The following is a 72089-nucleotide window of genomic DNA, read 5'->3' as shown; positions in this document are numbered from 1 at the left end:
GTAAAAACTGACAAGTCTGCTGGGAGCTGGGCCCAAGGTGCCCTCCTGCCTCCTCTCATTCTGCTTTACACTGCAGACTTCTGCTTTTCCTCGTTCTGACATGGTGCCACCTTTTCGGGGATTTTGTTTCTTGCTCATAACCTTTCAAACAGTCTTTGGTTCTAGGGAAGAGCGATCAACCACTCTGGAGGGATTACAAACCTAACTGAGATTTTATTCTTTACAACTGGTATGAATTTTTAAGATTATGAAATATTTCAAATGTAGAGAAAAGGAGTAGAATCCGATAAGCATCTGTACGTCTTCCACCCAGATTCAACAAGTGGACATCATTTACCCTATTTGTTTCAGATTGCTTATGTTTGAAAGAAACAAAACATCATAGCTAAAGAAAGCACCAACAAAACTAAAAGGCAACCTAAAGGATGGGAGGAGATATTTGCAAATAATATGACCAATAAGGGGTTGGGCATAGTAATCTAATTAAAAAATGGGCAGAAGACACGAATAGACATTTTTCCAAAGAAGAAATACAGAGGGCCAACAGACACATGAAAGGATGTTAACCACAAAAGCCATCACCTTACACTTGTCAGAATGGCTAGAATAAATAATATAAGAAGTAATGAGTGTTGGTGAGGCTGTGGAGAAAAAGGAACCCTTGTGCACTGTTAGTAGGAATGCAAACTGGTGCAGCCACTTTGGAAAACAGTTGGGAGGTTCCTCAAAAAATTAAAAACAGAACTACCATCTGATTCAGTAGTTCTGCTACTGGGTATTTATTCAAAGTAAATGAAAATGAAATAATTTGGTAAGATATATGCACCCTTGTGTTTATTTCAGCATTATTTACAATAGCCAAGGTATGAAAGCAGTCCAAGTGCCCATTCATTAATGAATAGATAAGATGTGGGGCACACACATACAAACACAGACACACACACACACACACACACATATTTATATATGTATATATACATACACACATATATACATACACATATACACATATACACACATATTTATATATATATACACACAAACACACATATATATTTATATATGTATGTATATGTATATGTATACATATATATACAGAATGTAATATTACTTAACCATAAAAAGGAGATTATATCATTGGCAACAAAATGGATGTACCTGGAGAGTATTAGGCTAAGTGAAATAAATCAAACAGAAAGACAAACACCATTATAACTTCACTTACATGTGGAATCTAACAAAACAAATGAATAAACAAAAAACAAAGAGCAGAAACAAACCCATAAATACAGAGAACAAATTGATGGTTGCTGTTGGGGGGAGAGGGATGGGGTGAGATGGGTAAAACGGGTGAAGAGGAGTAGCATGTACTTCCAATTTTTGAATGAACAAGTCGTGGGGATAATAGGTGTAGTATAAGGAATATATTCAATGGTATTCTAATAGTGTTGTATGGTGACGGATGGTAGCTCACGTGTGGTGAGCATAGCACAACATATAGACTTGTCCAGTCACCATGTAGTACACCTGAAACTAGCATAACATTGTGTGTCAACTCTACTTCAATAAAAAAGAGAGAAAAAAATATAATATATGTACAGCTGAGTGCAGTTTGTGTGTGTTCCTACCCCTCCCTTTCAAGTGGGTACAACCATTAAGAATTGGGAAAATAGATTTTTGGTGCTTCTAGTTTATATAGAAAATAGTATACTTTCCATCATTTCCTGTAATGTTTTTCACTCATCATTAAATATTCAAAGCTATCCATACTAATACATGTTAGCTTAGCAGCCAAGGAGAGTCTCTTTGTGTGACCATGTGATGTTTTGCTTCTGTTTCCAGTTTTCTATTTCCATAATCAGAGCTCCAAGTGAGGTCTCTGTGTGCACAGTTGAGACTGTCTGGGGCATTTTGGGGAAACAGAGTTTCTAGTCAAAGGGAAGAGAACACATAGCCTTCTTAGCTGAGAGCACAACCAAATTGGTTGTACCAGTTACTGTCCCCACCAGCAAGCATCCCCTTAGCTCCCCATTTCTGCCAATTCTTGGGATTTTTAGATTTAAAGGTTTTTTTTCCATCAGTATGGTTGGTGTGGAATTATAACTCCTTGTGGTTCTAGTTGCATTTCCCTAATTAATAATGAAGTTAAATACATTTTCCTGTGTTTAAATGCAAATTTATGCCTTTTTCTATTTTTCTATTAGGGTGTTTGTATTTTTTCATGTACTTTTTTTTTTTTTTTTACTAGTTCTGTATACATTGTGGCTTTAAATTCTTTTTGTCTAAAAATTTTGTCTTACAAATCTTCTCCTGGTGTATGACTTCTTTCTGACCTCTGTGCGGCGTCTGGTGATGGATGTTTTTTACCCACTGAGCCACCCAGGCACCCCTTCGTGATGGATGGTTTTAAATAACAACATAATGTTCCAGCCCGAAATCTTATGTCTTGTTTAATGAACTGTACTTTTCTATAAAGCCATGACAATATTTCTTATGTCAGCTCCTAAAATCATAATGGTGTCACGTTTACATTTACATCTTCATCCATCTGGTTTTGTGTATGCCATGAGGTAGTGACCCATTTTTCACTCTTCTATGGTACTCACCAGTTGCTCTGGGCTCCTTTCTCCACTGGTCTGAGATGCTGTCTTTGCCCTGTGTTAAGCTGTATGTACATGAAGTTTGTTTCTGGGTTCCAGTCTCTTCTGTTTCCTATTGTTTATCCTGTGCTAACTATTCTAGGTTTGTGATAAGTTTGACATCTAGAAGAGTGAGTCCTTTCCTGAGCCTTCCTTCCCTAGGAGCATCTGGGCTCTGCCAAGTTCTTTGCACTTCTGTATACATTTTAGGATCAATGTGCCATTTTACACAAATAATTTTATAGGGATTTTGATTGGATTGCATTGCATCAGATGATGGGTGTGGAAGACTGACATCACGACAAGACTGGGTCTTCCGATGTATAGTTTTTCACTTACTTAAAGTGGAAATTGGTTTCATACATTTTCCCACCCATGAAGTCTCATGTATCTTTTGCTAGACTTATTCCTACGTACCTTTAAAAAATTTAACTAATCTCTAACATTGTAACTGTTGTTTTTCAGATTATTTTTTCTAACTTTTTTCTGGGATGTAGAAATGCAAAACTTGAATTCTAATAATTTGCTTGTCACTTCTCTTTTTTCTTGGGTTTTCTATGTAGACAAATCAGTTGTAAATAACACATTTGTTTTCTCCTTTCTAATTCTTATGTATTCAAAAAACTTTTTTTTTTTAAAGACAAAACACCTCCACTTGATGTTCAGTAGAAGTTGTGTACATAGTTGTTCTTGTTGTGTTTTGAATTTAAAGGAGAATTTTTTAAAAAACAATTTTGCATGGCATGTGAGGTTTGTTTGACATTGTATAGTGATCTCTGCTCTCATTCCATTACTATTTCTGTGGAATATCTTTTTCTGTCCCTTCACTTTCAACTTATTTGTGTATGGATCTAAAGTGAGTCTTTTGTAGATAGCATATAGTTAGGTTAAAAAAATCTATTCTGTCAGTCTCTGTCTTTTAATTGGGGATTTTAACCCATTTTTATTTAAAACAATTATTGATTAAGAAGGACTTACTACTGTCACTTTATTATTTTTTTTCTATATGTAGCTTTTTTGTCTCTCATTTCCCACATTACTTATAGCTTTTTTGTCTCTCACTTCCCACATCACTCTTTTCTTTTGTGATTTACTGATATTTTGTAGGGACTTATAGAAATATCTTTTTCAGTTTTCTTTGTGTATATTCTTTAGCAACAATCTTGGGGGTTTCCATGGGGATTACATTTAATATCCTAAAGTTATAACGATTTAACTTGAATTCATACAAGCTTAACTTCAATAACACTGAGTTCCTTTAGCATTTCCATCCTCACTCTTTCAGTTGTTGATTTCCCCAATTTGTATCTTTACATATTGTGTATCCAAAATGTAAAGTAGTATATTTCTAATGCATTAGTTTCTTATATTATGTAGTAAACAAAAAAATGCAGTTACAAAGTTAAAATAATATTAGTTTTTAGACTAATAGTTTTTGTTTAGAAAACAAAAACTGGAGTTATACACCATTGTAAATAATACAGGCTTTTATAATTGCCCAGGTATACCTTTACAGAGATCTTTTGTTTCTTCATGTGACTTTGAGTTATTGTTCAGTGTGCCTTCATTTTAATCTGCAGGATTTCGTTAATGTTTCTTGCAGAGCAGGTTTAAGACAGTCTTGCCAGATGCAGGATCCTTGGTTGACCACATTTTTCTTTCAGCACTTTGAATATATTAGTTCACTACCTTCTGGTCTCCAAAGTTTTTGATGAGAAATCTGCTGGCAATCTACTGAGGACCCATTGTTTGTGATGCGTCACAGTTCTCTTCCTGCCTTCAAAATGTTCTTGTTGTCTTTTGAAAGTTTGATTATAATGTCTAGGTACGTGTCTCTTTGTTCATCTATCAAAGTCTGTTGAACATCTTGGGTATTTACATTTATGTCTTTCATAAGATTTGTTAAGTTTTTGGCTATTATTTCTTCAAAGATTCTCTCTGCCCCTTTTTCTCTCTCTTCTCCTTCTGGCACTCCCAAAATTGCATATGCTGGTCTGCTTGCTGTTGCCCACAGGTCCTTTAGGCTCTGTTCATCTTTCTTCTATCTTTTCCTCAGATTTAATGACTCCCATTCACTGATTCTTTCTTTGCCTGCTCAATCTGCTTTCAAATTCTAGTAAATTTTTCATTTCAAGTATTGTATTTTTCATTTCCAGAATTTCTTTTTTGGTATCTTTTTAGGTTTTCTATTTCTTTATTGATATTTCCACTTTGTTAACACATTATTTTCTCGACTTTGCCCACATATTTCTTTAGTGCTTTGAGTATCTTTAAGATGGTTGTCACTGTCAAGTAGATCTGCCAACAGGTCTTCTTCAGGGACAGTCTTATTAGTTTATTTATTTATTTATTTTTTCCTTTGACTGATCCACACTTTTCTGTTTCTTTCTATGCCTTGTGATTTTTTTTGTTGTTGTTGTTGAAAACTGGACATTTGAATCTAATAATGTAGCAACCCCAGAAATCGGATTCTCTCCCTGCCCGAGTTTGCTGTGTTTTGTTTTTATTTCATTTTGAATTTTTGCCCAATCTGTCACCTGACCGTGCTTCAATGCAGACTGAGGTATAAACTTAAGGTATTTTCAGGTCTTTTCTGAGCTTTCACCTCCCTTTGAGCATGTGCGGTAACTTTCCAATTTCCCCTTTATAAGCGGTTGCTTTGGAATGTCCTAATTTTTAATGTGTGACTCCCAAAAACGGAAAAAGAGAAAGATGAAGGCAGGGAAAATGTGTTGGCCCTTTAAAATTCCTAGAAGATACTTCTGCCAGAAGGGGGAGAACTTGCAATAACGTGGGGGGAGGTGCATCAAGACTGCCTACCTCTTTGTCTGCACTTCTGGAACAGAAGCATCAGTGATCAGAGCACAATCCCTAATATCTGGAGGACCAGGTTCTTTTTGCCTTTTCTTGCTGATGCAAGGTATGTGCAAGCTGGGCAGGGAGCACGTGCGCAGTTGTTTGCCATGTGTCTGGGGTGGAGGATGGGTAGCTGCCACTGTGCTAAAAGCTGAAATTGACTAAAATTAACTCTAGTTTACTGCTCAAGCCTTCCCCTGGAAGTTTCAAGCCTTCAATAGACTCCGGAGTTCCAAAATAGCTACATCAGAGGACTCTGCCAGTGCAATTGCTGTCTCCGTGGGGATATAGATTCCTGGTCCTTCCTACTCTGTCATCCACCCAGAATGTTTGTTAAGAGGTTTCAACTTATAGGAGTTATTGCATTTTATCAAATGCCTTTTCTGCATCACAGAGATGGGGGACTGCACAGGCAGAACCCAGAGCATGCAGATGCAAAAAAACAAAAAACAACAAAAAAAAAAAACCAAACCTGGTTCACGTTCTTCTGAACCAGGGTGGCTTCCTGTGGTGTCTAGGGTTTTACCCCACTCATCTTGGGATGGCTTCTGCACATCCTGGAGGGGGGTTTGGCTGCTTGCTGAGCTGGTTTTGAATCTTCCAGAGACACTCAGCGCCTTCACGCTTCTCCTCAGCCAACTCATAGAAGAAGTGGCCCATGCCCTACAGAGCCACATGGTCATGGTTGAAATAGAAGCCCAGAGAGAGGTAGTTATAGGAAACCTGCAGGTGCATGTTGAGCAGGCCGTTGATGGGAGCCTCTACCTTGGTGGAATAATTATGATGAATTTGGGAACTCGTGGTTGATAATAAGGAGCTAAGATCAAAATGGGGTGTTGGCTGGTCCTGGAGGGAGATGGTGGCTCCAACGGTTGCAACTGGAAAAAAGTTTAGAGGGTATTAGAAGGTGGTAAAAGGGGCATCCTTGGGTCTGTTCTGTCCAAACACTGTTGAAGCAACAGACAGATCTATGGGACTGTGATGTGTACTGCCAAGATCTCAGTTTTTAAGTGTTATATTCAAATTCCTAAAATTTGCATAAGATTTTGAATTTATGTTTGTGGTAAACACATCCATGTAACAGCCAGATCAATCCCACCACAGCTACTCATGTGGGTGTTTCATCAAATGCTTGTCTACACCTATCGAAATGGTTCTATTTTTCTCTTTTATTCTGTTAATGTGGTGAAATACTGTAAGTGATTTTCAAAGGATTGGTTAACCTTGCGTTTCTGGGATAAACCCAATTTGGACATTCTATTATCCTTCAGATACATTGCTGGATTTGATTTGCTAATATTTCCTTTAAGATATTTACATATTTGTGAGAAGATTCAGCTCTAATTTTCCATTTTCAACATGTCCTTTTCAGGTTTGGGAAGCTCGGTGCTCTGCCTGGTAGCTTCATAAACAAGTTGCTGCACCTATGTATCAGTTTGTGCTTTCAACTGCAAGGAACTGATCATCAGCTTAGTAGTGGCTTAATAATGTGACAATAATTATTTCACATAAGAAGGAATAGGGAGAAAAAAAAAGAAGGAATAGGGAGGAAGATGGTTCCAGGGCTGATTTGGGGGGTCACCGTTGTCATCTAGGACTCAGGATCTTTCCTTCTTTCCTCTCTGCCACCCACATCCTGTTGGCTTTTTGTCTTCAGGTTTGTTGCCTCATGGCTGCAAGATGGCTACCAAAGGTCCAGGCTTTGTTTTCCCATACTGTCTCCCCACATTATCATGTTCAAAGTCAAAGAGCAAGTGGAAAACCTGGGAAGTGAGATAGATAGATATATAGATAGATAGATAATCTTGGACATTCTTTTCTTTTCATCACAGAGGGAAAATGTCTTCCTTTAAAATCCACAGATTTCTCCTAATGTCTTAATGGTGAGAAGGACTGGGTCATATACCTATACATGAACCAAGTACTACAAAAGAATTGGGCTCCAAAGTCTGCTTGGACCGGTTATGATCCCCACATCCTCCACTGCCAGCTGGCCCTACTCCACATTAGGGTTGGGCCGCTGTTTAAACACCAGTGAGATTTGTTGGACATGAAAAGGAGAAATGTCTGTTGACTGACTTTATTTGCCACACCGTGTCCAGGAAATTTAGTAGGTTGGTAACTGTCCATAGGGATCACTGGCCCATGTTTCAAGACCTGATTTGTGTCTGTGAACTGGGCTCCTGAAAATGACCTGAGTTCCCAGCCGTAAAGGCAATGATACTCTTTAATGATGTTAGCAGTATAGAAGTTAAACCTGTTCTGTATAAAAACAAATGACAGAGGACTCTTCCCCTAAGCCGAAACAAGCTGACAAACAAGATTTTTTTTTTTTAAAGAATGTCTTACATGTCTTTATCGTGTGTTTTGAATTGAGCTTGCAGCTGGTATTAAATCTTAAAAGGGTTAGTTCTACTTTTCACATATTTGTTAACAAGGCTTAGGTGGGAAGCTGGAGACTACAAGTAGTTGGATGTCCACGAAGACCTATTAATGCAGAGAGTACAATTTAATCCCAATTGGATAGTCAGAACTGATGGTCACCTCCCTTGAAGAAAGGCTCCATCCAATCTTCAAAACTTCCCTTTTTCATATCTGTGTTGTCTTTCAATGGACCAGGTGATTTGATGCACACAATCCAAGAAACAGAAAGGCAAAGTTCCAGTAGAAAAATAACCATTGGGTTAGAAGTAATTTCAGGAACTCTGGCATGGCAGGAAGAGGCCAAATTGCTCTGTCCTTTAAGTCCCATGACCTACACTTAATCCCCAGCCCCTTCACATGCAATTTATATGACTTTGGGCACCTCTGAGCCTCAGCCTCCTCAGCTGTGAGATGGAAGCATGACACAAGTGCCCATCTCAAGTGAGGCAGACCACTGAGACTGCCAGATGTTGCCATGTAACCAGTGCTCCAAAGATCACCTGCAAGAGCAGCTAGCTGGGAGCTGGTGGATTAAGTCTAGGGTAGTCCTGCTCCACAGGTCTCAGATCCTCCAGCAGGCTAGCCTGGACATGGTCCCATGGCCCTGGCAGCACCACAGGAGGGCAGGTGGAAACACATAGCCCTCTTGGCACCTGACTGGGAGCGAGCTTATCATCACTTCTGCCTTATTCTATTAGCCACACTAGAGGCAAGGGACAGGGGAATACCCTCCACCATTTTAGTGGGGGAACTTCAAGTTGCAGGTGAGGTCATGGTTGTTCTTTCTTGCTACTGGGGGGAAGGTAGTATGATGGATTGGATTGTTCCAATAACAGAAATGCTAGTCAGCAGGATAGAGGAAGAGTCACCTGTTTATACACAAGTTGGGAAGAATGCTACCAAGTACTGTTGAGCTGTAACAGAGTTCTAGGGGTTCTGTGTTCCCGTCACTCTTCTGTTGCTCATCATCACTTTTATTTGGAGATGTTTGATACCTTCTCGTGGTCACAAATGGAGTTAGGGAGTGGGTGCACAGGGGAGGTAGTGCAGCTCAGTGAAAGTGCTGTCTTGAGGTCACAGGGGCTTAATTTTGACATCCCAGCTTTGCAGCCTCTATCTACAGTGTGGCTTTGGGAGTTTCAGTTTCCCCAAGGTTCAGTTTTCCCGGTTTGACCTGAGAAGAAGCTGGGTGTGGCATATAGAAATAGTCCAATTAATAGTTACAGCCACTGTTGCTTCTATGGGGTCCCTCCAGATAACTCCAGGGCCCATGGTGGACATGAGCAATAGTGATTCTTCTGTAACACAACCCAAGTCCATCTGCCTGATGTGCAACAATGCCAGTCACCAAGACATCAGGTTTGCAGCAAGGAGAGAGTGTATTAGAGAGGCAGCTAAATGAGGAGGCAGGAGGCAAGCTTTGAGTCTGCCTGCCTGAGGGGGAGAGAATCCATTTTTTAATGATCATTGAGCAAAGATGTATGTAACATACATCCCATATTCACTTTGGGTGGAGACAACATCAGAACGAGGCAAAATTCAGCCCCTATGTCTGGAGGTTATCTTAGAACAAGGAGACAGGGCTACGGGCATGTTCTGAAAGCCTGTATAAATTGGATAGGGTTTTGGGCTTGTTACCTAGGTAAGGAATGCAGGTTCTTGCTTGTTCCTGGGTTGGAACCATACCAGTTGACCTTGAGTCTAGGCTTCTGCAGACACAACCAGTGCGCTTGTTAGTGGGGTCGGAAAAGAACAAGAGCTGATTAGGGAGACACAGTTTTCTGAAAAACAAGCTTTAAACTTTCTGCTAGTCAACCTCATCAATCCTATGGGGCACAGTTTCCCTTCTACATGGGGCTTAGGCTAGGTCAGACTCTGGTGCTGCATAGGGCCATCAGAGTAATCTCCTGTTTCCACTTCCCTCCACTGACAATTCTAATCAAGAACCCACCATGGAACTTATCACTTATAATATCAGGTCCAGATTTTTCATTCAGTTTGACCTCTGTGCATAAACAATGTTGATAATGTCCAGCAGAGAATGTGCATGTAAAGAAATGAGGTCCTTTTGCTTTTCATAAAGCCAATCCATCACATGTAATGCCTTAAGTAGATTGGTAACAATATAATGAAGTTGATAGTTTGCATACATACCTTGATTTATAATGTTGACCACTTGTATTACATTGAGTATGAAACAGAGCTGGCAAGGAGTGGGATAGAGAACTTCAGGCTGGCTGCCATCCTTTGTAACTCTTCCTACAAGTGAGGCCTTGCAGTACACTATCGGAGCCGGAGCAGTTCCCTTGGCCCCTGACCTTCCTAGGTCTTTGACTCTGCTGCACCAACATGGTTTCACAAATCTTGGCTCTCATGTAAACAAGGTTGTGGGCAGGAAAGGTGGGGACTGTTGTTTTTATATCTGGTTACAAAAAACTGTCACCTTCAAAGTTTGCTGTGGGTCTCATTATTAACAGGCAGATGTTGATGGCTTCAGATGCTCAATGTCCAGCACTAAAGGGCAAGGGCAACAGCCTCCTCCATGTCTCTAGTCAGGTGGTGGTTACCACTAAGTCTCCCTTCCCCTCTCCTTCCCCACTGTCTCTCCCTTCCTCTCTCATTGTCTCTTATAAAATAGCTTTATTGAGATGCAATTTATATAGCATACAATTCACTCACTGACAATTCAATTATTATTTTTTTTTGGTATGTTACATTGTTAAAATTTTTAGTAAAATCTATATAACATAAATTTTACCATTTTATTTTATTTATTTATTTTTTTAAACTGAAATTTTTTAAAAAGATTTTATTTATTTATTTGTTAGAGAGAGAGAGAGCATGAGCACAGGCAGACAGAGTGGTAGGCAGAGGCAGAGGGAGAAGCAGGCTCCCCGCTGAGCAAGGAGCCCGATGTGGGACTCGATACCAGGACTCTGGGATCATGACCTGAGCCGAAGGCAGCCACTTAACCAACTGAGCCACCCAGGTGTCCCAAATTTTACCATTTTAAATGTACAATTCAGTATTAATCACATTCACAATTCTACACCATTCCTACAATTCTTTCATCATCCCAAACAGAAACTTTGTAACTACTCAGCAGTGACTCTGCTCTCTTCCCCCAGCCCCTGGCAACTTTTCATTTACTTTCTGTCTCTACAAACCTGCCTACTCCAGATCCATGGTATAAGCGGAGTCTGTAAGATATTATTAGTCCCTTTGGATCTGGCTTATTTCAGTTAGCATAGTGTTTTTGAGGTATGTACATGTTGCAGGATGGATCAGAACCTTGCTCCTTTTTGTGGCTCAATAACATTACATTGCATGTAAATACCATTTTGTTCTACTGAAGAATTGTTTCTATTTTTCAGTTATTGTGAATAATGCTGCTATAAATATGGAGGCACAAATATCTGCTTGAATATAGGTTTTCAGTTCTTTTCCACATATACTTACAGATGGAATTGCTGGATTATATGTAATTCTACTTTTGATTTTTTGAGGAACGGCCAGACTGTTTTCCATGGCAGCTGCACAATCTTACATTGCCTCTAGCAGTGCACAAGGGTCTCAGTTTTCCCATGTTCTCACTGACATTTGTTTTCTGTTTCTTTAATTATTTAATAATAGCCATCCCAATGGGTATGAAGTCATAATCTTGTTGTGGTTTTGATTTCCATTTCCCTAATGATTAGCAATGTTGAAAATCTTTTCATCTTTTCTGTTTATTGACTCAATGCGATTTTTTTGGAGCAATGTCTATTCAAGTACTTTGTTCATTATCATTATTATTATTATTATTTTTTTTTTTCTGGGGCACCTGGATGGCTCCGTTGGTTGAGCATCTGACTCTTGATTTCTGCTTAGGTCTGGATCTCAGAGTCCTGAGGTCCAACCCGGTATTGGGCTCTCTGCTTAATGCAGAGTCTGCTTGAGATTCTCTCTTTCTTCCTCTCCCTCTGCCTCTCCCTCACTCATGCTCTCTCATGTGCTCACTCTCTCTAAAATGAGTAAATAAAATCTTAAATTTTTTTTCTTGTTGAATTGTAGGAGTTCTTTATATATTTTGGATGTTAATCTCTTATCAGGTGTGTGACTTGCAAATATTTCTCCCGTTCTGTGAGTTGCCCCTTTATTTTGTTGATCATGCCCTTTGATGTACAAAAACTTTTATTTTTGACTAAGTCCAACCTAGCTATATTGTTGTTCTTAGTGTTGTTTTGTCTTTGGAGTCATATCTAAGAAATTGTTGTGAAATCCAATGTGACGATGATTTCCCCTTATGTTTTCTTCTAAGGATTTTATAGCTTTAGGTTTTGCATTTGGGTCCTGAATCCATTTTGAGTTAATTTTTGTAGATTGTGTGAGGTAGGGGTCCCCTTCATTCTCTAGCATTTATATATCACTGTCCACGTTTGATAGGAAGGAAGGAGAAGATGTGAGGAGTCATATTCTCTGGCACTTACTGAATCTTTGTGCGGTTTTTCTATCCATTCTGGGCTTGGCTAGCACCTTGTTTGACTCCAGTTGTGTGTCATGTGTCAAAAACTATTCTAGGGTTTTGTCACCCACATCTTTTCTGTCTCTACTCAAGTTACCTCCCAGACTCCAGGGCTCAAGGCTGTGGGATGGGGTAAATTCCTGGATACCAACATGTTGTCCTTAAAAATGTGGTGAGGGCGAAACAGAGAGAGCTAATCAGTGGCTTCCAGGGGATGGGGCTGGGACTGGGGCTGACCCCAAAATGGCAGCATGTGGGAGTTCTTTGGGTGATGAGACTATTCTGAATTTTTATTGTTGAAATGGCTCCATGACTGTGTGTAGTTGACCAAACTCATGGAATTGTAATCCAAAACCATCTTTCACTGTATGTTAATATAAGCCATGGACATAAAAGACTGAACAATGTGCTGTTGAGAGGCAGCAGAGCAAGGGGTGAGAATAGCCTCTGGAGGCAGACTGTGTGGGTTCAAGTCCAGGCTCCCAACTTCCCAGCTTTGTGATTTGGGCAACCCTGGAGTGCCTAGGTTTCCTTTTCTGTAAGAGGAGAGTGGTGGGCATTATGAGGATTGAACTTTCGTGGCCACGCAGACCTCATGCGAGAGTTTGGTGTGCCACATAAGGGATCGCTATCGTCACAGGCACTTTCGCCAAAGGTGGGGTGTGGGTCCATGGTGGTGGGGGAAGAGCTGATGGGGTAAAAGATTCTGGTCCTTGTAAAGTACTCTGCTGTCATGGTTTTATTTGTTTGTGTCACACTATAATACTACAACCACAGTTTGAGTGGGATGCTCTGTGTCTCCCATAGCATCTCGCGTGTCCTGGACACGTGGCCTGAGGAAGCAGCTGGGCGGGGCTGGACTGTCCCTCCTGAGCCCCGGGGGTGGCAGGCTGCCTCGGATGGCTGCAGCCCTGACCCCCAGCTGTTGGGGGCCTTGGCCCCATGGCCCCAGTTAGGTGGGACTCTTTCTGGATGTCAGTGCTGCTTTCTTTATAGTGTAATTTGTTTTGCTGCTCACTTGTCCCAAGGAAGAGAGAATGAGGCAAAGGAAGTAAGAGCGGTTACCTCAACTTGGAAAAGCTTCACTCTGCTTTCTGTTGTCCCAGGGGCTGCTCTGTCCAAGGAAATGAAATACAGTGTGTTCTGGCCGGATAAGAGCTGTTCCTTATGGGTGTTCCTGGTTAAGGGGCAGGAAGCCAGCCTCCCCTCCCCCATGGGTGTGACTGCAAAGTTCTTTCCAGTCGCCTTTTCTCAGATTGACCCCCTTCCTGTGGTTGGACCCAGGCCTCTCTGGGTCCTTCCAGGCACGCTCGCCCCCGGCCGCCTATATTTTGGGATGCAGCTCCCCACCCTCTGTTGCATCTACCAACACATTTCCATCTGCTTTCTGTCTCCCAGAAATTGATTGAAATCTCGTGCCCGCTTGCTGACAGTCTGCTTCCAATTCTTTTTGTGGTAACAGGTTTATTCCCTTTTAAATTTATCTTTTGGCTTGGAAGGGAGGAGAAACAAGTGTGTGTGGTAAGCCTGGGATGGAAGTAGCCCCCTTTTAGATGGCAGATATACATGGGAGTCAGGAAGCACGCAGTCATTGCATTCTAGCTTGAATGACACTGCTCAGAGTGTCCTTGAAAGGGCATTTTGGAACGTGGAGATCTAGAGAGGGCCAGCTGTGTGTGACTAGGAAGGCAGGAGTCAGCGTGAGGACAATGAGGAGAGCACTGGGAGCATGGAGAGGTGGGGGTGGTTCCCAGTGCAAGAGCAGCAGATGAGACCTTGGATTGCCTTATAAAGGAGACCTGGAACTGACTCTGTTCTCTGTGGGACCTTTGGGGACAGCCTTGCAGTGGAGCTGTTGACACGGTGTTTGGGGGGTGTTCTAGGGGAACTTTTGGCCAGATATCAGATTTTCTTTTTCTTCTTGCCAGGTCCCCAACTGATGCATAAATTGATTCTATGAGATGAAACATAAAAGGTTTAGAGAACTCTAATAAGCAAGTGTCAGCCAGAAAAATTTTCACCCAAACCCTTTGTTCAAGAGAGCAAAAGGTGACACGATTCTCATGCTAGATCCTCACGGTGAGGTCTTTTACAAAAGCCATGGGCAAACATTTGGGAGCTTCGGTGGAGGCTTCTGTGCTGTCCTAGAGCAGGAATGAGGGCAGAGTGAGTGAATTAGGCTGGAGGAGAAGGGTTGTGCGGGCCGTCTATTGGCTTGGAGGAAAAGTGCCCTCTGCTGGGAGGGATGGCCTGGTCATCAGGCAGGATGTCCCTCCTTCTTGCCCGAATGACTGGGACTAGTTACCAACCCTCCAGGGTGCACTACCAGACAAAAGGAGCCAAGGTCACCACGCTGTCCCCTCCCATGGGGCTCCCCAGACCACACTGTGACCTAAGCCTAGGCAATTACCTCCAGTAACATGGAGTTGCCCACCCCCCCTCACTTCCAGGAGGAGCTGCCCCTCCTGGACCTCCGACAGCCCTGATGCCCTGTAGGGAGTGAATTTCATGTAATGTGAATCATAACTCAGTAAAAAATTGTTGCAGAAAAAGTACTTTTAAAAAATCAGCTGTGAGGGGCACCTGGGTGGCTCAGTGGGTTGAGCCTCTGCCTTTGGCTCAGGTCATGATCTCAGGGTCCTGGGATCGAGCCCCGCATCGGGCTCTCTGTTCTGCGAGGAGCCTGCTTCCCTCTCTCTCTGCCTGCCTCTCTGCCTACTTGTGATCTCCGTCTGTCAAATAAATAAAATCTTTAAAAAAAATTAGCTGTGAGATATCTATCATATGAACTAGGTGTTAGAATCCAGTGCCTCTCTACTAGGAAGACTTTGCAGGTACAGCCATGGACCAAGGCACGGCCCACTGCCAGCTGCATGCGGGCCTATCTGTGGGAAGAGGAGCTGGAGGTGTAGCTTCTGCCAACAGCCCAAGCTAACCCTTCCTCTGGAACCAGGTATGGATCTTGGGACCAGTTTGCCTAGCCAAGTCTGCTGGATTGGGGTGAGGGAGAGGATGAGATGGGTAGGGAAAAGCAGGAAAGCTCAAGGCCCTGCAAGGGTGGTGATTATTTGTTGTTGTTTTGTTTGTTTTTAAGATTTATTTATTTATTAGAGAGGGAGAGAGAGAGGGAACACAAGCAGGGGGAGTGGGAGAGGGAGAAGTAGGCTTCCCAGTGAGCAAGGAGCCCTACGCAGGGGTCAATCCCAGGACCCCGGGATCATGACCCGAGCTGAAGGCAGACGCTTCATGATTGAGCCACCCAGGCGTCCCACAGGAGATGATTTTGAAGGCACGGTGGCCCTGCCCTCTGGCAACTGAGGCCTAGCAAAGTCCTGGCCTGGCGGGTGAGATTGGCAGCTCCTCCTCTGTGCGGGGCACTGGGGGCAGGGCTGCTGTGTAGAGCCAGGAGGGTGCATTGGAGCAGAAGCCTGCGGTCAGAAGAGACTCACTCTGGGCAGAGATGAATGAAGCCATTGAGGTGCTCAGTCTGGCCACAGCAGCCAGGCTCTGGGAGAACAATGTTGGTAAGATCTAGGTGGGGCTTTAGCAGCCCAGAGTGGCCTGAAGCTGAGGACAGAACGTCTACCCAAAGGAGAGTAGAAATGCTGGATGGGGATCAGGATGGAGCGTGGGGAGGATTGGCTGCCTCCACGGAGAGGAAGGGAAGGGGAGTGCTGCAGGTTTGAGGACATGCTCTGTGGTAGTCCATAACGTTGGGGTCCCCAGTGAACCAAGCCTGCTGGTATACATGGCCTGTGCAGTTCCCTGCCCTGGGACTTGCTTTAACCAATAAACTGCAGAGGAAGTGGCACTGTGCCAGTTCCAGGCCTAATTGCAAGGAGGCCTGACAGCCTCAGCTTTTGTGCTCAGGATCCCTGAGACCATTGGAGGAAGTGAGGTCCAGCCGTCTCCACATCCAGCTGGGTCCAGTTCCCAGCTGGTCCTTCAGCCGAGGGTAGCCACACAGGTGACTTCTGGGGAGGCCAGCAGGCCTGCCCTATGGAAATTCACAGTGCCTGACTAGAGAAGATGTAATAAACACAGGCCTCCCTGGATGAGACTAGTTCAAAAGCAAAGGAGGAATGTCTGGAAAACTGGGCTTCCTTCGCAATTTCTGGGCTGGAAAAAGCCAGATCCTCCTGTGTCTCAGTGCACTGATCTGAGGGCAAATGTTTGACTTAGGAGAAACATTCACCTTTGGAGGTCACACACTCCTCACACTCCCTGTCTGCACGCCTATTGTGAGCACAGCTTGCTCTAGCCACATGGTACTCCCTATGCCACCGCCTTGATTATTATAGCTTCACATTCCTTCTTGTTTTTCTTATTCCCTTGTTGAAATGATAACATTCACCATAAAGGTGGAGACATTCTGGCTCAGGACCTTTTGCCCCTAGGGTCCCTAGGCCCTCTCCTTTCTCCTACTAAATTGTGTGGAGTGATCTTTTCATTTGCAGCCTTAGGGTTTGCTGGCCAAACCCGACACTAAACAGATCAGCTTGCAGAATCATGAGCAATCACACCACTGCTTGAAGTCACTGAGTTCTGGGCTTGCTAGAACTGCCCACTGCAGGTCTGCCCCCTGACTCCCGACTGCTGGGCAGAGGCTGCTCATTGTCTTTCTTCCTGCTCTGGACGCGACTGGTCCAGGGGCTGGGAAGGGGTGATGCCTCAGGTCAGAGAATCAGTGAGAGACCAGCTGGTAGGGTGCCTGTGGAAGATACTTGAGCTCAGACTGCCTCTCTGGAATGGGACTGCTGTGCCCATGATGTCCAGGTTGGGCGCAGCTCCCAGCTTGTGCTAATATGCCACAGGCCAGGTGATCCCTTGAAGATTAGCTGACTTTTCTCCCAGACTGTGGTTCAATCTAAAGAGTCATTCCAAGTCATCCAAAGTGCAGGGCAAATATTACCTGCCCTCAGGTATGTGTCATCCTGTTCCTCACTGAATCAGCATCAAGCCCAATGTCTGGCTCAGCTACCTTCGACATAACTGAGTAGGCAAGTGGGGGCCTTCTGCAGCGGCTTCAATGGCTGGATCCCTTCTTGGCTCTTGCACAGGCCCTGAGCTGTTCTCTCTAACCAGACTGCTTGTATTGGGAGGCCAGGACCAGATCTTGAATCGTTTCCCACTGCACGTCTGGAAGGGCGCCTTACACACAGGAGGTGAGCTCGTGGCTAAAGAAAGTGCAGATGGGAAGAGCAGGTGCCGGGCAGGAAATGCGGAGCCCTGAGTCTCTGCAGGAAACAGGACTGTGGATGCCTCTCCTGGAGAAGCGACAGCTTGAGTGCAGGCAAGATGGGAGCTGCCTTTATCTCCTTCTGCAGACACAGATAGTCCCATGTTTGTTTTGCATGGATAATTCTGAGTTATTTAAAATTTAGCTGTTATGACAGAGGGACACTCATAATCTCACCTTAAATGTCTCTCTCTAGGTTCTCTTTCAACAGTGGAGCAGGAAGGGAGGATGAGAGGACTGTGTGGACAATCAGTGATGATCTCATGCCAGAAGAAGGGCTTTTAGGGTGTGGAGACTACATTACAGAGTTCATTCTACTCCAGGTTCACAGCTTTTTGTTATCAGTGGTCCTTGACCTCCACCTGCTTCGCCTCCCCCTTCACTGGCCCCAGCCCCACCTCCCCACACACTTCCACTCTGGTGAAAACTTGTGGGGTGGGCAAGATTGTTTCATGTGTTTCTAATGTGCACATTTGGAAGTGTACTCCCCATCTTCCTTTTCTTACCTTTGCTCTTGACACAATGTTCTTCAGACCTACCCAGAGTACTTCCTGTACATCTGACCTTGCTTTGTACAGCTGTTTTTAGATGCATTAAAGATGGTCAGTTAATCCTTTCCCCACAATGATGGCTGACGATTGCCCTGAATTCTATCATGATGCCTCGAGGAACACCCTCGTGTTTCCTTATGGATACCAGTAGTGGAGACTGGGTCATTGCCACCTTTCCTCCCACCCCCAGACTTATCACTAAGTATTTCATATTTTTTGATACCCGTATGGGTATATTTTCTTGCTTTTTTACATGCTTGGTAATTCTTGATTGGATGTCCTGTGTTGCAAATTTTACCTTGGTGGGTGCCAGATATTTTTGTATTTCTATAAATGCTTTTAAGGTTTTCTTTGGACACAATTAAGTTATTTAGAAAGTGTTTGATCCATTTAGGTTTCACTTTCAAACGTTGTTAGAGGGAATGAGTGCCTTTACTCTTGGGCTGGGGCTCCTGGTGAATGAGGCCAGGTTCTTCTGAGCACTCCCTCTGGTGCGCTGTGAATTATGAGGTTCCCAGGGTGGCTAGTGGGAGCGTGCATAGCTCTCCTGTGTCAGTGCCTGTGACACCCTCTCTGCCTTTTGCGCTCATCTTTCTTGGCTTTGGGTGGTTTTCCCACACGCGTTTGCTCAGCCTCTCTCTCCTGAGGACTGGGGACTCTGCAGATCTCTGATGGCCTCTGTACCGCTCTCTCCTCACTGAGCTTTGGTCTGTAGGTTCCCCTGGCACAGAGTTATTTCCTATCTCAGCCACTGGGTCTTTTGCTGCCTGATGCTCAAGTCTTAAAAATAGTTATTTCATGTATCTTGTCCTATTTTTTTCCTTGTTTCAGACGTGTGTGCGAGAACAACTTTTCTTTTGGAACAATTTTAGATTACAGAAGAATTGCAAAGATAGTTCAGAGAATATCTATACCCCCACTCAGTTACCTCTAATGTTAATATCTTAAATTACCATGGTACGTTGGTTCAAACTAAGACCATCATGTCCATCGGTGCATCTCTATTAACAACTAAACTCCAGAAACTGAATACACAACTAAACCACTCTCGATTCCTGCCTCTCAGAAACGGTGTGACATACTACATGTGTGATATTTTAAGCCATTAATGTTGGGGCAAAATCGTTACACAGCACTAGCTAACCTACAGATACACCTGATGCATACCCTCCTCTAAGCCTTTGCACATGCTGTTCCCTCCATCTATGCTTCCCATTCCCTTCTATTCCCATGTGCCAATTCACCCACCATTCAAGGCACTCTAGGGAAGCATGGGGCAGCCACCCGGTGAGGTCATTTCGCAAAGCCCCTGGTCCAACAGGGCTAGCAGCTGCTCCATTTACAGGCATCTGCCCAAAGAAGGGACAGAAGCTACTGGGATCATGAGATGAGTGAGGATCACCACTTCACCAATGAATGGAGCAGTCTGGGGCCTTCCATGTGTCACTGTGCTTTCCAAGAAGGAAGACAGAGCCACTGGAGAAGGAGCCAGAGGTGGCAGAGGTCAGAGCTATCTTTCCTTTCTGATTTTGCACCCAGACCCGTGTTTCCACATTCTCCTCTGTCCTAGTCATATGACTTGTCCCTTTCCCAGAAATGACCTCTCTCTGAAAAGACATCTTTCAACCTGCCTTCTCTCCAACTCCCCTTTTTGGGCAACAAAAATGAGATTATATTCTGCAATTTGCCTTTTTCCACTTCACAACACACCGTCTAAATCTTTCATGTTTGTATAAGTGTCAATCCTGTCTTTTTTTTTTTTTTTTTTTTTAAAGAGAGAGAGCTGGGGGGAAGTGGAACACAGGGAGAGAATCTCAAGCAGCCACAGAGCCCAACATGGGGGTTGATCTCATGACTCTGAGATCATGACCTGAGCCACATTGAGAGTCAGATGCTTACCCTCTGAGCCACCCAGGCAACCCCCTCCCATCCCTTTTTAAAAAACAGCTTTACTGAAATATAACTGACATATAATAAGCTTTACATACTTAAGATACACGATCCCCTTTTTACAAATCATCTCAACCATTTTAAAGTATATAAGTAAGTACTTCAGCATTATTGACTGTATCTTGTTCATCTACTTTTATTTCACTGACTTACTCTCTCATTTTTATTATTTCCTTCCATTTTGGGGGCATTTATCCTTTGTTCTCAACTTCCTAAGTGGGATGCTTAGCTAATAACCCCCTAAACATTTAAGGCATAGTATCTCATAAGTGTCACTTTGCCGTTGTGCTAGAGGACTTGCTGTGCAGTATTTTCATTATTTTCCAATGTGAAGTGATTTTTTAGGTCCATGATGATGTCTTCTTGCACTGATTTATTACTTCCTTTTTCCACAAGTCATTTAGAAGATATTTTAAAATTTCCAAACATATGGCGCTGTTTTGGATATCTTTTTTTTTTTCAATTCATATCACACATAATGATGCACATTCTGAACATACATAAATCTTCTACAAGCTAGAAAGAAATAGATTGGCAATCCAGTAAAGACATGGACAGTGGGTTTGAAGTGATGACTTGTGGAAAAGGAAAGCTAGTACACATGTGGATAGGTAGTTGACTTTGTGAATCATCAGGTAATGCCAATAAACTCTCAAAAAACACATTCATCTCATCCAATTTGCAGAAATAAGTAGTTAATACAAAGTATTGACAAGGATATAGGCAAATGGAAATTCTTACACATGTTATAAATGCTTAGAAGAGCAATTTGGCAATCTGAACTAATTCATTGACTCGTGTTACTTAAAACCATATTACTTAATTTCCAAACATATGGAAATTTTCTATTTATTTTTAAATGATTTTTTTCTAGCTTACTTTCACAGTAGATGCAACCCATTTGTTTTCAGTCCTTTGAACTTTGTTGAGGTTGAGTCCCACTTTGTGCCCTGAATGCTTTGTTTTTGTAAAGGCTGTACGCGTACTTGGAAACAAAGTGTATGTTACAGTTACTGAGATTCAGGTCAAGTTTGTTTATTGTGTTGTGTCTTCTAAGTCCATACTTACTTTGGGTGGGGGTGCTGCTCATTCTACCAGTTATTGTGTGAGTAAGTTAATCTCTCTCTCTATGATTGTGGATTTCTCTATTCTTCAGTACAATCGTTTTTACTTTATGTGTCTTGAGGCTATGTTATTATGTGTTGCAAGTGTAGGACTATTGTACTTTCCACTTGGTGGGCACTTTTGATCATCCTGGCATGTCTCTTATCTGTACTACTTCTCCAGTCTGATATTAGTACTTCTGTACCAGCTTTCTTTCTGTTAGTATTTGCCTAATGAGTTTCTTCTATCATCTCAGTTTCAACTTTTCAGCAATCTTCTATTCTAATATGTCCTTTGCATTTTATTCTTCCACTAATTATTTGATTAGTTTCAATCACTAAATATTTGCTGATGACTGCCCTGACAAATACGTACTTGGGAGATGGGAGAAAGCAGGTATGCAGCTCCCTTGCTTGATGTGTAGCTGATACACCATCATGGGACTTCTGGCCAAGGCTTGCATGATTTAAAAAAAAAATAAGATTTTATTTATTTAATTTAGAGAAAGAGAAAGAGAGTGCACCAGGGAGCAGGAAGTGGGGTGGGGAGGGATAAAGGTGTAGGGAGAAGGAAAACTCTGCCCTGAGCTCAGAGCCTGAGCAGGGCTCGATTTCACAACCCTGAGATCATGACCTGAGCTGAAACCAAGAGTCAGACACTTAACCAACTGAGCCACCCAAGCAACCCTTGCACTACTTCTCTGAAACACTGTGATGCTCTAGGGACATCACCTCTTAATGGGGAAAATATTATATAACTCAAAGTTTATGCAAGGGCTACATTAAGTGAGAGCTTATGTGGAAATCATTCAGCACAGTGTCTGAAAATATACTGTTAGGAAATGATGACAGCTGTCCCAGTTGTCAACCAGTAGGTTTCTAAGTATGGTTCCTGACCAGTAGCATCAACATTGCCTGGGAATTGTTACAGATGCATGTTCTTGGGTCTATCCCAGACCAAATGAACTATAATCTTTGGGGTGGCACCTAGCAATTTGAGTTTAAAAAAAGCCATCTGGGTGGTTCTGAGGTGTGAAGATTTGAGACTCACTGTTATAAGTAATAAAAGTATAATGTTACAGACTTTGATAATACTTTCCTGTGTTGGCAGCGCTAGGGAGCAAATGGTTTGGTTAATCTAAGCTGGGATTGATCCAGTGATCCTGCAGATAGATGGAATGCTGGCAGGGCTGTGAAGGTAAAAACCTTGTAGCTTTGTGCCTGACCACAAGCACTTTGTGAACTGACTTATGTCAGTAGTTTGTGAAGCTCTGTCATCATCACCATCATCATCATCATCATCTTCATCATATCTTTTAGTTCATGCTACTTTCAATCCTTTATTATTTACTTCTTGCATAGTAGCCTTAAAGGTCACTTTGCTGAAACTGTTTTTTTTTTTTACTGATGCTCCTTGTTTGCGTATTTATTTATTTAAGTGCATTGAAATGACTGTGGTCAGTTGCCTTTATCCCGAAGAACTTCTTTTTCTATTTCTTGTAAGTGACTTTGCTAACAGCATATGTTTTTGCTTATCTGGATGTGTCTTTATTTCACCTGCAGTTTTGAAAGATAATTTTGCTGGATATAATAAAATCTTAGTTGATTTTTTTTTCTTTCTTTCAGCACCTTGAATGTATTGTTCCAGGCTTTCTGGCCTCCCCTGTCTCCAAGGGAGTCTGGAAGACTGCCTTCAGTCTTACTGAGATGTCCTTGGATATGAGGAGTCATTTTCCTCTTGCTGCTTTAAAGTTTTTCTACATTTCAGCATGTTTACTATGATGTGTCTTGGTATGACTCTCTTTGTATTTATCTTATGGAGTAATTGAGTTTCTTGAGATTAATGTTTCTCATCAGATTTGAGAAGTTTTCAGCTGTGTTTCTTTGGATATCTTTTCTTCTCCTTCCTCTATTTCCTTTCCTTCAGGTTCCCCTGTTAAGTACATGTTGGTGTGCTTGATGGTGTTCCACATTTCTCAAAGGATCTCTTCATTTTTTTTTTTCTTTTCTGCTCTTTGGGTTCATAATTCCTGTCATTCTATAAGTTCACTCATTCTTTCTTCTGACAGTTCACATCTACACTTGAGCCTCTGTGGTAATTTCTCATTTTGGTTTGTGTATTTATCCTACTCTATAATTACTATTTTGTTCTTTAAAAATATCTCTATCTCTCTTCATATTCTCTATTTGATGAGCTCTGTCACTCTGTCACCATATCGTCCTTCATTTTTAAAGCATGATTTTCTTCAGTTCTTTAAACACATTTATAATAGCAGCTTTGAAGTATTTGTCTGTTATTTGGTATCTGGGCCCTGTCTTAGGCAGTTCCTGTTTCTTAATTTTGCCCCCATGTAGGGACCACACTTTCCTGTTCTCTTTGCCCATTACATTTTAGTTGTTGTTGAAAACTGGGCATTAGGTAAATGAAGCAGCCCTCAACACTGATACCCCTCTACCTCTCTGGGGTTTGTTTTGTTATTGTTGTTTGTTTATTTGTTTAGTGATTCATCAAGACTCTTCTAGTCTGTTTAGAAGTCTATTTCTCCTTCAGTGTGAAGTCCTTGGTGCTGTTCCTCACAGGGTTCAGCCTTGGGCATGTGTGATCACTTGAGAATGATAGTGGTTGAGCAGACTCTTTGATGATCTCTTTCCAAGCTCTCTGGTAACCTAGCTGACTTATGGTTTAGCTTATTGATTTCGAGTGCTACCAAATTACTCTTAATTACTTCTACCCAAAATCTCCATTGTTTTCTAGAATACCTTTAGACTTGGTTCTTGTTTCACATTCAGTCACTTCCTTTAGGAATTGATGTGAAGCTCTCTGTCCTTGTGGATCCTCTCTCCTTCTGGGCATAATATCTGAGTCACTACTCTGGAGGTTGGGTGAGAACCTCAGTCTCTGGTCTTCTTGGCTTACCTCTCCCAGCAGGAAACCTCCAACCTATGAGTTGTTTGGGGGAAGGGTTGTCAAGGCTCCAGTCTTCTAAACTTCCCACTCTGAAGTTAGCGTCTTTACCTTAGGAATGGAGGATATGTGGAGGAAGGGAGTTCCTGAACTCTCAGCCACATTTACCAGATATTTAGCCTCTGCAACTCAGAGTTGGACAGGGTGAGAAATGCTGGTTTTCTTCCCCTCCCAGTAATACTATATTCTTTGATATGATATGATATCCACTGATTGGAAATGAAATGATAGGGAATCCTATCTCTATGGCCACACCCTCTGGAGTGGGGCTTCCATCAGGCTGAGGCAAGGTGGGAGAGGGAGAGAGTTGGTTATAGCTTCAGTTCCACAGGTTATGGCAATTCTTACTGAGATTTAGTAAATTTTCTGAGCAAATATTCCGTCGGTTGTTCTATGACTTTGGGGAAATTTCCAGAGATTTCAAAATGGTTATTATTTAAAAAAATTAAAACTTGATATTATTTTCATCAATTATGGTTGTTCCACTGGGAAACAGTTCAGCAGGGCTCCTCATACTGCTATCTCCGAGGAATGTTTTTCCTTATCTTTTTACCTAATGTAACAATTTCCATGTTCAGTGCTTTCCTTATTTTGAATTTCTGTTTCTTTCAGGTGTGAACTCTGTAATTTTGCTAGTTCTGCCTTACAGGTGGCTAATTTTCTCTTCAGTGAAGTCTATTCTTCTATTTAACCTGCCACTGAATTTTGAATGTCAATATTATTAGTTTCATTTTCAGAAATTCCATTCAGTTCTTTATTAAAAGTATATGATCAAATTTGATCATCTGTTATTCCTTCAATTTTTATTTTTGTAAGCATATTAAGCATATTTATATTTTTTAATTTGATAATTCCTACCTCTTCAGTGTGTGCAGCACAATTCTCTCTCCTTTTATTATTATTATTTAATAATTTTTTTACTTAAAATAAAATTAAAAGATTTATTTTTTATTATGTTATGTTAATCACCATAGAGTACATCATTAGTCTTTGATGTAGCATTCATGATTCATTATTTGTGTATAATACCCAGTGCTCATTACAACACATACCTCCTTAATATTATTATTTTTAAATTGAAGTGTAGTTAACATACAATGTAAATTACTTTCAGGTGTACAACAAAGTGATTCCAAATTTATACGCATTATGAAATGCTCATAACAAGAGTAGTTACCATCTGTTACCTTACAAAATTATTGCAATATTATTGACTATATTCCCTATGCTGTACTTTATATGACTGTGATTTATTTATTTTATAACTGTAAGTTGGAATCTCTTAATTCTCATCACCTATTTTGCCCATCCTTCCACTCATATCCATTCTGGCAACAACCATTTATTCTTTGTATTTACGAGTCTTTTACCATTTTGTTTTGTTTATCATTTTATTGTTAAGATTCCACATATAAGTGAAATCATATGGTATTTGTCTTTCTTAGTCCAACTTATTTTAGTTAGCAAAATACCCTTTAAGTTCATCTGTGGTGTTGCAAATGGCAAGATTTTGTTTTTGTTTTTGTTTTTGTTTTTTTAATGGCTGAGTAATATTCCAGTGTGTGTGTGTGTGTGTGTGTGTGTGTGTGTGTGTGTGTGTGTGTGTGTATACATCTTCTTTATTCATCTATTGATGGAAAGTTAGATTGTATTCATATCTTGACTGTTGTAAATAATGCTGCAGTGAACATGGGGTGAATATATCCTTTTAAATTAGTGTTTTTGCTTTCTTCAGGGAAATACTGAAAGGTGGAATTGTTAGATTATGTGGTATTTCTATTTTGAATTTTTTGAGGAAACTTCATACTATTTTCCAAGTGACCACAACAATTTACATGCCCATTAAGAGGGCATGAGCATTCCTTTTTCTGCCCATCCTTATCAATCCTTATTATTTCTTATCTTTTTTGAAACTAGGCACTCTGACAGGTGTGAAGTGGTAGCTTATTATGAGTTTGATTTTCAGTTCTCTGGTATTTAGTGATGTTGAGGATTTTTTCAAGTGTCTGTTTGCCATCTGTATGTTTTCTTTGGAAAAAAGTCTGTTTAGACCTTCTGCCCATTTTAAAATTGGATTATAATAATAATAATAATTATTTTTTGGTGTTATGTTGTATAAGTTCTTTATTTATTTGGATATTAACCCCTTACTGAATATACCATTTGCAAATACATTTCTCCTGTTCTGTAGGTTGCCTTTTCATTTTTTTGATGGTTTCCTTTACTGTGCAAAAGCTTTTTGGTTTGATGTAGTTCCAATTGTTTATTTTTGCTTTTGCTGCTCTTGCCTGAGGAGACAGATCCAAAACATATTGCTAAGACTGATATCCAAGAGTTTATTGCCTATGTTTTCTTTTAGATGTTTTATGGTTTCAGGTTTTATACTTAGGTCTCTAATCCATTTTGAGTTTATTTTTGTATTCAGTGTAAGAAAATGATTCAGTTTCTTTCTATTGCAGGCAGCTGTCCAGTTCCCTTAACACCATATATTGAAGACACTCTATCTTATCCATTGTATATTCTTGCCTCTTTTGTCATAGATTAATTGACCAGATATGCATGGGTTTATTTTTGGGCTCTCTGCTCTTTTCCATTGATATATGTGTCTATTTTGTATTGGTATAATACTGTTATGGTATTGTGCAGTACAGTCTGAAATCTGGGATTGTAATACCTCCAGCTTTATTTTTCTTTTTCAAGATTGCTTTGGCTATTTGATGTCATTTGTACATTTATATAACTTTTAGAATTGTTTATTCTAGTTTGGTGAAAAAGGTTGGTATCTTGATAGGGATTGCATTGAATTGTATAATTTTTCTTAATAGTCTCTTATCTTTCTTTGTATTTCTGTGGTGTCAGTTGTATCTTCTCTTTCATTTCTGATTTTATATATTTATTTTAGTCATCCTTTTTTTTTCTATGTTGAATCTGGTTGAAAGTTTATCAGTTGTGTTTATTTTTTCAAAGAACCACTTCTTAGTTTCATTGATCATCTCTATCATTTTTTTTTCTTCCTCTTTGTTTCATTTATTTCCAAACTGGTCTTTATTATTTTCTTCCTTCTACTATCACTGAGTTTTGATTGTTCTTTTTTTCCTAGTTCTTTTAGACATAAGGTTAGATTGCTTATTTAAAATTTTTATTTGATGTAGGCCTGTATCATTATTAATTTCTCTCTTAGAACTGCTTTTGCTGAATCCTCAAATTTAGAAACGTTGAGTTTCATTTTCATTTGTGTCCAGTTATTTTTTGGTTTCCTCTTTTATTTCTTCATTTACCTATTGGTTGTTTAGTATTCTGTTGTTTAGCCTCCCAATATTTCTGATTTTTTTTCCAGCATTTTCCCCCTGGTAATTGATTTCTAGATTCATACCATCATAGCCAGAAAAGATTATGCTTGATATGATTTCAATCTTTTTAAATTTATTGAGACATTTTGTGTCCTAACATGTGATCTATCTTGGAGATGGTTTCATGTGCATTTGAAGAAACATATGTATTCTGCTGTTTTTTGATGAACTATTTGGATGAACTGTTCTGTATGTATTTATTATACTTAACAAATATGTTCTAATGTGTCATTCAAAGCCACTGTTTTTTTTTTTCCCCTGTAGAGATGACTCATTGATGGTGGTGAAGCATTAAATCCCCCTACTATTATTGTATTACTGTCAATTTCTCCCTTTATGTCTATTAATATTTGCTTCATGTATTTAAGTGCTTCTATGTTGGTTGCATAGATATTTATAATTTTTGTATTCTCTTGTTGGATTGAACCCTTTATCATTATGTAATGCCCTTCATTATCCCATTACAGTCTTTGTTTTAAAGTCTATTTTGTCTGATGTAAGTATTGCTACCCCAGCTCTTTTTACATTTGCATATGCATTGAATATTTTTTTTCTACCCCTTCACTTTCAGTCTGTGTGTTTGAGATTAATCTCTTGTAGTCAGCATATATATGGGTTTTGTGTTTTTTATCCATTCATTTACCACTCAAAAGAGTGGAGCATTGAGGCCATTTATATTGATAGGTATGTACTTGTTCCCAATTTGTTATTTTTTTCCATTTTTGTAGTTTCTTTCTTTTTTAAATTTAAATTCATTAGCCAACGTATAGTGCATCATTAGTTTTTGGTGTAGTGTTCAATGATTCATTAGTGTATAACACCCAGTGCTCATCACATGTGCCCTCCTTAATGCCCATCACCCTGTTACCCTAACCTTTACCCACCTTCTTTTCTGCAACCCTCAGTTTGTTTCCTGGAGTTAAGAGTCTCATGTATTTTTTTTTTCCTTCACTTATTTCTAATAGTTTCTTTCTGTTCCTTTTTTTTTTCTCTTCTCTCTTCTCTCTTCTCTTGTGATTTGATTATCTTCTTTCATGTTATGCTCATATTCATTTCTTTCTTTTTTTCTGTATTTATTATAGGTTTTTAGTTTGTGGTTACCATGAATTTCATATCTAACACCTTATGTATGTAGTAGTCCTTTAATTTGATGGTTGCTTCAGTTGAAACACATTTTAAAAGTACATTTTTATTTCCCTTACCCCTGTTTTATGTATTTGATGTTATTTTTTACATCTTTTTATTTTGTGTATCTCTTAATTTCTATAAATACAGTTGATTTTAGTATTTTTATTTTTCAGTCTTCTTACTGGCTTTACAAGTGACTTTTCCTATATGTATGCTTTTATCTAAAATTTTTTTTCATAATTTTCTTAATTCTAGCTATGAAGTGTTCCTACTTCAAGTTATGATTTTTTTCTTTTTTTTGCTTAAAGAAGCATACTTCTTTTGGGGTGCCTGGGTGGCTCAGTTGTTAAGTATCTGCCTTCAGCTCCGGTCATGATCCCAAGGTCCTGGGAAAGAGCCCTGCATCAGGCTTCCTGCTCAGTGGGAAGCCTACTTCTCCCTCTCCCATTTCCCCTGCTTCTGTTCCCTCTCTCACTTTCTCTCTCTCTCTGTCAAATAAATAAATAAAAATCTAAAAAAAAAAAAGCAAACTTCTTTTTTAGTGGTGGCGAACTTACAAAGTCTTATAAAACCTCTTAAAAAGTCTTGCAAGTTCATTGCCGCTAAACTGGCCTAAGGTTAACTTTAGTGGTGATGAACTTCTTTAACTTTTATTTGTCTGGGAAACTCCTTATCTTTCCTTCAATTCTGAATGATAGCTTCTCTGGGTAGGGTGTTTTTGATTGTAGGTTTTTTCTTTTCAGCACTTTGAATAAATATATCATGATACTCCTTCTGGCTTGTAAAGTTTCTGCTGAAAAATCAACTCATAGTCTTATGGGTATTCTCTTATGTAACTAGTGGCTTTTCTCTTGCTAATTTTAATATGATACTATTTTTAATTTTTGACATTTTAATTATTATATTCTTGGTGTGAAACTCTTTGGATTCATATTGTTTGGGCTCTCTGTGCTTCTTAGGCCCAGATGTCTGTTTCCTTTCCCAGCTTAGGGTAGTTTTCAGCTGAAGCTTATTTCTTCAAATACATTTTCTGTGCCTTTCTCTTTTCTTCTGGGACCCCTAAATGCAAATTTAGTATACTTGATGTCCCAGAGGTCCCTTGACCTATACACATTTTTAAAAAAACTCTTCTATTTTTGCTGTTAGGCATGGATGATTTCTATTACTGTCTTCCAGATTGCTGATCAATTTTTTTTTTTTATCATCTAAACTGCTGTTGATTCCCTTTGGTATATTTCTTATTTCAGTTATTGTGCTCTTTAGCTCTGAATTCTTCTTTTTTTATGTTTCCTATTCTTTAGTTGAAGTTTTCAACTGATATCAACCACTCTTCTCCCAAGTTTAGTGAGCATCTTTATGACTCTTTGAACTGCTTACCAGGTAAATTGGTTATTTCCATTTTATTTATTTATTTATTTTACTGAGGTTTTGTTTGTTTGTTTGTTTGTTTGTTTTCATCTGAAACACATTCTTCTGTCTCCTCATTTCTTCTGACTCTCTGTGTTTGTTTATATGTATTGGATAGTTGTATTGTGTAGAAGGTGTCCCATGGGATCCAAAAGCACAATCTCCTCTGGTCACTAGAACCAGATATCCTGGTGTCTTTCTCTGTGTGGGCTGTATGTACCCTCCTGTGCTAGCTGTGACTGCTAGTGGTATGTAGTGGACAGTGCTGGTCTCCAACCTAGCTGGCTGTGATGCAAAGTCAACTACAGGTGGGTGAGGGTGGCCCCTGGTGTGGCTAGTTGTGCAGGTTTTGACAGTTGTGGTACTATTTCAGGCATGCTGGTGGGCTGGGCTGTCTCCTCTCCCCCACCACAGCAGGAGTTGCTTTGGAGAGTGCTGGTCTGGGAAGAGGCTGTTCACTGGGTGTCTTGGGGGCAGGAACAGACTTGGTAGGTGCCTGATGGGGCAGGCAGGTTGTGTAGAGTGTGTCCATAGGGTAATGTTAGGGCAAGAAGTGCTGGCAAAGTAGATGGAGATTGTCAGAAAGGTGCCTACTACTTTAGCCCACCTAGGCTACAGGAGGGAAGACAAATGGTGTTTACCAGCAATTCCATTTCTGGAAACAAGTTCTTCCAGATCCCTGCCCCTCCAGCACATACCCTATAGTTAGTGAGTAAACCTTTTTCATGTATGGTCAGGTGCTTTTTGAATTGTTGCCTCTGCGCAGGGTCTCAGAGTGAATGATACTATGTGCTGGCCCTTTAAGAGCAGACACTTGGTTTCCTATAGCCTTGTGGCCTCCTGGAGCTGTGGGCCTCTGATTTTCAGAGCAGACATTACAAGGACACATCTTTTTTTTTTTTTTAATATTTTATTTATTTATTTGACAGAGAGAGATCTCAAGTAGGCAGAGAGGCAGGCAGAGAGAGAGGGAAGCAGGCTCCCCGCTGAGCAGGGAGCCCGACATGGGGCTCGATCCCAGGACCCTGGGATCATGACCTGAGCTGAAGGCAGAGGCTTTTAACCCACTGAGCCACCCAAGCGCCCCATACAGGGACATATCTTCCTGGTGAAGTTCGCCAGGGCCAGGGTGCCTCATGTGAGGCTTGATTCCCTTGCTCCTCAGGGAGGACTTTCGTGTATGTGATAATCTCTCCTGCTTATGGGTCTCTGCATTGGGAGTTTGGTTCCTGAGCAGAATGTACCTCTGGCCCTCCCACTCTTCTTGATGTGGCTTTTATTTATGTATATACCTGTAGAAAGGCTGTACTACTAATCTTCAGGGTACACTCAGAGAACACTACTTTATATGTATTTGCTGACTTGGTATGTCTGGCAAAGAAGGTGAATGAGCTCAGGGTCTTTACCCTTGCTTTCTCCCACCACTGTATTGTTTTGTTTTCATTGACTCTAGATTGGAATGGCTTGTTTCCTCACATATTTAGTGATTTTTTTTTTAAAGATTCAAGTTTATCTATGGGGATTTCTTTGTGGCCTGAGTTTAAAATATCTCCAGAAAAGATACAAGTTTGCTTCTGTCAGGGACCTGGAAAAGGCAAATCTAGGTCTACTTTTGCCTGGATTTTGAGCTTTTATTTTCCCACAAGAGAGGCATGTGACTTCTGGCCCCAAATCACTGAGTATGTTGTCTTCTTAGGGGGGGTTCCTTTATTTTTCAAAGTTCTAAGATCTCTCTCTAGCATCAGAGATGCCTCAATTCCACTTGCTAGGAGGTGGAGCCCCTGGCCTTGTTGTTGGGTACATTCTGGTGTTAGATGGGCTCTTTGCCTTCCCCACAGCTGCCTGTGGACAGCCTTCTACCTCAGGCAGACCCCGCAGTCCTGTCCTCTCCCCTCAGGGACTTTGCAGCTGATACTCTTCTTGCAACTTCACTCTTCTCTGACATGCATTAAGTACAGGCTTACATTCTTGCTCAGTGGCTCCATACATGTCTTTGAGGTAGTTTTAAAAAGTTCTCTCGGGGTGCGGGTGGCTCAGTGGGTTAAAGCCTCTGCCTTCTGCTCAGGTCGTGATCCCAGGGTCCTGGGATCGAGCCCCGCATTGGGCTTTCTGCTTAGCAGGGAGCCTGCTTCCCTTCCTCTCTCTGCCTGCCTCTCTGCCTACTTGTGATCTCTGTCAAATAAGTAACTAAAATCTAAAAACAAAAAATTCTCTAAACCTCAGTTTCCTCATCTGTAAAATAGCCACTTATCAGTACCCTAATGGCAGTAAATATTTCTTGTCCTTCCCTTTCTCTCTTCTTTTATATCAAAATTTTCCCTCTCTTAGAGTAACTATTATGCTAAGGCCACTGAAAATCTTGAAGTGTGTATTAAATTAGATAAAAGCTCTACTTACAGTATAAAAATGACTTTTTGAAAACATTTCACCTTTTGATTTGTTCTGCTGTTGTCTTATTACCTGATTTGCTGAGAGGGCAGACAACAAAACAAAAGGCCTCAACATGAAAATGTCTCTTGGAAGCTGATGTAATAAATCTTCAAACAGAATTCAAGTAACTCTTGCCTTTGAGTCATTATGAGAGATAAGTAAATAGCATGGCACAAAATGACAACCCACACAAAGGCAGCCCTTTGAAGGTGTTCTGAATGTTAGCATTTAAACACTGCTAGAATGTCTTCAGATCACTGGAATCTTCCCAAGACTGAAGTATCTTGTCTTTTGAATGTTCCTCAAAAGATAAAAAGCACTGATTGCCCATATATCTCAGAGTCCTGTACATGTAATGGATGCCTTTGCTTCTATTGCTATATTCTCTAAAAGGGGATAAGATTTTAATTAGAAGTCAATAAGATACCCTCCCATTTCTCACTGTAATGGATTTGCAAGCTGTTACTGCTACCTCTTTCTTATTCAACATAGTTTAAAATGTCAGTGGTTACTTGCCAGTCACAGGCTATGAAAAGTTCAAGAAAGTTTGTTTGCCACTTCTCTTCTGGATGGCAGTCTCCTATCCCATTTCCCCCAACACATTTTTTTTTTATTTTTTCCTGTAATAGATGATGATATGATGGTTTCTGTCTGAGCTTGAGGACTTCTTTCAGGAATTCACATGTGATTCACTTATCCATCCCCAAAAGCGCCCTTCTTCTGGCAGCCGGTGCTGTATCTTCCAGAAACAGCTTGTTAGGAGGCAGGCTTGCTGTTTCTTGAAGTTTCTCTGCTTCATGAATCTTATTAGAAACCTTTCACAGATATGCTTGCACATTGATGAGCCATGAGCTGGCTTTGGAAGGGCAGTTCCTGCTGCTATAAATGACACCAGGAGAAGATGTCTGAAAAGAGACTTAGAGTGGGCAGGAGGGAACAATGTAATATGCAAAGGGATGGAATGTGGAACCCATTTGCCCATGCATGGATCCAAACCCTCTTCTACCCAAACCTTCAACCATTCTTCCACCCATCTATCCACCTACCCATTCATCCAAACACCCTTCCATCCATCCATCAATCCACTCATTGGTTCATCTGTCTACATATTTAAGCATTAATTAATCTCTTTTCTTCTTTTCTTCTTTAGTAAGTATTCAAAGACTCTGAACTTGGTGCTGATGTTACAAAGACAAGACCTGGTCATGCCCTAAAATTGCTTGTGTCTCATGGCTGAAGTTGAGGTAAACATTATATGTTAATAAAAAACATTTGATAAAATGAGAAAAATATTTCAACATGTAAAAAAAAGAGAAGTTGATATATAAATAGAAATTTGTTTTATAGTCTGAAAAGTCTGTAGTAAGATACATTCAAGTGGAGAAGAGAACATAATGTTTAGAGCGGGGGGCAGGTTTCTTAGGGAACTCGTTGTAGAGTTTACATTCACACCAGTCTTAGACCATGGGGTCTGAAGTGGTGGTGCAATTGTGCTCCCTACTGAGGGCCTCTTATGGATGAATGTGGAGCATGTAGGAGGATGTCCTCCATGTGAATAGGAGTGGCAGGCAGAATGGGAAAGGTGTGAAGGTGCTAGATCTTGAAAGACTTGAGAAGCCTTGCTACAAGATTTGTGCTTTATTTTACAAGAGATAGATAGTGTTAGAAGGATGTGATTATAATCAAAACTTCATTTTAAAGTATCATTCTGGGTTCTTTGATGAATGAGGAAAAGATATCAGGTGGAAAGATAACTGCTGTTGTCCAGGCAGGAGGTGCTGATGGCCTGAGCTGAAATAGGCAGTGTAGAGATCAGCAGAGGATACTCTCTGGGAAGTGGCTTTGGCAGAAGGTGAGGGAGAGATGGGTGTAAGAGGGAGAGAAGGGTGTAAGATAAGGACCAAGTGTCTAATGCTGGGGCCACTGGGAGACTTAGAAAATGGGCTATAGGCAGGATGGGTGTGGCGTGAGGGTGGCAGGTAGATGGTGGTGTCAACACAGTGTTCAGTTTTAGGGTTCTGTGGGATGTTTGGGTGGAGGGGTCCATAGATTGTTGGAAACATGTCTGAAGCTCAGGAAGGTGGTGTGAGCAGCAAAGACTCAGAGGTGACGGGAGCATGGAGGTGGAGGTGATGGTCATGAGGGACATGGAAATGACTGGAAACAGCCACGGAAATTCTTTGAATACCCTCTGAAGTGGTCCTAGCTTATTTTCTAAAAAAAGATTTTATTTATTTATTTATTGGACGGAAAGAGAGAGAGAGTGTGTGTGTGAAATAAAGAGTAGAAGCACGGGGAGAAGCAGGCTCCCCGCTGAGCAGGGAGTCGAATGCAGGGCTCGGTCCCAGGACTCTGGGATCACAATCTGAGGTGAAAGCAGACTCTTAACTGACTGAGCCACCCGGGTGCCCTGAAGTCCTTGCTTTTTAATTAATATTTCTAATAGCCATGTCATAGTGTTTGTTCATATTAAACTTGTGGGGAGCTAAAAAGTAGGATGGAAGAAAGGCTCTTCCATCTCATTTCTGGATGACTGATCCTTTGAGTTCAAATGTCAGAAGCTCCATCTGGTTAAATATGGTCCAAAACTAGCCTATGAGGGCCTGTCTGATTTACTGTCCTGTGTTATACTATCCCTTCCATCCCAGTGGCCCCTGTGCCATGGTGGGGTCTCTTGCTGTTGACTACCTTCAGGGTGTTGATGAGTGTTGACTGGAACAGGACCAGGGATAAGGAGCAGGTAAGGCTGGAGTGGTCCCCCTCCAGGCTGCCAGTGTTGGGCCCTATTGCATCTCTGAGTAAGGCCATTACCCATGGGAACTCACCTCCCTTCATCTCAGCACCATGCAGTTCTCCCCCGAGGCACAAAGATGCCACTTGTTCAAGGGGAAGTCCAAGTTGTCATGATATTGCCTGATGAGTTTGTCAACAGTGGTCACAGTTTGTGTGCCATTGGCTGTACTTGATGCACCCAGTCTTACTCTCTGGTTTTCTCCCACTTCCTGTCCCTTGGAGAACTCCTAAGATGGAAGGAAGATAAGATGGCCATTTCCTTTGGAAAGAGAAATCCAGGGCAGGAAAACCCCCTCTCTTTATGAGGGGACGTCTAAAGCAAATTCACAAGACAATTCCTTTGTTATTTGTGGAAGGATGGTGAGGAATTTGGAAAAATTATAAAAGTGTTTAAAATATTTTATTTCATTACATTTTCAAGTGTTGGTACTAAATTAGAAGGTGAAAAGTGTGTGCAGGGATAGTGTGGGAGTACTAATTTGAGCAATTCCACAGTAGCACATGAGGGCTCTGCATTATTATGATGCTTCACAAGGCTCACCTCCCCCACTCCCTACCCCACATGGGAGAAAACAAGGAACTGTGAGTTTTTCTGCTCTGGTTAGGGAGGAACTCTGGTGAAATTGGCTCAGAGCTCCTGCATAGCCAGCAGGCCTGCTAGAGCCAAGAAGTCCTATGGAAATAAAACTGCCTTCTGTATTTAACAGCCAAAGTGTTTTACCTTAGCTAGTGACAAGAACGACTTTTATTGACAAGGAACATCTTCTGGTGGTTAGTTAGCAGGTTATTTTTAAAAGCTATTAATCAGGACTAAAGAATACTTCTGTTTGTGCATTTGGGGAACATACGATATGCAGACAAAGTCCAAAAACAAATTTAGTTAGAAATGTGAAGTAGGTGTGTTTGTATGGATCCTCAGCCTGTCCTCTCTGGGATGGACCCACACCCCCAGCAGGTGGCCCCTCAGGCCCAACTCTCTGGTCACCTACCCTTGCTCTGTCCACTGGGACCTGGCAGAGGGATAAGGCCACTTTGCACCTCCTTGGGTGAGGGTCATGTCCTTTTTCCTTCTTCCTAAGGTGAGGATGGTGATGGTGGCAGTCTCCTGAACAAAGCCACGGACGCTGCCCACTGAGCTGGAACCTGAAGCATGAATGACTGAGTTCTTGATGGACATTTTGGCTCCAGCCAGCAGGCAGGAAGGGATTTTGGGAGGGGTCTTTCTGGAGTGGGTAGCCACTCACTCTACTGGTGTTTAAACCCCAGCTTTGGGAGGAGGGACTGGGGGCTGGGAGGAAAGGTGCACCCAGATCTCAATAGCACCAGAAAGCTTCAGAACATGTGCCAGGACTGGCGCAGGTTATTCTCTTGAATTTCTGATTTCTTTAGCATAGTGATCTCAAGCATCTTTTCTCAGAAGCCGAGCTTTCCTGTTTCATGTGTTATCCCACCTCAAATTGTGTGCTTTTAGAACATCAGCTGGTGAATCCCTACAGTCAGGTGAATAAAAATGGGCATCTGAGATAATTGAGCAGAAAAGTTCACTAGGTGATGATTTCCTCTGTATTCCATGTTGTGGTTTTGCCTAATTAACTTGAAGTAGCAGGTCTGGCACGATGTTTAACTCTGGAGCACGGAAACCTCTCAAAGACCTCCTGCCTTGCAACTCCCATTTTATAGATGGGGAAACTGAGGCTTGGAGATGGAGTGGGATTTGCCCCAGGCCCCATGCCCTGTTTGAAGGATACGGTGATCTGAACTACTCTTCTGGCTTCTTGCCTTGTACCTTGATAGCTAGCAGGTGACAGCTGCCAGATGAGTTCACAGAGTGGATGCACAGAAGGGTGTGTGTAAGGATTAAGAGGGAATTCTGCTGGCTTCTGAAATCTCACCATCTGACATCAGTTTAATGGAATGCCTTTTTACCAGCGGACACTATTTTATTGATGCTTATCAATGACAGATTACTGCAGAAGGATTTGGGGCAATAGGTGACTTAGTCTTTGTTACACACACCCAGCAGACAGTACAGAGAGGGTGGTGTCAGTGCTGAGAAGAGGGGAGGGCTCTCGACAAGAGACAGGCTGAACAAGCTGGGGCCTGTGAGCAGGAGGACCTAGTTCTTTCCCAGCTTGGTTACCCAGGGGCCCATGGCCCTGCCACTCCCAATGTACCTGCTCTATCTTTCATGGCTCAGAAGGCCATTGTGAGAAAGGACTTTGGAGAAAAAGTATAAACTCATTGAGTGAGAATGGAAGCAGAGTCTGGATTGGCCACTGGAGTTTGGTACTGGGAATGACTCTGGAAAGCTGTAACTACCTGAGAGAGAGAGAGAGAGAGAGAGAATATGACCATGCTGGAATTTTCACTGGGAGCAAGAGATGTTCCACGTGATGCTCCCCACCATGAAATCCATGAAAGATTAGCATTCTACGAGCTGCCAGGTGGGGATTTCTCCTGTACCTATCCATAGAATGAGCTCTCAGACACTGGCTGCTGTCTCCGAGACACTGGCTTGAGATAGTGGACAGTAAATCAGTAGTTCATTTTGCAAAACCTCATGAAATCAGCTTGGGTGATATAGTGAGGATCTTTTCTTGGTTGTTCGCACACTTGGCTTGGATGACATCACAAAGGAACATCTTCACTTCTCTTCAACCCACTTCTGGAGAGCCAGAGCTTCCAGTGCAGGAGACTGTGGTGCACATCGGGGCACTCAGCCATCTATGAATGGCACAGCTGCAATCCTCAGCTGGCCAGAACAAGGGACCAATGTGATGGCCATGGTTTCGTTCCTGAACTGACATTGCTTCTCACAAGCTCTGGTCTGTTAATACACCACTGGCACCACTGCCTGATTTGTGAAAGCAAACCAGCCATGTCCCAAGGAGCTGCTGTGGCTAGTTAGAAATGTGGGCTCCCTATCTACCACCTGGACTTCAACACTAGGCTGAAAATAGCCATGTTTTAGGTTTTGAACCAACAGTCAATAGTCTGAGTGTCAACAATGTTTCATGGTGTGAAGCCCATGGCCAGACTCCATTTGTAAGTAAATAATCCCAGTTTTTTGTAATCACTAAAAAGAGAAATATATTCAGTGGCTCAGGACAGCATGGAAAATTGCTGTAAAAAAGCAGAGGCTGAGTTAGGATAGTTAGGGGAAGTGTCATAGAAGCAGAAGCATTGTGGTTCCTGCCTGGCAGCTCATGGGCCAAATGTGGTTTGCACAGGTGCTCTGCATTGCTGGTTCCCCCCACCGATAGAGTGTGTGTGTGTGTGTGTACTTATGTATGTATGTATGTATTTATAAAACTTTAATAAGTTGCTGAACAAAGACACTGAGAGATTTTGGTTAGGAGTCTGGCTTTCCCCTTCCAGCATGGCACCACCCGGCTCTAAACAGGACATGCTCTTTCAGGCTACCTGCCTGCTCATGTGGGACCTAAACTCTAGGACCCTGAGATGGACCTAAGTGGGCCTTCAGGAATGGCTAGAGACTACCTTGGGAGCACCTGGGTTAGAGTCTTGAATTTCTTGCCTTAGGAAAAACTTTCACAACAACATATAAAAAGCAGAAAGAAAGAAGTTTCACTCTACAAATATTCAAATCTCTGCCTATCAAAAGCCCCTTAAAACTGAAAGGCAAAAGGCAAAATAAGAAAAATATTTGCAATGAGTGGAGGACAGTTAGATAGTAACCAGAGAGTTCTGCCCCTTTTGTCCTGCCTAATTATCAATCACAACCCTTTCACTTTCAAAGTTTCCCTGGTTTGGGCAATAAATTACATGGTTATCTTATGAATGGTTAATATTTGTAGTATATAAAGAGTGCTCACATATTAAAAAGAAAATAAATTAACACTGAAAAGTGGAGTAAAGCCTAAAATAGCTAATGTATAGTGTAGATGAAAACAGTCAATCCATAATGAAAATACTCACTGTTAATGAAAGAAGGAAGATAACAATGAGGCAGTATTTTTGGAGTGGCAGTTGGAAAGCTTTATAAAAAATATAAACAAACACATGCAGTTTTTCACAGGTACGGGCAACAGACACTTCTCATCTTGCAGGTTGTAACATAACTTGGAAGACTTTCTGGAAGACACAATTCCTTGTGTGGGGAAATTCTCCACTTCTAATAATGCACTTTTAGGAAATATTTTAGAATAAGCAAAATGATAGATGGTGAAGCTTTGTGTATAGAAGAGTGGAAAGAAGATAAGTGCCCAACACAGAGGAAATAGATTATTAGCTGACAGTTCTCAAGTCCTCTAGGAACTTTGCATAATTTATCCCTTTTAACTGCCAGCAAACTTATGAAGTAGGTACCATCATTATCCCCCATCTTACAGATGAAGATACTGAGGCTTGGAGCAGTGATGGCAGCAGTAAGTAGCAGAACATAAGCAATGTGGCCTCTAACCCCAGAACTTCACTACTATACAAGCACTCCCCTAGTCCTTGATGTTGCATCCATTAAGTAGCATGTCCATCAAAAATGATGTTGAAGAGTACTTAGTGATTTGAATTGAGAGATAGGAAATATTTTAAAACGTTATGAACCAACATATATAGTGTTATTCTATTTTTATAAAAAGAGAACATCTCTGTGTGCATAAAAAACGATGGATATAAACCAGACTAGTCACAGATATGCATAGGTAAGAATATCTCTAGGTGATAGGAATACATAGGATTTTTGTGATCATCTTTTGTCTTTTTTGTATTTTATAAACATTGTACAAGGACTATGATTTAAATTTGAAGTAAGAAAAAATAACTGCAAAATTAAAGTAGGGATTTGGCTGGGGGGAGATAGCATTTTGGATGTGCTGGTGGACTGTGGCCAGCAAAGCATGGTGGTTTTGAAGAGACCATCAGTCTATTATGACAAAGAGAGAGCAGTTGAGAACTGGGTCTTCTAACTTCTGTTCTTTATTACAAAGTGGGTGGTCTCTTTGGAAGCAGGTCATCTCTTGTTGTCTATCCTGTATCACACATCAGGCAGTGCATCTATTACCCATCCCCAGTGGAACAAAGGCAAGAGGCAGGAAGAAAGGAAAGGATGGAAATTAAGGAAACTCTCTTTCTGACAAATCTGGGACCCCCCCCCACCCCCCGCTTTCTGATGCCTGCCCTTTCCTGGCTGGTGCAGCCTGCCTCCTTTCTAGCTGCATGTCCATTGTGCACCATTCTGACCCACACTCTAAGCTTGCCCAGATAGCCTCACCTTTGACCCTCTTGCCTCACCCCCACTGCAAGCATCCCTGCTGTGCTCACTGAATCCCAGCCCTCCTCAAATCCTCAAGGTTTGTGCCCCTATGTTCCCCTCCCTCTTACATCATCAATTCCCCTTCCATTCTGGATCATTCTTATAAACCTTGAGCATCATACATATTGAAAATAACTCTGAGTCCTACACCTCCCACGACTCCGTTTTTCTGTTTTCTAAGAAAACTTCTTCAAACACGGTCTGTTCTGCCCATGTCCACTTTTTCACCTCACAACCTACCTAGAACCATGTGATCAGGTTTTACCCCTTCCCCCAAACCCACCCCGCAGAAACCACTTAGGTCAAATCACCTACTGCCTCCACTTCCAAATATTCCAAGCAGTCCACACTCTAAGACTTGTTGCCCAATTCCTGAAGACAGTGGTTTTTCCCTCCCCTTTCTTCTTGAAAATTTGGATTCCTTCTTCCCTCCCCAGCCTCTTCTTGCTGCTCTCCTCTGATGGCTCCTCCCTGGGGCTCACTCCGCAGGGCTCCTATCTTCCTTCACCTTCCAGGTGGTCTAACTGCTTCATTGTTGTGAACATTCTCAGAATGTTGGTGGATCTCATACCATGTTGGCCCCATTCCTGGAGTCAGCCTGCCTCTGCTGCTTGCTCAGCATCATGCTTGATGTCTGACCAATTTCTTGACACTTGGCCAACACAGAACCTCTGCTTTGCGACACCTCACCCTCCTGCCACCCCCCAACCAGAGCCCTCAGCCCTACTCCTGCCATGGACTTCCTCATCTCAATATGAGATACTACTGATTATCTAGTATTTCATATCAAAAGCCTGGGAGTCAGCCTTGATTTTTTCACATTGTCCTCACCACTCTCTCAATCCATAAGCATTTCCTTGAATGCTGCCTTCAGAATTCCTCATGCAGCTGATCCTTCCTCTGGTTCCTCCAGTGCCTTCCCAGCAACCAAGCCATTGGGTCTCCCCTGAAGGTGCTGTAATTAACACCCACATTCCTGTCCCTGCTCCCAGTCCTCCCTTTGCAGCCAAGATGGAGTTAATGAAACCACAAATCTGTTGATTAACTGTCTTGCTATGTTCCCACCCTTTATGGCCTCCCATTGCACTCAGATCAACCCTAGTCTCACTGACAGCATCATGTCCTGTGTGATTAGTGTCTGCCCACCCTCAGCCCCATCCCAGCTCCCTCCCATCCCAATTACAGCCTCAGCCACACAGGACTGGCTTTTTCTTCATGTGCTGAAGAAATTCACAATGGAGGTAGTTGTACTGTTTCCTCCCTCTGCTGCTTCCCTATTTCTCTGTATGGCTGACTCTTCTTTCTAACTCCAGTGTCCACTCCTATACCACCCTCTTGGAAAGGGCTTCTTCTTTTAAAATTAACATTTAATGTGTTATTTGTTTCAGGGGTACAGGTGTGTGATTCACCAATCTTAACACAATTCACAGCACTCACCATAGCACATATCCTCCCCAGGGTCCATATCACAGCCACCCTATCCTGCCTCTGCTGCCAGCAGTCCTCAGTTTGTTTCCTGAGATTAAGAGTCTCTTATGGTTTGTCTCCCTCCTGATCCCATCTTGTTTCATTTTTTCCTTCCCTACCCGCCACAACCCTCCACCCTTCCTCTCAAATTCCTCATAACAGAGAGATCATATGATAATTGTCTTTCTCTGATTGACTTATTTCACTCAGCATAATACCCTCTAGTTCCATCCATGTCTTTGCAAATGGGGAGATTTCATTTCTTTTGATGGCTGCATAGTATTCCATTGTATGTATGTATGTATATATATATATATATATATATATATACACCACATCTTCTTTATCCGTTCATCTGTTGATGGACATCTAGGTTCTTTCCATAGTTTGGCTATTGTGGACATTGCTGCTATAAACATTCAGGTGCACATGCCCCTTCAGATTACTACACTTGTATCTTTAGGGTAAATACCCAGTAGTGTGATTGCTGGGTCATAGGGTAGCTCTATTTTTGACTTTTTGGGGAACCTCCATGCTGTTTTCCAGAGTGGCTGCCCCAGCTTGCATTCCCACCAACAGTGTAGGAGGATTCCCTTTTTTGGTGAGGCCTTCTTAATAGACCCTGTTGGTGTCCTGCCTGGGCTTAAGGATTAAATACACCACATAGTAGGTGCTCAACAAATGTTCTTTGGGCAGATGAACAGGCGGGTGAGGGCTGCCTTTTGTTCTTTCCCCATGTAGTAGAGACTCCACCCCAGTGTCCCAGATGCAGCTCCAGCTCCCTGAGGTATTCAGGACACAAGTCACTGTTAATAGGGTGTGTAGGGGAACTCTGTGGAAAAGCCCTGATGACAGGTGTTCTTTCCAGACTCACAGACATGCTTCATCTTGTGTGGTTAATTTTCTGGTGCCGTTCTGTGGGCAGCAACCCCCATACAGGATTTGGAGAACAAAACAAAGATGATAATACTCATTTCTATGAATTCTGTAAAATGCAGTTGGCTTATGGAAAATCTGCCTTCAGGTGTCATCTAATAGGACAAGATGCACAGCACAGGTCTGCTGTGATCTATTTTGGACTCCCAAGTCTCCCCAGATCAGAAGCCAGGGTCATTGGTCTGACTGGGTCTGGGCCTGGCCAGTGTCTCCCTTCAGAAGGGTGTGATGAAGGGATCATGGCTAGTTATGTTCTGTCTCTCTGGTGAGGGGTCTCAAAGCACTTGAGCGGGGCTAACAGTCCCCATGATGCTCCAAGCAACTGGGAGGGAGTGTCCAGAGAGCATGGTACCTGGGATCCGGCAGAGACCTGGGCTTCAGGAGTGTGCCTGTGGGTCGGCATGGGACTTGGCTGGAGCCACAGGATAGGTGACTGTGCAGTCCCCTGTGCCTTGGTCAGTTTGCATCTGCAGGGTTGTTTCCTTGCATCACCTGTACCTTCTACCTTCCTTGGATGCTGGAAGAGACAGGCTGGGAGGCACTTCAGTGAGCTGAATGGAGGTGACAGGGACAACTAAGTTCCTGTTCTGTGTCCCTAGTTTTTTAACAGAGATACTGACTCCCAGGTTCCAGGACCCTGGGTTTTATTCACCCTGGGATGGAGGGGAGGCTTGACTATTTTAGCTGCCAGTTGTTCCTAGGACCCCAGTTTAGCATTTGGATGAAATTCACGACCAGAGGAAAGAAGATTTGTTGGGGACACTGCCAGAACAATTGTAGAAGGTCCAGGATTTCCAGAAAGTCATCACAAAGGGGACCAAAATTTTTCTGCTGTCTGAAGTCTTCTGGCAACTGAAGCTGAGGGTGGTAAGGTCAGGCTTGTCCCCAAAACTTGAGCTTTGGCATTGTGGAAGAATCTCTCATCTGAGCTCATAGCAAATATTCCATGATCGAATCTGTGCAATGTGTTTGATCATGACTTCCTTTATTCACACAACAAATCAAGGTGCTCTTCTAGGATCTGGGATAGCTCAGTGAACACCAAGGCAAAATTCCCTGCCTGCATCTCCTTTGTCAGAAGGACACATTCAAAGGCCTCTGGGAATATCTGTGCCTGTGGAGGGGAGCTATTATTATCAATCAGATGTCCACATTTATATTGTTTCTTAGATATAAGCTACACTGAAGAAAACACACAGATGCTTAAGTTTCCATTTGATGAGTTCTGGTAATTCTATACCTCTGTGTAACCATCATCCAGACAGATTTAGGACATTGTCATCATTCTAGGAGTTTCCCTTGTGACCCTTCACACTCAATCCCCCCAACCTGCTCTCTACACAGGTAACCCATTCTGATCTTTCAGCACAGAATGCTGTTGCCTGTTGTTTAACTTCACATACAGCATGTACTTTTTTGTGTGTGTCTGGCCCCTTTTGCTCCATATAATGTTTTGTTGACTCATCCATGCTTGGACCTATCTCAGAATCCCCTTATTTCTGGGACTGAGTAATAGTCCAAGGTCTGAACAGATGACCAGCTATTTATTCATCACAAGAATGCATGGTTGGGTTATTTCCAACTTTCATGGTTATGGGTGAGCACTGTGAACCAAGGTTCCAGTCTGTTTGTGGACATGAGCTTTCACTTCTCCAAGTGTGGAGTCATTAGGTCATTGCTGAGATATAGGTTTGAATTTATGAGAAAGTGACAAATAGTTTCCAGCACAGTTCTGTCATTATGCCGCCCACTAACACAAGAGTTCTTGTCCTGGACCTTTGCTAGCATTTGACAATGCCAGGTTTCATTTTTTTGCTGCTCTGGTAGCATGTGGTGGTATCTCCCTGTGGTTTTAATTTGCATTTCCTGATCACTGATGACAGTGAGGCTCTCCTGGTGCTCATTGGCCGTTTTTTTTCACATTTAATCCTAGTCTGGGTTCTTTTCCTCCTTGAGTGAAATAAATGGAGCACAGAAATTAGTGGCAACAAGAAGTTTGGAGAAATATGTTAGTACCAAGAGTTGGAGAAATTTTAGTCTTAGTGCTCTCTGTACCTTGTCTTCAGTTATTTTTTTTTCAAGACCTATTTGCAGTTATTCTCTCCTCTTTGATCTGTGGCTGTTCTTAGATGCTTCTAAAAAACCTTGCATGACATCCATCCATCCATCCATCCAGTGCATCAATCTATCCACTACTCATCCATCCACCCACTCAGTGTCCTTTCAGGTGAGACGTGGTGCTGGGCTTTCTCCTTCCTTTCTTCCTTTGTGTCCACTCCCCATGTCCATGCTGGTTTCTGTATCAGACAGTCTTGGGCACCCCTCAAATCCTCTAAGTTCCCTCTTTTACTGCAGCTGTAGCTGTGATGCCAGTCCCACACAGGCTTCCACCAGCCTTACAAAACCTGAAATGGACTTGCCTCTCTTGTTTCTTGCTTGGTCCTTCTCTGATGTCTTGGTGTGGGACAACTGGACCCCATATGGCACTTAACATGTCCCACTTGGGTGTAGAGGAGAGTCACCCTTCAAAGGAGTCAATGCTTCTTCTTTTGTTCCTCCCGAGGGTGTCCTGAAGAGTGTCATGTGTTTCTCCCTCAGTGTTCCCAGATTGAATGACAGTGGGCATTAGTTGAGACCACCCTAATGCACCCTTGATGGATGTTTCCTTTCCCTGTTTCACTCCCCATCCCTCACACTTGTTTCTGGGGTCACAGCCCCACATGACCTTGACTTAGACACTGCGTTTGGAGAATTCAGGCTCAGGCAATCTTGAAAACATGTGTCTGATACTACTTCCATGTTGGAAGCCCTATAATGGCAGACCTGATATTCAGACCAGTGTGCCAGTGTTATAACACAAACTACCAGGTTCTTTCAGACCCATCCACTGCCTGCATTTCTCCATCATTGCTCCTACCTCTCTCCCCATCTTCAGCCTTTATCCACTTTCAACATTGCCAATGTCTGCCTCCCACCATGATTACCCATGCCTTGCTCCATCATAAACACTCTCTCCATCATCACCCCTGCTGTCTCCCCCGTCATAACTCCTGTTTCCCTCTGTCATTATCTATACCTCCCTTCATCATGACCCATGAATCACCCCCCCATCATTTTGTCTCCCTCCATCATCACTCCTCCTTCCACCATCACCTTTGCCTTTTTTCCACCATCACTCTGCTTCTTTTACAGAGTTTGAAACTCCCTTCCCACCAACAATGTAGGAGGGTTCCCCTTTCTCTGCATCCTCTCCAGCATCTGTCATTTCCTGACTTGTTAATTTTAGCCATCCCGACTGGTGTGAGGTGGTATCTCATTGCGGTTTTGAAACTTCCATCAAAGGGGATAGCAGTGAATTCTGCCTGGGCTGTGTGTGGCATAGAGCTCAGAGAAGTCTTCTCAGAAGAAGGATACATGGATGGAGAGGAGAGAATGAGTGGAGAGTGCCTTAATTTTTGTCTGCAGAGATGTAAAAGTTATGAACACCGGCTTGGGCATCATACTGAGAATCATTTCTAGTTCTGCTCCTTCATGGCTGTGTGACCTTAGCCAATTACTTAATCTTTCTGAGCTACAGTTCCTTCTTCTGTGGAAACAGAATATTGGTAATATGTTCTGCATAGGATTGCTGTGAGAACTTAGAGAGATGGTTCATGTGACATGCTTGGTACTTGATAACCATTCAGTAAATATTCATTCTTTGTATGTGCTGAGTTTGTCTGCTGGAATGCAACCCCCCAGTGCCCAGATGTTGGGTCATTCATTCAACTGCGTGTGGAGTCACCTCCTAAGGATCAAGACCTATGTAAACATGTGTGGAGTTTTCATCAGGTCAGGAGGACTGATGATTAGGTAAATAGGAGCAATCATGAGCTGTGATGAGCCTGACAGACCAGAGGGTGGGCCAGGTGTGGTTGATGGGCATGTCTGGTGTAGTCTGGCAGTTCTCAAAGTGGGGACTCTGGAGCAGCAGCAGCAGCAACTCCTGGACACTTGCTGAAACACAGATTTTGGAGAGCCCATCCCAGACCTCTGGATGGACTGTCTGAGGTCCAGGAAACTTATAACCAGGCCTCCAGTGGGGGATTTGTTGACAGTGAGACCCCCTGTTGTGGCAGCACAGTATAGCCTGGTTGCTCCTGAGACCCAGATAAGGTAAGGCATCACTTGCTTGGTAAACCAAGTTTCTTGCCCTGCAGCCACCCTGATTTCTGCCCTTACTTTGGGAGATGGCCATTGACTTTTCACATCTCTCCAGCTCTGTGAGATACTCTGTCTACTCTTTAAGGCCTCTGCCCCATGTCTTCATTCCGAGACCAGAGTGACCACATGGCCTAGCACATCCAGGAAGGAGCCTGTGGCATGAACCAGGGATGACCTCCCACTTACTCCTCTTACCAAGGAGGCATCTATTCTGGTTGTTTCCTATTTGGATCAAGCAGGACCAGACTTTTCACGTGTATGCACTTCACAGAATCTTGTGTCAGCCCGAGGAGGTGTACAAATGATGCAAAAGTCAGAGCCCTCTGATTAAAATAAGGAACGACACACCCTGTGAGGGAAGAAAGACGTGGCTGATCTCTTGGAGGGCCTTGCAGGGAAGATAGGGGGAGGCAGTGCAGAATTTTGCAGCCCAGTCCTTTCTGATTTTACACTTTAACAATGAAAGAGGCACTAAAAGAAGCCCCCAGAGGACAGAGAGATGGGGTGGGGACTGGGGGGAGAGCCCCATAAATGCCCATCTATGTTCAATTTTCTTCTCTCTGCAGAGTTTTTAACCAAAGAATCCCAGCATTCAGGGCCTTGATCCCCACACCTCTGAATGCCAGGGGGAGCTCCTTTATTGTCTCCAGAGGCCTGGAGGGAATGGGGGAGCTCCCTCACTGTAGGGGGAGTAGGGGGATTTCCTGGGGCCTATGAGATGACACCACAGCTCCTGTGCTGCTGGACAGCAGAGCTTATGCCCACGGCCAGTAGGGCCACAGGGAGGAGCCAGGGGGAGAATTACCGCTGTGTCTGCCCATGCGTGCAGTCCCTCTAAGGCAGATACAATGTCAGGGACTGCATAAACTTAATCCACAGACACTGACCCTCAGTAGCTGATGTGGCAGAGCAGTCCCTGGAAACACGCTGAGATGAAGAGTCACACACAGGTGATTTCTAAGGCAGAGCTGCCCGGTGAAGCCAGCAGGGAGAGGAGGAGACAGCAGGGAGAGGAGAGGCGGGCCAGTATGTGGCCAATCCCATGGCGAGCTCTGGAGAGTAGCTTAGGCCAGTAAGTCAGGCACAGAGACAGGGCACTGCTTTGTGTGCTCCTGCACTAGTCTTGGCCTGCAAGATGGACGCATTTCTCCAATTCACAGATGAAGAAACTGAGACTCAGCAAAGTTAGATAATGAGTCCAGAGTTACCCTGATACCTGGTTAGTGAAGGAGTGTGCATCTGAACTTGGACCTTTGGACTCCAAAGCTCATAACTGCAGGTACAGGGAAAATAAGAGTCAGCCGTAATGTGTTGAAATGTGGGCTGGGGTGGGGAGGGGGCCTGGCAGTAGAGGCAGAGTGAGTCCCATGTTTGGTCAAGGATCTTACTGTGCTGGAAATCCCAGGGGTCTTCGTTTGAAATACCCTCAAGATCACACTACTGGTCTGTGTCAAACTCTGAACCTCAAATAGTAGCTTGTTTTCTGAGCACAGAGAGGGCCATAGAAGATCTAACCTGGGGTCAAGCCCAGCGGTCCTGGATTGTTTCTGTCTTGCCTGAGTGTGCTGTGTGACCTGGCACAAGATGCCCCCTTTCTGAGCGTTGGTTTCCCAACTGCTCTTCCAGGTTCCTTCTGACTCTGAATTGGCCAGTTCTGGTAGATAAAAGCTGGTGCAGGAAGGTGGAGTTAGTCCTGGCCTACTAAGCTGTCTGTCACCTGTTTTGTCCCATGTCATCCTGCATGGGTCATATCTGTCTCTGACCACAGAAACAGGGTAAAAAAATTGACTCAGATTCAGTCTTCTCCTGAAGAGACTGGTCCTCTCTCTTCTAACTACTGTTGCTGTAATGGCCAACTGTGAAAATGTTCTCCAAGGTAGAGTTGATTAACACTTATATTTTGAATCTTGGGAAAAATAATCCAATAGTAGACATGGAAGATTTAGGTGGATATAGTAATAAAGAAGCAGGGATCCTCCATCTCTTCCAAGCCATCCCATGCTGACAAATATACATGCTCTCAAACAGAACCAGCAGAATGGCTTGTCCAATAGAAATGCATTATTGTGGGGCGCCTGGTTGGCTCAGTTGTTAAGCATCTACCTTCAGCTCAGGTCATGATCCCAGGGGGCTGGGATCAAGCCCCTGCATCAGGCTCCCTGCTCTGTGGGAAGCCTGTTCTCCCTCTACTACTCCCCCTTCTTGTGTCGCATCTTTTGCGGTGTCTCCCTCTGTCAAATAATTAAATAAAATCTTAAAAAAAAAGAAGTGTATTATTGCACGTTGATAATGGCCTTGAACATCCGTGTGTTCTGGGAAGCCCTTATGGCCAGATGCTGGTAGCAGATGGCAGGACTAGTTTCTGAGGAGGGAAGTGGCTCACCTTGGGCTCCCGTGGCTGCACCATGTGTGATTTCAACAATGAAAATCAACAATTTTCTCTGCAGTCACTGAGCCAAGGCTTGTTGCCTATTAAGCAGGATGGTTTCTGGAGAGGGTTTAATTATTAAGTTTTGATTTTACACATACTTTCAACTTGTCTCCCTCAAACAAGGGCAGTAAAAGGCACATTTCTGAAGAAACATTGGACCGTGTCTGGGGCACAGGACAGAAGAGCGGATGGAGGAATGGCTGGTCAGGGTCACACTTACTGCTTTTCTGCAACACAAAGCCACCACTGGGGAGATGGTTTGGCTCAGCCACTTAAGATGGGTTCCTTGGGTTTGATGTTTTACAGAAGTGCTGAAGGAAACCCCAACGAGGCTGGGCTGAGGGTAGGTTGGGGGACAGTTGGTCCTGGGCCCCCAGCCTCACCCCAACAAGAGTATTTTCTATAAACTGTTCACATAGAAAAACTACCCAGGTATTTCAACATTTATATGTTCACAGAATTATTTGAAAACAAAGCTCTGCTATTAAAAACTTTAGAAAACCATTGAGTTCATTTAAACTCTCTGCTTACATTGGGAAAGCAGAGGTAGAAAGAGTCTCGGTAAAGTATTCATGGGTTACCCAGTGAGATGGTAACAGACACCACAGCCTTCACAACACCAGTTCAGGCCTTTACTCTACCAGTCAGTTATTTGATTAAAATACCCTTTCAAGACGTTTCTTTTTCTTTTTTTTTTTTTTTTTAAGATTTTTATTTATTTATTTGACAGAGAGAAATCACAAGTAAGCAGAGAGGCAGGCAGAGAGAGAGGAGGAAGCAGGCTCCCTGCTGAGCAGAAAGCCCGACGTGGGGCTCTAACCCAGGATCTGGGATCATGACCCGAGCCGAAGGCAGCGGCTTAACCCACTGAGCCACCCAGGCGCCCCTTTCAAGACGTTTCTTAGTGACAGTATCATGCCTACTCCCTAAACTTTCCCAAAACCAAAATCTGTCCCATATCTGTCTTTGGGGCATTTATTCTTTGTTTCCAATTCTTGAAATACCTGCTGTGACTTTCCCTATGGTCCCAGAGCTGGCATCATCATCCTCAGCTCCTTTGTGTGGGGACTGAGATGACCTGTCTTACTTTTCTCCACCAGTGGGTGGAAGAGCTGGGATGTATGCTCACATGCTCCCCTGATGTTGCATACTTACCGCAGGCAGACCCCTTGTTCCTGCACAAGTGGCTCTTTCCACCGGTTCATTATTCAGTGAATAGCTATGGTGTGTCTGCTCTGTGTCGGGCACTGTTCCAGACACTGGGGATGCAAGAGAGAAACTGAGTCCCCTAGCTCATGGATGTAAGCCCAGTCTGTTGGTCTTCAAAATTCCAAGTGTGGTGCATTAAGTTCACAGACTAATTCTGGCAGTTTGGATCTATGAGTCCCAATAGAACACTGGCCCACCAGGTCAGGTACATGGTTGATATGCTCTTTAGACATTTGTGTTGTAAGAGATGGAATCCTCACTGAAGCCACTGAAATAAAAATAAAACATAGGTTTTATTTTAAGGATCTTGGAGTGTATCACAGGACCTGAGTGCAAGAATGTGGCTGGGCTTCACACTTCATGAAATGGAAGTGGAACTGGAGACAGAGGCTCCATCGTTCCTTCGTGTCCATGTAGTTTCCTGTTTTGTTTGAATGTTGGCTTCATTCTTCTTACTGAAGCCAGTTTTCAACACTGAGTGCTGCCTATTTTGCATCTTGTAGCTTCAGTCACCCAAAGAGCCCAGCCATTTGTGGGGCAAGGGCTGCTGAGTGCCTTGGACCTGTATGCCCCCCCCATGTGAACACATACACCCATAACACATACACACACACGTGTGTACACACATGGGTAAAGGGGTTGGGTTAGAGGCACAGGGAAAGTTTCAGAGGAAGAGAGGTGCTGGGAACATGAGACTGCATAGCTACATCATAAAGCTTATCCTGGACGTTCTGCATTGCCTCTTGAACATCCTTGGGATCATGACGTTCCGAAGAGGCATTCAGGGACCTCCAGTGGTCATAGGCCCAAGGAGGTCCAGGCAAAAGCTCAGTGCGTGCTCAACTTCAGGACCATGACCAAGGGTAAAAAGATGTCACATCACCCAACACAGTGTTATTTTACTGCGTCCGGGTTCTCTGGAAGATGTAGGAAGCAATGTGGTGCAAATCCTTCCTCCACCTCCTTTGTGGATTTTTTTTTTTTTTTTTGGCAGGGGGCATCTGTGCAAATATAAAATATCATTTCTGCAATGATTCTTGAGATGCGCTTTTTTAAAAAACTTCTTTAGTTTTTAAAATTTTTAACTTAAATTCCAGTTAAACATACAGTGTGATATTAGTTTCAGGTGTACAGTATACTAATTCAACACTTCCATACATTACGCTGTGCTCATCATGACAAGTGCACTCCTTAACTCCCTTCACCTATTTTACCCACTCCCCCACCTCCCCTCAGGTAACCAACAGCTTATTCTCTATAGGTAAGATCTATAGATCTCAGGTAACCAACAGCTTATTCTCTCTAGGTAAGATCTATAGATCTATAGCAAACCTATAGGTTTGCTCCTCTCTCTTTCTCTCTTTTTGTTCCTGGCTTGTTGACTTTGTTTCTTAAATTCCACCTGAGTGAAATATGGTATTTGTCTTTCTGTGACTGACTTATTTCACTTAACATAATATACTCTAGCTCCATCCATGTTATTGCAATGGAAAGATTTCATTATTTTATTACTAATATTCCATCGTGTGTGTGTATGTATATGTATGTATGTATATATGTGTGTATGTATATATATGTGTGTGTGTGTGTGTGTGTGTATGTGTATATATATATATATATATATATATATATATATATGTATATCACATCTTCATCCATTCATCAGGTCATCAGGTGATGGACACTTGGGCTGTTTCCATAATTTGGCTATTGAGATAATGCTACTATAAACCTCAGGGTGCGTGTATCCCTTTGAATTAGTGTTTTTGGATTCTGTGGGTAGATACCTAGTAGTACAATTGCTGGATCATAGGGTAGTTCTATTTTTAACTTTAAATTATTTTATTTTATTTATTTTTTTATTAGTTTCAGAAGTAGAATTCAGTGTCTCATCAGTTGCATATAACACCCAGTGTTCACTATATCATGTGCCCTCCTTAATCCCCATCACCCAGTTACCCCTTTCCCCCAACCCTCTCTCCTCCAGCCATCCTCAGTTTGTTTTAAAAACATATTTTAGCATCTCCAGAATTAGGATAGTCTTTAGAGTTGATGGCATGTCATAGCTTTCCTGGTAAAGGATTTCTTACTTAGCGGTACATAAAATAGTGGTGTTTTAAAAATCCTTTGAAATAGAACAGTTGCTGAGGCACATGTCTTTGAAAAAAGGAAAGCAAATAACATGGTAGAACAGACTGGCCTGACAACCAGGGTAGGTTTCATGGCTTGAAGCAAATGGGTTTCAGAAGTACAAGAAAGTTGGCCAGAGGGGATATAAACTTGTCTCCAAGATCCTAATTTTGGGAACTGAGCCAGGCTGGAATGGCAGCACAGGAGGTTTGGGCTACATATAAAAATCCCCCTAAATATTGAAATGAGGTGTAGAAATTCATTGTGGAGTTCCATTCCAAAGGGTCTTCTAAAAGTGAGGTGATTCTCCATGGTCTTGGAGGTTGTAAGAACGTCTTGCTAACGACAGAAGTGTGGATTAGTGGACTTTCAGTTGTATTGACTTTGGCTGCAAGTCACTGAAAATATGAATTCACATTGGCTTAAGGAGGAAGATAATTTATTATCTCACATAAAAGGAAGTCAGTAGTTGGATCCCAGAAATCCTCATCAATCTGTTGAGTTTCCTTTTGCTTTTTCAGTTAACTCTAATTAAACTGTCTTGGTTTTTCTTCAGGCAAGACAAAAAAAACATTTACTGTGTCCTTTTTTCAGAAAGGAAAGTGACAATGTCAACTCTTCCTTGCCCTGGGGCTTGACCAGGCCATTCAAGGACCCAAGTCTCTCTCCTGGACTTGACTTCTGAGCAGACTGTCTCAGCGCTTTTGAGGGCTGCAGCCCACTTATGAAAATGCCCAGAGGAAGGAAAGGAATATTCTTTCCCACTGTTAGCATTTTAGGAGGAGGGACCATTCCCTGGACTCCCTGTTGACTTCCTCTTGCACATCATTGGTCAGAAACAGACAAAAGCCAGGGAAATGGGGCCTGAACATCGATGTGGTCCATCAGCCATTCCTGCTGCAGCTGGGGATGAAGTGAGACCTAAGTAAAATCATGACTTTACCAGAAAGGAGGAAGGTCGTTTTCTAAACAATATCCACCTCAGGGGCTTTTCAAGGTCACTTGCAGACATAAGGGGTCCTAACAGGTAACATCTACCTGTGTTAGTTTGCAGTCTTGGAGTAAGGCATGTAGTGAGGAGGCCTCTCTGTTCTGATCCATCTTCTGACCCCTGGGCCATTTGAGCCCACCTGGATGGTGACAAAGGGACCACCACAGAAAAAGCCAACCTGCCAAGGAAAGGTTAATGTAATCATTTTTCATCCTGGAAAGTCATTCAGGTGACATTTTATTCTTAAGAAAACTTAGAAGAGATGAGATGAGGACATCAGGAAAAGCAGGAGGAAACTCAGCGCTTTAACAAACTTTTCTGGAAAATAAAGCTTGAGATCTAGTTGTCAGTTGGGACAGGAGACTTCACGATGCATCTCCGGGAGAAGAATCAAAGAGGGTGGGAGAGGGCAGGGTGAAGAGGGCACAGGTGCCTTGGTGGGACCAGGATTCCCTCCTTCCGTAGGAGGGAATGATATTGGAGCCAAATAGTAGGAAATTGCCATAGTTCTTTCCTGTTTGACTTACAAAAGTGGCGACTTTATGGAGTTCAACTTAATATTTAGTTAAGAAATGCCCAAAGAGGGAAAACACTATGAATAGAAATGAATACTGAATATTTTAAAGTTCCTTGCATTATAAGGAATCCAGCCAGAAGCATCGCTCGCTCCCATCACCAATCCCATCTTCCCAAGCCAAATATCCTTCCCACACCAATCCTTTGCCCTTACACTTCCTCCAGCCCCCCTCCCACCCCGGACTTCTCCACCCTCATCCTTCCTCCCCTCCCTCCTGGAGAAGGTTTCTGATATGTGCACCTGATCCTAACAAGCAAGAACAGGAGAATAAGGAATTCTTCCTCCCTTTCTCTTTCCTTAAGAAAGCTTCACCTGCCATTCTTTACTGAAACACAACAAACAGAGTGCAAAATCTATCATAAAAGAGTCTCTTTTCTTTGCATTTACAACTCAAATTAAAACAAGTCTCATAGACTAAAATTCTCATCTAGATAAGGATTTAACAGACTGTAAACTTCAGTGAAATCACAAGAAAATTCCATCTATTTTCTAAAGAACAGGTGCATGAGCTGGAAAATGTTAAAGGATATAGAAATGTGTCCAGAGTGTTGTGATAGAAACACATCCCCAAAGTATTCTTAATTTCAAAAAGAGACTCATCATGATTACCTCCATTAACCAGCTCAAATAAAATGTGATGGTTTCTATAATCTAAGCAGTACTACCCACATCAGGAATATTTACTGAAATAAATCGATGTATTATTGCTCCAGGAGGGAAAAATATGCTGATGGGTGGTAGTTTGTTGCAGAGTAATCACTAACATTTAAGTGACAGGTATTGTACTGAGTGTTTACATCAGTTTCCTCACTTTATCTTATCAATGATTACACGACAAAGAAACTGGCATACAGTGTTGTCACATACGAGCAAGTGTCAGAGCTGGGATTTGAACCCTGGGCAATGTGATAGCCAGCCTTAGGTTTAACCGCTGATTGCCACAACTCCCCAAAGGGGGTGTGTGCAATCTTTTCCGATCCACTTACCTTGTGTTGTAAGATCCCTAGGGCCTAAATATCTGGACGTGTTCTACTTTCTGTCTCCCGGATATATCTCTGGCAGGTCCTCCCTCACGATGGGAATCTCACAATTATTATGCTTTTTTTTTTTTTTTTTGGCTCATTGCCCTTTCATTTTACTTGAATTTTAGAAACTGCAGAGGGTAAAACAGACTTTACTTTCTTAAGCAGCTTCACTGTTGCAGACCAGTGCACTGAGACAGTTTTAGTGCCTCCCTTTGAATCTTGACATGAATTAAGAGCATCCTTTCCAGCTTGTGCTTCCTGGTCAAGCCACAAGTGACACCAAACAGTGATGCTGTCTGAAATGGTGATTTCAGAATCTGGGACATTAGTTGCCAAGTTCCCTGGTTGTGTTTGGGGAAAACTTCCAGGAAGATTGGAATCCAGGGCCATGGTGGAGGGTGTCTAGACCCATTGGCTTTACTTTTCATTATTCATTCTTAAACATAAAGAAACAAAACAGAAGTTGCAGACTCAATGTGTTCTATAGCTTAGATCGCTTAGACAGTGGTGTACCAGCTGGACCATCAAAGTTCTGGACCATTGCCTGTCTGCTGAAGAAGCACAGGGTTGAAGTCCGGGCTCTGGTCTCACTATAGCAGACATATATTTCCACCTTTGCAGACGCTCTGTTCAGTCTAGTCTCTGACGGGAGTGAAACTACTGATCACAATCAGGAACAGTGCTGGGATAGCAGAAGGATTGACAAGGTTATAGTCTGAATTCACTTAGCTTTTGTCTGTAGGGTAACTCGGTTTCTTTGCAGAATAGGGTGATTTACTTGAACAAACAGTGAATAAATCTTCCTGTCAGTCTGACCATGCCATGGTCCCTGAGAAGCTGGGGCATCTCCTGACAGCTGATGATTCCTCTCTGGGGGTGTCCCCAGGGCAGCCTCATCCCAGTGTCCCCCAGCTCATGAGATGGGTTTGTTCTCTACTGTTCATTCCTGCATCTCAACTTAGACATCAGGTTTACTTGACAAATATTTGCAAATGTCTTCCACCTTCTTCCCTCTGTGGGATTTGTATTTGTCCTCCAGCCTACCCGGGCAGAGGCAGACACTCCCTCCTCACCCTTGCACCCCCTGCCTTTGCCTGTGTGGGAGGTCGATCACATTGTCTGGGCATTAATTTTCTGTTTGCTGATCGTCCTCACTCTACTATGAACTCCCTTGTACTCAAGAGATATTTATTGAAGTGAACTTAATCATTTCATTGAAGCTTATAAACCACACTTGCTACAGAAGGAGAAACAGTCCGAGAGTGTCCAGTGGCCTTTCCATTGTCCTTTGGCTCAGCTGACTAAATTGCACCTGCTCATTGACACTGGGTTCTGTGCTTTCGAGAGAGCTGGCTACAATGTCTCCAGAACTAATTGGGTTTCCAACACAATGGGGTCAGGTGAACGATCACCTCCCGCTGTTGAGGACATCTTTGGAGCTGCAAAAACCTTGGTCTTAGGATGAGCTTATGGAGTCCTCATGCTCAGGCAAGGCAGCCATCCATGGGAGCCTCTGAGAGTCCCAGGTCCTGGGTCAGCCTCCCCTTCTCCTATTATTGGGGCATTGATCACACAGCTGAGGGTGCCCAGTTCCCATGACAACACCCTGGCTTCCCCATGGGGCCTCTTCCCACATGACAGTCCCATTTTGACCTTGGTAAAAGTTTAAGTCTAGCTTCCCTGGGAGGCCAGGAGCAGGGCCCACAAACATTGAAAGTTGAAAATCTCCTTCATCATTATCTCCTATCAACTAGGTTGCTGTGTTAGCTTGAAATCTGTATTAACTTGGGCCATGGTGGCCAAGTTCCACTGCATTGAGTGTCTTAACCAATAGAAGTGTATTTCTCATGGTCTGGGGACTGGGAAGTCCAAGGTCATGATGCTAGCTGATTTGGTTCCTGGGGAGGACCTTCTTTCTGGTTTGTAGACAGTTGCCCTCTCTCTGTGTCCTCATATGGCAGTGGCTGGGGGGATGTCTCTTTGCTGTCACTTCTTATAGGGGCATCAATTCCCATTATGTCCTCATTTAACCCTAAGCACCCCCTAAAAGCTCCAGCTCCAAAATTGGGAGTTAGGGCTTCAACATAGGAACTTTGGAGGAACAAAAACATTTAGTCCACAGCAGTCATGATGCTGTAGTGTGGACATTATGTCTACATCCTTTGGAGGCAGACTGCCTGAGGTTCAAATCCTGCCTCTGACCTTTGCATGCAGTGGGACCCTAGACAAAATTTTAAATCTCTCTAGGCCTTAGTTTCCCCATTTGTAAAGTGAGGACACGAAAAAAAAATTCCTACAGTGGAATAAAAGTAAATGTCAAATGAAGCTCTATTGTATAAACTGTAACATCTACTCACATAGGTTTTCATAGTCAATAAAATTCCTTAAGATGCTCTAAACCAACCTGGCCTCTATCTTCTTCCTTTCTTCAGGAAGGCGGAACTCTGACACAATCTTTCATGCCTGGAAGCCAGGGTGCCAGGACAGGATGCTCTCAACTGTGTTCTTCACTATATAAAGACTTGTCTGCAAGTCAAGCCCTATTTTTTTTTTTTCCCATTGAGGATGCATAGTTTATTAACTATAAAGCACGTGTGTGTGTGTGTGTGTGTGTGTGTGTGTGTGTGTGTGTGTGTGTATGTGTGTGTATGTGTGTGCCTGTTTATACACACACCTCACCAAATAAGCCTGCATGGAACCTCGCTGTAGGCCTTGCTCCCAGCTGCCAGGTGGCTAGGGAAGCCCTCATCCTGGGGCGTGGGGGGGGTGGTGTAAGGGAAAGGTTTTCCTGATTTGTGGATCTGCTCCCCTCTCCTTATCTTCTTGGCTCTGTGTTGTCTGGTATTTGACCTGTAGTGTCCATGTCTGTGTCCAACACTGGTCTGGTGGTCCTAAGCCTCAGGGCCGAGAAGCTAAGTCCCACCGTTTCCTGCCTGCAATGCCCAGTGTGGAATTTCTCAAAAACTAGGTTCCTATTATTTCTAATAGTTTTATATTTTACACAAATGTGTGCATCACAGGAACTGCAGGGAACGTGGTCCTGTGGGTAACTTCCCTCGAATAAATTGGGACCAATGCCTACTGGGCTCCTTTGTCCCTGAGATGAGCCTCTGCTCCTTCCCCCTGCTCATACCCATGAAAGCCTTAAGAGAAGTAATTTCAGAGAAATTTACAGGAAAAATTGTCAGTCATGGGCCCCAAGAGAAGAATCGCAACAGAAAAGACTCATTGATGACAGGCCCCCATGGGGAAAGATAGATATGGCATCTCCTACAAGTCATTGACTGCTCCTGCCACCCAGCTGACAAGAAACCCTCATCACTGGGAACTCCTGCTTGTCTCCCAAGGACCTGGTTCAAAATAACCCCTCCCAGCTTCCTCCTCCTTCTCCATAAAATAATGTTCCTGTCTTTGGTTTGTCGGACTCACCTGTGGTTTTTCTTGCTTATCCTGGATTGGCGTTCTCTACTATTCTTGAGAAAACCCATTTTTTCTGGTAAAATAACCGGCAGTTTCATTTTTAAGGTTAATGCCTGCAAAGTCCTCTTACCATGAAAGGCAACATAACTACAGGTTCTGGAGATCAGGATGTGGACATCTTTGTGGGGGCAAGGTTGCATCTCTTCCCACATTAGACGCAAACAGATGCTCCAGTCTGTCAGGCTCTGTCCAGGGCTGCACATGAATCCTATAATTTAAGCCTGATAAGGGTTCCACAAGGTGGGCACGTTCTTCACTCCCAACATGCTGATACAAAAGTTGAGGCTTAGGGAGGTCCGCTTCATGCAGGGGTGAGTTCGGAACTCAGACACACTGTGGTCTGTCTTAAGAGCTTCTTTTCTGAACCACAGGCTCCAGAGGCTCAACCCAGTGTCTCAAACCACACTGCAGCCCAAGGCTGGCTGGCCTTCCCAAAAGGTCCCCTCTCAGGCTATGCCTCTTTCCTATCCCCTCTGGGGTGATTCATTGCCCATGCTGCATGACAAATGACCACAAGATTAGCACCTGAAACAACAGCCAGTCACCTTGAGTCAGAATTCGGGTTTAGTGGGGTTCCCAGCAACCCCAGGTCTCATGAGGCTGAAACTGAGTGTCAGCGGGGCGGGGTTTCTGCAGGAGGAACCTGCTTGCGGGCTCCTGAAAGTGGTCGGCAGAACTCAGTTCCTGGAAATTCAGGTCCCGATTTCCTTTGCCGGCTGTCAGCGGGGGTGTTCTCAGCTCCTGGACACTGTCTGCATCGCTACATCATCATGGCTTGCAAAGGCACATGGGCGTTTAATGCTAGGACTTCTGTCTCTTCCACCAGCAGGAGAAAATTGTCTGCTGGGAAAGCATTCATGTGCATAGCTCTGGACCACCTGGATAATCTCCCTTTTGTCATTGAAACTGCCATAATCACAGGGATGGTATCTCAACCTAAGTGTGAAGGAGGGGTCACTAGAGGCCTCCTCAGAATTCTGTCCTCCACAGGGGCTTGACAGACCCTGTCCCCTCCATCGTACCCCATCTCAGTTTCCTGCATGGGGGTCCTGCCCATTCACAAGGCTTAGCACCTGGTGGGGAGATGTGGGGGGTGCACAGGTGAAATGGTAATTGAGAGAGAAGCACAGACTTCCTGTGCCAGCCCCAGGGGAAGGTGCAGGCGGGAAAATATCCAAATATGGAAAAGACTCCAATGGGCTATGGGGTTAGGATGTGTTTTCTTGGACACAAGGATGGTTTCAAAGGAGTTCCTGGAGACTGAGTTTTCCAAGAACATTTCTGTGGAATCTAGGGTTGGAATTGAAGGCTCTCAAAACCCTTTCTTTAGTGTATCCAAGTCTATGTTTTACCCTTTCCTCAAAATAGTCCGCTGTAGCATTTCTAGCTGTGTGACGGTGGGCAAATCTAGTAACAGCTTTGTGACTCAGTTTCCCCACAGGTGAAGTACAGATGATCACTGTCTTTCCCACTCAGGGCTGTTACAGGCTAAGTGTTTGAAACATATAAATACATCCAGTGCATGAGACAAAATAAGGGCAAGCGTTCAGTCTTTTTTTTTTTTTTTTTAAGATTTTTTTAATTTGTTTATTTGACAGACAGAGATCACAAGTAGGCAAAGAGGCAGGCAGAGAGAGAGAAGGGGAAGCAGGCTCCCTGCCGAGCAGAGAGCCCGATTCGGAACTCGATCCCAAGACCCTGAGATCATGACCTGAGCCGAAGGCAGAGGCTTAACCCACTGAGCCACCCAGGCGCCCAGTCTTAAGATGTAGCTGAAAGGTGTTCTAATTTTATAGAATGGGATGGATCATTTACTGTGAGAGCAAATAAAATGTCTTTAATGATGGGGAATGTTCAGGTGAATCAACAGGGAGCATTCAAGCTGAACAACTGTCCCAAGGCAGGTGGAGGACACCCACTGGTTTCCAGGGTGTGGGAATGTCATCTTTGCAGATGGACGTGTCACTGGTCACCCACGGCACTTGGGGGAAGGCGATGAAGGCACTCCCTCCACCAGCTTTGCCTAACCCCAATGACAGAAGAAGTTGGGGACCAGCAGGAGAAGCAGGAATGTTGAGTGAGGCCTTGAGCAGGGCCCTGTGGCCATCCTAAGTGCTCCTGGCTTTCCCACTTAGTGAACTTTTCCTCCTAAAACCACCTGGGCTGCTCAGGGTTCTTGGGCTCCCTGGAATTTTACTGAGAGTTTCAGATTTTTCCAGCAACTTATTCTGCTGGCTTCATAAGCAGCTATTTGGGTCAAAACTAGAGATTTATGTGGCTTCATTCCTGAGACTCTGCTATGTCTGTGGCTCAGAACTACCTGTTTTGCTTTGGAAAGTTTCTGGGCTAAAATATTTTGGCTGTTAGCAAGTGAGGAACATGAGCATTATGTTAGAAACATGAGCATTCATATGCTGAAATTAAAATTGTTGTGTGTGTACTTGTGTGTGCCTGTGTGCACCTATGTGTAAATTGTGTGTGTCTGTGTATGTATGTGTGTATGCATTTGTGTAAACCTGGTCCCATCTATACATTCTTCCTTGTCCTGAGACAGTCTAGGGAATGAAAGAGAAGCTGAACTCCTATAAAAGCCACTGATCTGAGTCAGGGGTTAAAAGTTTCCATATACTTAGGGACAAATACCTCCTTCTGGGAATGAGAAGAAATGAGAGGTAACGGCCATCAGCAAGTACTGGTTGTCTGGAAAAAATTAGAAGTAACAATTTAAAGCCTCCTTGCACAAATATTTCTGTTTTCCAGGAGCCCTATAAAAGTATCTATCATGAAGAAAGGCATCCTGTGAAGTCTTGTGTCCACTAACAGTGACAATCATGAGATAATGACAGTAGGACAGAAGGATGTTTCCCTACTCCAGCCCCTCATCCTTGGGAAAAGTGTCTTTATAAACCAGCATACTATGCTTTGAGAGCAGTCCTTTCTTGTTGGCTCCCTTGTATGCAAGCTATGTATGACATTGAGGCTCAAGAACCTGGTGTTGAGGGTCTGGTAAAGGATCCACCTTGGTTAAGGTTGGTTGGCCTGGTAAGGGCTTTGGACAGTCTTGTCTATCTTCATAGAAGTCTGCCTATCGAACCGAGCTTATTTAGAAACTTTAGGGGTGAGGGGCGCCTCGGTGGCGCAGCTGGTTAAGTGCCTGACCCTTGGTTTTGGCTCAGGTCTGATTTCAGTGTTGTGAGATTGAGCCCGACAATGCACTCAACGGGAAATCTGCTTAAGATTCACTCCCCCCACCCCCAAATAAATAAATAAATCTTTAAAAAAATAAAAACTTTAGGAGAGGTCAATAGAGAATACCTGTCCACATGATCCCAGGAGGTGAGAGCCTGGACTGCCAGTTGTCCACTGCGGGAGAGAGAAAGGGTATTTGGAGGGTGTTTGTAGGACACAGAACCTCAACCCTTGAGAGTGTGTTGTCTCTGCAATTCCTAGCCTCCTGCAGGTCCCTCCTCACTGAGCCCAGTTTGTAGCCAAGCTCTCCTCACACTGAGGGGAGGGCGGGGCAGGAAATAACAGAGAGACCCCAAGCTGTGCTTCAGGGATGCTGCCCAGGGGTTTTTAGCACAGCAACCAGGGTTCACAAGACAAATTTTTCTCTGGCTTCTGGCTATGTGATTTGGGAAAGAATTGATTTTTCTAAGGAGCTGGCTCTACTTCTGCACAGAGTTAACTTTGTAACTGATTAGGTTTTTCTTTTTGCTTTGTTCACTGGGTAGCTGAGAGTAAAATTCATACTTAAGTTTAGGAACTGGGTTAAAGAGTAGAGCATGGACTTCTAACCTTCCCTTAGACTTGATTTCTATGCTAATGTAGAGTTTGAGAACATTTATTTACATTTTTCCCATTTTAATGCTAGTGAACTCTATCAAATCCTCTGTGGAATAAGTCAACTGCAAATGATAAGTATTAAAAAAAAATTTAAAAACCTGTGGTATTTACTAATAGGCCAGCAGGCTGCGGACACCCCCCCTTCCACCAGGAGGAGGACAGGGATTGGGTATTAAGGTGGGGATGGGCTGTGCGCAGATGGGGTGATGAAAGGTCTCAGCTTAGGGTCAGGAGTCTGGGAAAGGTATCCAAGCACTTGGGGGGCCCACAGAGAGGTGAAACGAACCGTGCCTGCTCAGTTCCTGAGTAAGGAGCATGAGCTACCAGGTCTGGGCCCATCTCTTTCAACTGGTCGCGTATACTGGCTGTGTTTCCTGGGGCATGTTGCCTAACCTCTCTGAGCCTCAGTTTTCTTCTCTGCAGAATGGGATCAGTAACAGAGTCAACTTCATAAAAGATAGTGAGTCTTAAGTGAGATCAATTTGTCCAGTGCTGAGCAGAGGGCCTGGCATTAGGGACCAGCTGTCATGGTGATGATGATGATGATGATGATTAGTGCAATCAGAAGGTCCAGAAATTGTGTGTTGGGGAATGCTGGAAAAGTGATGTGCTTCATTTTTTGACTTTTGAGCTTCCAGTAAGTGTTGCTTATTCCCTGGGGGGGGGGGGGGGGGGGATGCAGATTCAAAGATGTCCCCAAACTAAATTTCCCACCCTAATTCCAAGATTGTGCCTATGGCAGGTGCCTAAAATGACATACATATGCGGATGTGATTAGGGTTGCTAATCCTTCAGCATTAAAATCAGGAAGTGTTCCAGGTGGGCCTAAGCAGAGAAAAGTCTCTTGCTGATGGTGGAAGTCTGAGAGATGCAAAGGTGAGAGGGTTTGACCCTAGCAAGGCTCTCTTTCCCAGCTTTGGCATAGAGGGGTCATGGTAGGGACTGAGAGCACCCTTCAGGAGCTCAGGACAGTCTTTAATGGGTGGCTGGCCAGGAAATGGGGGTTGCTAGTCCTACCACAGCAAGGAACTGAATTCTGCCCAAACCTGACCGACCCTGGAAGCAGGCCTTCCCTAGGCCCTCCAGATAAAGCATGGTATGGCCAACACTTGATCTGCATCTGTGAGAGCCAAGTCACACCCTCCAAGACTTCTGAGCTACAGAAGTGGACGATAGTAAATGGGAACTATGCAAGGCTGCCAAGCTTGTGGTGTTTGTTACACAGCAAAGATATCCTCTACGCAGGGTCCCTTGTACACGGAGCTGTCCACCTTACAGGCCGTGGGGACCCTGGAAGCAGATGCCACCGCCCAGGGAAGGGACATACCTGTGCCTGGGAGGTTAAGAGCATACGGAGATGGGGCCGTGGGACACCCCAGGAGAAGGTTCTCTTGCTTCTCCCAGGAGGATGATATGTGACAGAGGAGCCTGGATAAAGACAGTCAGCTGGAGGGATAGAAGGTCCTTATAGCATTGATTTAATTCTGGCTTTCAATTAGATCAGTGATGCCCTTCTGGTGAAATGTGCGCCGCTTAAACCCAAGACTGTAAACCTAATAGGAATTTGGTTCGCTTCACGAATCAAGATAATTGTACTTTGAAAAATGTTTTCGACATAACATTAATTTCGACCTTTACGTAAAGTGTGAGATAAGTGTGTTTTTAAAATGGATATTCATGCATGACACATTTTCCATTATCACCTTATCAGATTTTCTGAGTTCCTGCAGGAGTAGATAGTTCAGGTGTTGAAAATAAGCAATCACTTATTTTTATGTTCTTGCAGGGACATGTTATGGCGATTGAATGGAATTTGCTTTCTCTTTTTCCTACAGGAGCCTCAAGAACAAAGACCAGGGGACAGTGTTGGGTCCTGCCTCCCAGAGACCACCAGCTGTGATTGAGGTTGATTAAAAATGAAAAACAAGCAAAGCATTCACCCATCTCCTGTCTTCTCCATACCTCTGTTTCCTGTCCCTGGAAGGATTCTCCTATATCCTTGGATTTAAGATCCTTACTGTGTATAGTTAAAAAGCAGGTTAATGATTTATTTGTGAATTTCCACTGGATTCCCTTGGCTTCCGGAGTCAATTCGACACTGTCTCCCTCCCACCTGTGCTCAGGTTAGTGCGTTCACTTCCCTAACCTCACTGGTCTTGTTTGGACGAAGGAGGCCTGTCCAGATGCTGGCCCTGCAGAATTTAAAAAAAAAACAAAAAACCAAATAGGAGTACCTGCATGGCTCAGTGGGTTAAAGCCTCTGCCTTCGGCTCAGGTCATGATCCCAGGGTCCTGGAATCAAGCCCCGCATTGGGCTCTCTGCCCAGCAGGGAGCTTGCTTCCCTTCCTCTCTCTGCCTGCCTCTCTGCCTGCTTGTGATCTCTGTCACATAAGTAAACAAAATCTTAAAAAAAAAAATACCAAATAGAGTTTTAAAAAAATTAAGACAAAATTCATACAACACAAAATTCACCACTTAACTGTTTTAAAGTATGCCATCTCATGGCTTTTAGTACATTTACAATATTCTGCAAACATTACCACTATCTAAATTTGGAACATTTTCACCAAAAACAAACTCTGGACCCATTAAGCATCATTCTGGCTGAATATGGATTTGCCTGTTCTGGGCATTTCACAGAAATGGAATCATACCGTTACAGGATTATAGGGTTCTTGTCTCACAGAGTCAAAGAATAAATCTCGCAGACACAAAAGGGTGAAGTGAAGTGGAAGTTTGTTAAGTGGAGGTGAGAGCAGAAGGGGAAGAAGCAGCTCCCCAGAGTGAGAGGCCTCCCGAATGGGTTGCCGCTGCAGGCTTCTAGTGGCAGTCTTTTATTCAGAACTGACTGGGAAGCTTCTGGCCTTGAGTTTCTCGTGCATTCTTGGTTTGAGCACTGACTTGATAACACTCTTAATGACTCAATTCTTTGAGGTTTGGTCATTTTCTGTGTTACACTGTAGCTGCCAAAGAAAAGTACTCTGGATCATCTGAGGCCCGGTTGGTCTGTTTCCTTATCTCTTGTTGGCTCTGTCTGGCATTTCTGTCTGCCAGGAATAGTTTCAGAGCCCAGCCAGGGTCCCCCTACCTCCCCCTGCCTAGACCGTAACCCTTTCCTTACTCAACACAGTATAAGACCTTTCTGACGTAGCATGTTTTCAAGATTCGTGCATGCTGTAGCAGGTGTCAACACTGCATTCTTTTTTATAGTAGAATAATATTCCGTTCTATGGATATACCACATTTGTGTATCCATTCATCTGCTGATGGACATCTGGATTGTTCCTACTTTGGGGTTATTATAAGTGATGCTGCTATGAATATCTGTGTACAAGTTTTACTTTAAGTGAGCCCTGCAGAACTTCTGGTGTGAGCTAACTATTGGGTTTTATTTGAAATAGTGATGTTCCCTTGGTGAGTGCCTGTTAACAAGACTTTAATTCATTGATTGGCTAACCAGACATTTGTTTCTCTTCAGAGAAGACTGTATTGTGTTAAATGCAATGGGTTACTTAAAAGACGTTTTTCAAGGACATAATACTGTAATGCCTACCCTATACTGCCTGAAAGTCTTCCCATGTTTTGTCTTGGCCAAGAAGCCTCCCATGTGGGTGAGGATTCTCTGATATTTTTTGAATTCTCCTACTCTCTTTATTTCCTCCGGACCCATCCCCTGTTATCTGTCTTATTAGATCTACTATCTCTGAGATTGAATTAAAGAGGTCAGGCCACTTTGCTGAGAATTCTTGCAGTAATCATGATTTCTGAAACAGGGATATACCAGAAAACATGTGCACAGACGCCATGGCCTCATGTCATATCATGCTGTGTAAATCCAGCCATTTGGGTTGGGGTGCATTTGCTCTCACTAAGATGGATTTAGGCTGAGAAGGATTTTGAGCTGCATTGCTGGAAGTGTGGGGGTCTGAGGAAGACTGAACGCTGGGGGTTAGGCATGGAGTCCATGTGTGGGACAAATGCTCCACATCTCTCACAAAGTCCCTTCTGCTCAAGGCCCCCCATGCTTGACTCTTTGTACCAAGCTCCACACTGTGGGGCACACCACACAGCCTCTCCAGCTGAGCAGCAGAGGGGGGTGGTCACTGGCTGGCTAGGTGTCCTGTTGCCCCAAGTCACGTATTTGCAAACACTGGAATTACAGCTCGGCAATCACAGCTTGGCAAAACAACCTCTTTACCAAAAGCACAGAACTGCTGTGTCTGACCCAGGGAACTGCAAAATTTGTGTCTCAGGCTTTCCTGGGGTTAGGAGTTTGCTAGGTAGAGATTTTGATGACATTGACATGCCCTGTCTTTTTTCCAGGACTTTCTTTTTAAAAATTTTGACCAACACAAATCATTGAATTTGGATGCATAAACTGTACGTATGGTGGGATCTCTCAGCTCTCCAAGGGGTGGGGTAGTCCAGAGCCCTGATCCCTCTACAAGGGAGCCCCACTTCACTGCAGACTGTCTGCAGTTCCAGAGAGTTGAAGCAGAGACTCACACTTGTTTTGGTAACCCCAAGTTTTTTGCCTCTGTCCTTCTGCTGGCTTATGCAGACACACACATCATTGTAGCTTTCAGCCCCTTTCCCTGCTCACTGGTTGGTTTCATTAACTGAGCTGCAAGAGACCCAGGAATCAGGATGATCTCATGATGGGGAGAAATCCTGACCTTTGCAAACCTCTCTTTGTATCAATATACATGCATACACACACACACACACACACACACACGTGTATGCATACATATGTATGTTTGGTATGTTTGTTTATTTCATTATTTGTTTCAGGACTTCTCTGAAAATACTAGAAGAAGAAGAGGGAAAAGAAAGGCAAGATATTAGTGTCAAAAGTATAACTAGAAGACCCCGCCCTCTGTGAGCTGCTTTTTGCTACAGGGAAACCCATCACAGATAAAGAAGGCATTAACTCACACTTTCTCCAACAACTTTTAAAAGAGATACAAGTAACCCAGTGCATGTTCTGCAAAGCCTTCAAAATGTGAAGGCAAGAGAAACTGTGGCTAATTAAATGCTTCACGTTTGTCAACGTTAGCATATTATATGAGATCAGCTAAATGTGTCACTCAGGTGAGCTGAGCTCTATGTCCATACATAGCTTTCCATGGTGTGTTCTCCATGTTCCATCAGCATTCGCAGTACATTTGTTTCCTGTTTATAGGGCTTTTATTAGCAGGCAATGTGGCATGCAGAGAGTGCACTGGGGTGGGAAGGAGTGGGAGAGGGGGTAGCTTTCTAGTTCTCGCTCCCCGGGCACTTTGGAAAAAGTCTTGTCCTTGAGCCGTATCTTCAGGGAAAACTGGGGTAGCTTCTTACATCCCAATCTTTGAAATTACTGTAGAATTTCAGCGGCATTAATATTTTGACTTTTTAGAATAAATTTCTGGCACACCCCTGGTTTTCAGTTATTGCTCCATAACTGACCACCCCACCTAGCAGCTCCTAGTTACTACTGTTATTTGTCATTGAGTGGGTCAAGAATCTAGAAAAGGCACAATGTGCAGAGCTTTGCTGGAAGTCTGGAGAGTCACTGGATGGTTTCTTCACTCACGTGTTTGGTGCCGGCACCTGCATCGCCCCACGTGGCCTCTGCAGAGCTGGGCTTCCTCACATGGTGGCCTCCGTGGAAGGCGGGGGTGTCTTCTCCACAGAATGGCCCACTCTGGGCTCTAGGCAGGGGTGTCACAGACAGTAGGGAGCGGGTGGCATCACCTGTGGCCCAGCTCTGCCACACCGAATCATCTGATCTCCTCACCCTCCACTTCTCTCTTCCTCAAGACCCTGACCACATTTCATACTAGTCCTGCAGTGTCCTGCTTAGGAGTGTAGTCTTTAGCAGCTGGATTTAAATATTTTTCCTTGTGCAATGAGAATGTTAGCTCATGGGCGCCTAGGTGGCTTAGTCGGTTAAGCGTCTGCGTTTGGCTCAGGTCATGATCACAGGTTCATGGAATGGAGCCCCATGTTGGGCTCCCTCCCTGCTCAATGGGGAGTCCGCTTCTCCCCCTGCTCCACCTCCTGCTCCTGCTGTCTCTTTCTCTCTCACAAAATAAAATAAAAATAAAAATAAAATCTTAAATGTTAACTCCTATCTCCAAGAACCAGAGAGTAACTTCATGCAAAGCACCTAGAACAGAGCCTGGTACCAGGTGCATCTTTGAGGAATGGCCATGACTCTTCTCTCCTGCCGTGTGGTTCAGGTTCCACCAGGACAGCTCTGAGTCTTAGTCACCTCAGCCTTGCATTTCCTTCAGTACTTGGTGAACAGAACACAATTGGCACAAATCGGCACAAACTCAGCCTTGATGTTTGCAGGGACACAGTCCCACCATGAGTCATGTTCCCTCTGTGTGGGTCTTTGGCGGGGTCTGTCTTCTCAGCTTACCCCCCCTGTCTGGGTGCCATCGCTGACCATCCCCCATAGGAGCCGTCCTTGCCCCCGTGACATCCCGTTTCATTTTGTTCTTAGCTACTTGCTTCTCTTGGACCAGGAGGTGAGCTCCTTGAGTGCCAGATTTCAGTCTGTCATGTTTCCTGCTGTGTCCTCAGTGCCTAGAACTGGGCCATGGAAGGGAGAGGGAAGGGTAAAAGAGATTGGCTTCATGCTGATTTCAGAAACACATTGCAGAGGAATGCTGCCTCCTACGCTGGACTGAGATTTACTTCCTTTTTAAGCAGGATTCAGTCTCATTCAGTCCACTCAGATTCGTATTCAGTCCATTCAGTCTTATTATATTTATGTAAAATCCATTCATAATAAAAAATAAAACTGTATCTTCCCAACAGCAGCTTAATTTTGAATGAAAACATTTGGGGGGGGGGCTGTTAATATGGACACTCAAAGTGCTTAGCTACTTTGTAGCTGTCTCCAGCTCTGGCTTTGCCCTGAGTCCTCTGTCCTCCCTGTTGGAACCCATGGCTCCTGGCAGAGTTACTTGGAGTCCACTAACTTCTCAGACTGTTAGCTGGGTCACCCTCACCCTCAGCCCCCCGTCCTGAGGCTGGGATGATCCATGCCCACCCCAGCAGAGAGAACAGACTCCATTCCTGCTGTCCTCCCAGTGTGATTCTCAGAACAAAAGAGAGGAGATAAACTCCTTTTTATTCTACGCAAACATGGCTTTGAGAATTTCTGGGTTTTTCCTTCTTGCAACTTGAGTCGGGAGCAGCCATCTGAGTAGTTTATAGGGTAAACTAAATTTATGCTGCATAAATTACTGGAACCTGGAATTATTTTAAACATGAAAAGTTAGGTTTGCTATGTACCACTCAGTATGAAAGTTCTTAGTTTTCCTGTTTGGTGTACACTCTAGAGTCTGGCTTTGGAACTTCCAGATGTCTGCTGGGTGCGCGGGGTTGCCTGTGTGAGTCTCATTTCCATGATTCTGTCTTTCTCGAGTCTCTCTATCTCTCACTTATCTACCGTCTCTGTCTCCTGCAGAGATGGACTTCAAGGAATTCATGTTACTCTGTGTGCCTCTGTGACATCTGGGTCATGTGGTGAGGGTTATTATGACTTTCATGATCTTATCATGCACCCAGGGGCTGACTTAATTCTTAATTGGAGAATATGGGGTACATAGAATAAAGTCTGACCATGTGCACACCTTGAATGCCTGAATGGAGGTTCTCAGGCTTGGCCACTCACTGGGACCTGCAGGGAGCACTGGGGCCAGGTCCTCTCTCCCAACAGGGGACTTAACTGGCCTGGGTTGCATGTGGCCTTGGCACTGGGGTCACAGATCTGAGGGGTGCTGACTGGGGCCAGGCTTGTGGACCCTTGGGTTCTCTGGATTGTCAGCAGAAACAGGTGCTTGGTGGGCTCTGGGAAGGGAGGCGGGAGCAATCAAACAGCATGCCTCTGTCACAGAGCCTGCTTCTCAGGGACTGCATGCTGTTCTGGATGAGTAAATGATCAATAGGTTGGATTATTTGTTGGAGAAAGATGTCTGCAGGGAAAAGAATGACTGACTGGTGTTGAAATGTAATCACGGATAGATTTGGCAGTTTGGATGTATTTAACATTGAGACATTAGGGTGTCATGTTACCGATTGTTTTTATTGATTGTCCTCAGGTTCAAATTTGGGACTCAGGTCAAGTTGGACCCACTTCATCTGACAGCAGCTGGCTGCCTGGGAAGGCCACGCGGGCACGCAGTGAGATGAGTTGGAGTCAGGCAGGGCATGCTTGAACCCGGGCCGGGTGTGCCCACGTCATTCCAGGCTCACAGAGGGTAGATGGGGGACAAGTGGAAGACCTCTGAAAGCTACCAGGCCTGTATTGTCCTTGGGACCCACGTCCCCAAGGTGTCGGGGACAGTGGACAAGACAACCCATGGCCTGGGCCCTCTTCCCACACAGTCTCCTCCTTCTCCCTCATCACCGTCTGCTTGGCTGAAGGATGAGTACAGGTCTCTGTTCTGTCCTTTTTTGTCCCACCCACTGGGAGAGTCCCCCACCTTTTGGCTCAGTTCTGATAGATCCATCACAGCTTCCTCCTAACATCAATCCCATCTGCTTCAGCACGCCTTGCCTCCCCTGCCAGAGGAGGACATGAGGAGAGATGGGGCCCTAGGGCGACACGTTCTCCTGGGGGGCGGGGACTGTGGAGTGCCCTGTCCTGCTTTGCTCCCGGGGCTGGTTGTGCTGTTCCTCCATTCTGCTCCAACCCCACTTGGGTCACATATTGTCCCCAGGCCTGGGTCAGGGTGCTGGCAGAGGCCACCTCCTGTCTCCAAGTCTGTTTCTCTTTGAGGCCACACATAGGGTTTGGGGAGTCCTCCACATGATCCTGATGGAACTTTCAGTCAGTCTCAACCTTTCGTCCTCACCTCCTGCTTGGGTGGTAGAAGGGCCCTTTATCCTTCAGGAAAAGACAGCATCAATGACAGCCACTTTCAGAATCACCTTAGATCAGAGAGGGGAGATTGTTTTTCCTTAGAGGCACTGAAGAATTTCCCACCAAACATGTGACCTATTGCCATGGAAACACATGATGTGGGGGGATCCTTAGCAGCCCATCCGGGGACAAGCTCTGTGGTATCTGTGGGACATCAGGATAGTGGAGAAGCTGGCTGCCCTTGTCCCAGGGACGGTCTGTGATGAGCAAAAATGCTTCTTTGGTGAGTCTGATGAGACAAACCTGTAGGCCTGGGACT

This window comes from Enhydra lutris, unplaced genomic scaffold (assembly GCF_002288905.1).
Source record: "Enhydra lutris kenyoni isolate GAN:26980312 unplaced genomic scaffold, ASM228890v2 scaffoldscaffold6, whole genome shotgun sequence".
NCBI classification, from domain to species: domain Eukaryota; kingdom Metazoa; phylum Chordata; class Mammalia; order Carnivora; family Mustelidae; genus Enhydra; species Enhydra lutris.
Note: the sequence above shows the minus strand (reverse complement) of the source record.